Consider the following 72,089-nt stretch of genomic DNA (forward strand, 5'->3'; position numbering starts at 1 on the left):
CCAGCATCACCCAGCGCTAGCACGCATTGACTGGCCGGGATGCTGGGGCTGCTGGGCATGTGCTAGCTGGCAGCAGCCCAGCAGCCTATGCTCAAGGCGGTTTTGTGAGGGGGTGGGGACCAAGGCTTGGGAAAAGCCTTGGGGAGCAAGGCAATGGTCCCCCCCCCACCTCTCCATGGTCCTCACCTAACCTTCTCTCTCCCCTTGACACTTGTTGCATTGTAATTGAATTTAATTATTAATTTATTTTAGAAATAAATTAATTGCCAAATTATTCATTCTCCCACATTGGTTGGGGAATGAAGTTCAAGGGTGCATTTCCCTATAAATACCAAAGGCATGGTATTGGGAAATACACAACCTTAAGTGGAAATAAAAAGGCAACTCTTATAATAAGAGTAAACCTTTGATTCGTAAAACTCATAGTTTTGTTTTGTCCGGGTCTTGACTAACCTTCAAGACTTGGGACGCTCGGGTCGGGTCGAGGGTACGATCCGTCGGAGATCTCGTAGTTTCAAGAGTTTAAAGTAAGAGCTCATCGGGAGCGAAGCACGCAACAAAGGTATAATTCTTGTTCTTAATCTTGTTTGATTAAGTTTATTATGCTTGTTAATTGCTTTAATTAAGGGGCGGGTCTTGGGGGGTTTCCTTCCGCGTAGTGTCGGGTCACTACGAAACCCTACAATGGTATCAGAGCCACGCTCCTTTTAATTTTTGCAATTGTTTTTTAATTAAGGTGTTTTAAAAGAATTTATTTTTCTGGTTCATGTTCTTCTAATTAGATTAAATGCTCGTTTTAATTAATTTTAAAACTCGATTTTATTCTCGATTTGGCTGTCGAACCCAGATTTTGGCTCAAAAATAGTGATTTTTGGGTGGAATCGACATTCTGGAACAGATTCATCCCTCTTCCTCTTCGAGCCTGTCCAGAAGCCAAATTCGAACCAGAAACCCATTTTTTCTGGGGTTTTTCGTTTTTCAACGAAAATTTTAATTCTTTTTAAGCCTTGATTAATGCAAGCATTACAAGGTTAGATTAAATGCACATTTACATCACTAATCTACTGGTTTTAATAATATCCTTAAGCATAATAATGGAGTTTTTATTAGTGCTTAAGTTGATATACCATTTTTCACATAAACTTGTTTTTCACAAATTTTGCAAATAAATTGCAATAAAATGTGAAAGCTTGTTGTGAACTTGTATTTTAAGTTCCTATAATATTAAAGTTCTAATCTTTAAAGATTTAAATGATTGGAACCCTAACCCTAAATTCCATGTTGAACAAAGTTTGGATTTTTCATGTTTGGTTGATTAAAATCCATCAAGTTCAAATAATTGGGAGTAAAATTTGATTAATCTTCATATTGGAAGATTTAATCTTGTTATTTTACACAAGTATGAAAGTTGGAAAAAATTTCATTAGATGGTTAGTTTATTTTTCCAACTCCCATTTGTCAAATCCATTATTAATTTGCATATTGGCAAGATTAATTATGGACATAGCTCATTTTATTTCAAGCATTAAGTAAGACCTAATTTTGTTCAAATAAAATTTTGGATGATTTAGGCTTGTGCACCAATAAAAATAAGTTTATTTAAGTCTTATTTTATTTTATTTTATTTTTCCTCAAATTAATTCTAAAATGTAATTTAGAATTAAATTGTGTCACACACAAATCGGAGTTAAATTCCGAGAAATGGCATGCAAATCAAGGCAAAAACACCCAAGCACCACCAAGGCTAGCCGGACTGCCTAGCATCCCACATGTGGATGCCTATGGTGCGCACAGGGGTGTGCCATGATGCTGTTGTGCGCTGCTGTGTGGCGGGGAGGCTTGGGGCTGAATGTGTGGAGCAGTGGCAAGGGCTGGCTTGCGAGGGGATGCTGCTGGGCAGCATGGCAGCAAGCACCAGCCCAGCGCACCACTTGCTGGCAGGCGCCAGCTTACTAGCTAGCATGCGTAGCATGCCTGGCAGGCTGCTGGTGCTAGCAGCGTGGCTTGTTGTGCTGGGCACAGCATGCTAGCCCCACGCACCACAGCACAAGGCATAGGCTGCCTAGCAGCCATGGTGCGCACCCACCAAGCATTTGCGTGGGATTTTTACTTGATTTTGAGCTATGCGATTTTGCGAAAATCTTGCCGTTTTAATAATTTTAAATAATTATTTTAACGAGGTTAAAAACCTCGATTTCGATTTGCAAAATTTTGACAAATTATGGGTTATGCCGACTTAATTAATCGGATTAATTAAGTATGGATGCGGAATTTAGTGGGAGCTTAATTAATTGCGTGAGCATTTTGCGTTTAGAAATAATGGATTAAACAACCTTGACCAGTTTTAATTAGGCGCGTTAATCGGATTAACCACCTAAGTTAGTTACTAGTTTTGCGTGTTTAATTATGTATTTCGTAAAATTGCATGGGCCATTCACAAATAGTGAATGGGTGAATGGAAGATTGTTTTTCAAAACAGGTTATTGAAAATGGCAACTAGTGGGACCCGACTAGGATAGAAAATACGGACTGCGTTCTGTTGTGTATTTTTGTAAATCTAAATACGGTCTGCGAACCGTTAAGTATTTTTGTACTATTATATTAATCTTAGTTGTTCTAGCTAGATTATTTTATTTTGGCCAAGATGTCTCAAGACGGCGTTTTCGATGAAGACGAGCCAAGATGAAGACCCATGGAAATTGAAGATTTCAAGGGGTCATGCTAGTTGCCAAATGCATCTAATTTTATGCCTTATATATATATTTTGTTATTATATATGATTGCTAGATGCATGTCTAGGATTTCTATATGTTGCGACGATTAGTTAAGTTCACTTAAATCAACCAACATAGAAACCCTAGGTCCCTTAATAATATTGAGCTAAAATTTGCCGTTACAAGAACAACACTTACCGAACAAATGCGCGTACGTGATGGACTACGCCAAAGCGAGACATCACTACTTCCTAGGAACGTAAGGTATACTAGGTATACAAGTTATCTTGGTTAAGCTCAACGATATCAGTAAGGAGTCCTTAAATGTCGTGGCAAAAAAGACAAAATGTCAAGGATGCATTAGATGCGACATTTTATCAAACCGAGAGTAGCTTGGAGCTATTAGCAATTGGATCGCTTACCTTAAGATATTTAATGATTAAGACAAGACAAAGCATGCTTATCCATTTCTTTATCTTTGGGATCTCGGAATCATTTTATTCTCGCCTAAAAGGGATAATTTTAAAAATGCGTGGATAAAATGCTCAATAAGATTGAACATATGCATGAACGCTTTTAAATTTCAACTTATTGATTTATGAATGGTTTTTCATTTCAAATTCTTTCAATTGTAGAAAAATGTCTGCAAGTAACTCAAACAACAACCATGTGTGCCCAGAACTCCCCGAAAAGTTAGCTATTAAGCTTAACTTAACAAACCTTGAAGAATGGGAAGAAGAACTCAGGAGAAATCTCCGGAGTTGTTCCAAGGAGTATGTTCTGGATACTTCCATCCCTACCCTCTGTACCAAGAAACACTTGAGTGACGAAACTTATTGTGCATGGTCAAAATATTGCAAATTAATGTCACAACTCATGGCTAACTCCATCCCGGAAGAATGGAAAGAAAAACTTCCATTCTCTTTTCCGGACTTGTTCCTTGGAGGACTAAGAGATGTTGTCGGTGTGAGATTCTCTAAGAGTTTCAACAACAACAATGATGGAATCTTGTTAGAAGTGACTAGGTCACTTACAGACATGAATGTGAAGCCATCGGATCAGGGTTGTCTTGAGAAAGAGAGGTACCATCTTTGGTGTACAGTCTGCAACACCAAGTTGAGTCCCGGTATGCCCTTCCGACCCCATGTGGCAAGAATGACTAAGCTCTTCAAGCACATGGAACTCCTTGGAATTCCACTAGAAGATGGAATGGATGGTCATATTATGCTCACTTCACTCCACTCAGGATATGATGCACTAAGGGCATATATTTCTAAGTCGAAAGAGACACATTCTTTAAAGAATGTGGTGGAGCTACTTCACCGAGCCAACTCATTTGGGGCAACCAAAAGACCGTCAAGAAGGAGGGATTTCAAGGTTAAAGCAAAGATGCGTTGCTTCTATTATGGTGGGCAAGGCCACTTCAAGAGAGAATGCAAGCTCTTTCAAGAAGAGGAAGAAAGGAATGGAGCATCCACCTCAGGTATCTTCCTAAACACTTGTGAATTAAGCTTATCATAGGTATTGGATACCAAGTATGACTCACTTTATGTTGCCTTTTCAGGAACCAAGTGAGAAAGCTTATCAAGTGTTGATGCATGGACAAGCGGACGACGAAGATGGTTTTTCGGTCGTGCTTGCATGCACTATCTTGTCTTCAAGATGTAATTAAAACTAATCCTAGTTTTACCATGCCTTTTTAACAATATTTTAATCCATGGTGTTGGACGCCTAGTTATTTTGCTTGTAAAATTTTGACAATAGTTGTCTCAAAATTGTCTTGCAAACATATGTTCAAATTAAATTGCATGCTTTGCACAAAGTCAATAGGATTGATACTAAATGAACTAAGACCATCGAGTCGAATCAAAACTACTTGTGGCATTTTCGTCTTGGCCATATTAACATCAAACGCATTAAGAAACTTCTTCAAGAAGGTGTTCTTGACTCATTCGACTTTGAGTCGTTTGAAAATTGCGAAGGATGTCTATAAGGCAAGATGATAAAACAGTCATTCTCCAAGTTGGGAGAAAGGGCAAGTGACTTATTAGGTCTAATACACACGGATGTATGTGGACTAATGAGTACACCCGCAAGACAAGGTTACCGATATTTCACTGACGATTTTAGTAGATATGGCTATATCTACTTAATGTTGAATAAATCTGAATCCTTTGAGAAATTCAAAGAATTTCATAAAGAAGTTGAAAATCAACTTGGCAAGAAAATTAAAGCACTTCGATCGGATCGAGGTGGCGAATATTTGAGCCATGAATTCAACGATCACTTGAAAGAAAATGGTATTCTTTCAGAGTTGACACCTCCCGGAACTCCTCTATGGGACGGAGTATCCGAACGGAGGAATCGAACCTTGTTAGACATGGTTCGATCAATGATGGGTCTTAGTGAACTCCCTATCTCTTTCTGGGGACATGCGCTACAAACTGCAACACTAACACTAAACAGAGCTCCGTCAAAAGCTGTTGAAAAGACTCCATATGAATTATGGACCAAGAAACCTCCTAGGTTGTCTTTTCTCAAGATTTGGGGATGCGAAGCATATGTCAAGCGATTCATTTCGGACAAACTTCACCCCAAATCGGATAAGTGTTTCATTGTGGGATATCCAAAAGAAACCAAAGGGTATTACTTCTACAATAAATCCGAGAACAAAGTTTTTGTTGCTCGTGATGGTGTCTTTTTGGAGAAGGATCACCTTTCCAAAACGACAAGTGGGAGGAAAATCAAACTCGACGAAGTTCGAGAGGACGAGCAACAATGTCAACCTGACAAAACTGACAATCTAGATGCTTTGGAAGCATCTAAGAAGATTGTTCAAAATCAAACTGACAATGAAAATGCTCAACCGATTACCCTTCGCAGGTCGCAACGGCAAAGATCTCAACCAGACAGATACCTCGGTATCGTCTTAACCGATGATCAGGACATCCTAGTCATGGATGGTGATGAACCAGCGACATACAAGCAAGCTATGAAGAGCCCCGACTATGAAAAATGGCAAGAGGCCATGAGATCCGAGATGGACTCCATGTCTGAAAATCAAATCTGGGACTTGGTGAATTTGACCGAGGGTCATGCACCCATTGGTAGCAAATGGATCTTCAAAGTGAAGACAGACAAGGATGGAAATGTATCGATATACAAAGCTAGACTGGTGGCAAAAGGTTATAGACAAATCCACAGGATTGACTATGATGAAACTTTTTCACCAGTTGCAATGCTAAAATCCGTCCAGATCATCCTAACGATTGTTGCATATTACAATTATGAAATAGGGAAAATGGATGTCAAAACCGCCTTCCTAAATGGAATTTTGGAAGAAACTGTGTATATGACACAGCCAGAAGGTTTTGTCGATCCAGGCAACGCTGGAAAGGTTTGCAAGCTGAAGAAGTCCATTTATGGATTAAAGCAAGCCAGCAGAAGTTGGAATCTGCGATTTGATGAAGCCATTAGCAAGTTTGGTTTTATCAAAAATCCAGATGAATCTTGTGTGTACAAGAAGGTCAATGGGAGTGATAGTGCATTCCTAGTCCTGTATGTCGATGACATACTTCTCATTGGAAACAGCACAAAATTACTGGAGTCCGTAAAAGGCTGGTTGGGAAAGTGCTTTTCAATGAAGGACTTAGGAGAGGCACAGTACATATTGTGCATCAAGATCTACAGAGATAGATCTAAAAGGATGATTTGATTAAGCCAGAGTACTTACATTGATAAGGTATTGGCTCGATTCAACATAGAGAATGCCAAGAGAGGGCATTTACCCATGTCCCATGGCATAACTCTCAGCAAGAAACAGTGTCCACAGACACCTGTTGTGCGAGAAAGAATGAATCAGATCCCATATGCTTCGCTGATCGGATCGATCATGTATTCCATGATATGTACAAGGCCAGATGTATCGTATGCCCTGAGTGCAACGAGCCGATACCAGTCGAACCCAGGAGAGGATAATTGGACTGTGGCCAAGAATATCCTAAAGTACCAGAAAAGGAACAAGGATAAGTTCCTGATGTATGGAGGCCACAAAGAACTGGTTGTTGAAGGTTACACCGACGCTAGCTTCCAGACTGATAGAGACGACTTCAAGTCACAGTCATGATACGTATTATGTCTGAATGGAGGAGCGTTCAGCTGGAAGAGTGCCAAGCAAAGCACCACTGCAGACTCTACAACTGAAGCCGAGTACTTGGCCGCTTCAGAAGCTGCCAAGGAAGCTGTTTGGATTCGCAAGTTCATCAGCGAACTTAGTGTTGTACCCTCAATCAAGGGGCCGATAGATCTCTATTGTGATAACAATGGAGCTATCGCTCAGGCCAGGGAGCCGAGAGGACACCAAAAGGTCAAACACGTGCAAAGGCGATTTCACATGATAAGGGAATGGAAATCCGAAGGTGAAATCAGAATTTGTAAGATTAGCACAGATGATAATGTGGTCGATCCTTTGACTAAACCGCTGCCTCAGGTGAAACACAACAAGCACATTGATACGATGAGAATCAAGCATGTTGGAGACTGGCTTTGAAAATTCCCTGTACATGTGTTTTAATTAAACTGGTTGTTTTACTGTAAGACACTGTAATGAAACCATTCATTAATGGAGTAATTAATTTTGTGCAAAATTATCATTCACTCCATTACTATTTAATTGTGGTTTAGAATTAAATAATGAGTCCATTCGATTTATGGAAATATTCAAAACAGGGTATCAAGACCATGTCTTGGATAAAGAAACACCTGTTAAGTGAACATTGAATATTTAAATCAAAAATTGTCCCTAATCAAGGTCATCTAACAGATGGACGATTGATGACCGCCATAGATTAGTGTGTAGTATGATTTACAACACCGTTTCTTGTGCTGCGAGGACGTGACAGTCATAAATCATTTGCACAGGTACAGTTTGGAACTGTACTGGATAAGACCTATGAGAGTACTTTAAGAAATTTCAAAAATTGTCATAAATACATTTCTCATTATAACTATCGGAACCTGTTTCCTCCGACCATGAGTATTGTGAAGTTTTCTTGTTTGAGTACTAGACTCTTTGATGTTTCCTAACGTCTGCCGTAACAGGGGATCATAACGGGAACACTCGGGAGACTAAGTCCTCTTAATAAGAGGAACTTACAATGCAAGACTAGGATTGTCCCCCTATTAACAATAGGGAAAATGTTTTGTTGTTTACAAGGCCGCTCGAAGAGAGAGACTGTGAAAATGCATGGTCGTGCTCAGATGGATTTTAGAAATCATCTGTTTATTGACACTCGAACTCGGAGATCGAGAAACACTTCTGAACGTTATAAGGATGACGATGAATCTTACCTTATAGTTCACGAAAAAACATTAAGAGACATAGGAAATGGGCTATACACTGTATGCACACGTGTCCGGAAGGACAAATGGGAGATTGAAAGGAATGGTGTCCTTCCAACAAGTGTATTCTTCCGATAGAGGGTTCAGAATTATTACAGAGTTAATTCTTCAGTAAGATCAAGTGATCGAAATGCCTAGGTGGAGGCCGCTTCTGGTGAAGGATAATTAGGTCGTTGGACTAACTACCCTCAACCAAACAATATTTATAAACCTACACCTACACTAAACAAGTTTAGTGGTAAGTAGAGGGTCGAACCACGGAGACGACATAAACACTATCAACACCACCACCAATTAAGCTAGGTCAAAGAGATAGGATGGATAGAACAATAAACAAAAATGAGATTAATATTAAGTTAAACTAACACCAAGGGAGAGGGTCAAACATGACAATGATCTTCAATAAAGTTAGGCAATGGAAATGAGTTTACATGCAAACCAAATATCTCATATAAGGCAATACCAACAATACCATCTAACCACCTATCGGGCTGAAAGGCTTTCCCAACTTAACACATGCTCATACTATTGTCATAAGCTATGAAAGTTAAGGTTTTTGCATAGAATCGATCACCTAATGGATATCCCTAAGTTACACTATCGTCATAACTTAGTTCAATCCACCCAATTACAACACATGATTGGCCATTAACATGGAGTAATTAGTAAAACATGGTTACAAGGTATATATAATCACATATAACCAACATTTGTCTAGCCTAATACATTCAAGATTCACCACATGCTATCACCAATCCCTTAGTAAAGGGAATTACTCACTAATCATGAAAAACTAACACAAAACCCAACAAGAAGAACAAAGAGAAGCAATTAAACTAAACAACTACTCTAATCAAGCAAGAAATTAAGAAAGAACAATAAATGAGATAGAGTTTAGAATGCTCATTGAAGTATTGAAAAGGAATCCAAAACAATGTCACTTTGCATCTTCATCTTCTTCAATCCACCATTGAAGCTCTTCACTTTCTCTCTCTAAAATACCCTAAATTACTCTTAATCTACATTACAAAGTATAAAAACAAAGATTAAATCTAAATCTAAGCCTAATTTATGTGAAGATTGATGGAGAGATGTTAGGGTTTAACCCCTCAAAGAGGAGAGAAAAAACCCCAAAGAAAGTCATCATAAAAACTTGGCCAAAAAGAGGAGAGGAAGAAGCATTTAAAAGACCCGTAGCTGCTCGTGCGCGCCCGCGATAGAGGCCTGCGCGCCCGCGCACTGGGATTGGCCTGGCAGCGACATTCATTTTCAAACGACCATAACTTCTGTTTTAGGAGGCTTCTGGGAGCATGTGACCTACCGTTGGAAAGCTCTTTAAGTCTAGTTTCCAATGCAACTTGAATCACCTCAATCCAATTTTTAGATCAAACTTTATGGCTAAAAGAGTGAACAAAGGTTAGTTTTGGAGTTCAGGCCCTTGAGCGCCCGCGCCTATCTTAGGAGCGCCCGCGCCTAAGCCGCGCCCAAATCGCGCCTACATTCTGCCTCCAATATTTTCGACCCCAATGTTAGGCACGCCCGCGCTGGGTTTGGTGCGCCCGCGCCATTCTGAATGCGTGACCCGCGCTGTCCGCATGGCCTTGCTTGCTTGCTCCTTAACTTCCTTTGTAGCTCTTCAAATGAACTCCAATTCTCCAAGTTCTTCATTCTCTCAAAATCAACTCCAAAAGCCTACAAAATACAAGGAAAAGCACAAAAACATAATAAAGAGAGAAACGGAGCAAAAGGGGTACAAACAAGGGACAAACGTAGAAAAATACCGCGATTAGAGGATCTAAATAGTGGCATAAATGCCACTTATCAAATTCCCCCACACTTGCCTCTTGCTTGTCCTCAAGAAAGAACAAAAGCAGAAACAAAAAGAAAGAAAAAGGATCTAATAACACTAAAAGGAGAGGGGTGAAAAAGAATATACACTAACTCACTTTCGTATGAATCACGGTTGTTTTTAGCGTAAACAACAAGCCGTTTAAACCTCAAAGTCGCCTATGAGGACGAGTGTGCTCTCGTAAGGGTTTCCAAAGAGTTTAACCCATAACTCTACACATAAAGCAACAGAAACAAGGCAATGCATAGACAAATAAAATAAACACAAAAACAAGACGTTCTTGGTGGACTTTTTGAAACGAAACAAGCACCAATGAATGCACAACTTTCTAAACAAATAAGGGTATGCACGTTCCAAGATGTTTAGGGTTGAAAGAAACGTAGACTTAGCTAAGCATAGAGAACTAAGAGCCGTTCAATTCACCTTTCATCCCAAACTAGCTAGCCGCGTTCTCTCCACTAGCTTCAAGTCAACCATTAGGTGGGCTTCACATGGTTCCTCGAAGGAACCGGAAAAAGATAAAGAAATGAAAACGATGAGAAGGTTATCCCGACGTCTTGGCTATGCACTCTCTCTCTATAAGCTTGAAAACTATCTTCCTCCATCGATAAAGACTAAACTCTATAGGGTCTAAAGGTCTTTTATTGGTTGTAAGGGTATGCCAGGTGGGAAAAATTTTGAAAAATTTAAAATTTGGTGGTATTCCCCCACACTTATTCAATAAACACACACTAACAAGACTAAGAAACAGGACTCCCCCACACTTGAACGGAGCATTGTCCTCAATGCTCAAACACGAGGGATATGAAGGTTTTTTTTTTTTTTTTTTTTGGTCCTTACCTTATTTGAGTAAGAACGGCTTTTCATAAGCATTTGCTCTTATTTCACTGAATAGAATCACAGTTTACTCACTTGCTTGACCAAAGAACTACAACTTTCTCATTTGCGTTCAAAATCAACACAAAACAATTCTCAAACCAACATGCTTCACATAAACAAAAGGTTTAGGGGAACAAAAGGTCATTCGGTTTGTAATGTGGCTCAAAATCAAGAAAGGGAAATAGGCTCAAAGGGTTAGCAAGAGGGGCAAATTTAAAAGAAAACCAATTTTGTAACAAAACAAAAAGAAGGATAAGAAAATGAAAAATGCCTATGTCCACCCTTAAAGGGTTCGGTCACGATCTCGGGTAGATAGAAGTCAAACTCTGGATTGAAAAATGCATAACCAAGGATCCAAATATGTCACTCAACAAAGTTGATGAAGGCTAGAACAAATAAACCTCACATGGGATTTGTATAGCAATTACCGACCTAAGGGGTTCATATCCACTATGGAGAGCGACACCATCTTACCACAACCATGGATTAAGGCTACAAGTATCACAAAGTTCTTAAAACCGCTACCTTAGCATTAAAATATGTTTAACTCAACCCAAAATACTCTTAAACCGTGCATACCATTACCAATTAGGAAGGAAAGCCTTCAAGGACACAAGCTCAAAACATTAAGTCCAAAACAAGAATGAATAAAACACATACGAAAACTTGCCTTGTTTTTAAAGGAAAATACTCCATACAAGCAAATATTCACAAGACAAGAACAACTTGAGAATGTTTATACAGTTGCGCAAGATGAGAGCATGATCAACAAATCCATGTATACCAAAAGTCAAATCAATAAGGCGCTCATGGCCATCCAAATATAGAATAACCAAAGTCAAAAATAAACCTTGGTATGTATGGAGGGGGTTAATCAAGCAATCAAGAGACCAAGAAAGGAAAGAAGGAAACAACAAAACCACAAACATGTATCTTTCAAACCACATGCAAATAAGAAGGTAAAGCAATAAAAAAAAAAAAAATGGAAAGAGTGAACCAAATGATAGGTGGGTGTGAAACCCGCAAATGAACTCATTTTCATCATTTCCATCTAATTACTCTTCTTTGATGCTTCAACTTCCAATCACAAGCATTCCTTGGTTTGTTTCTTCTTATGGTTCCCGATCCAAGGTCATGCGCAAAAGTATAGACATCAAGTAACTATATACAAAGAGAAAGAAGAGGAAAACAAAATTAAAAGAAATAAGGAAAAGTAAAAGCAATAAAAACACGGGTTACTTCCCGAGAAAGTCTTGTTTAAGGTCCAAGATTGACCTTATTAGTAAATAACCGGACAAAGAACGCAAAAGCTTGTCATATGCATCGGAAAATATTTCATGACAAAAGAGCATAAGTGATGCTCATATGACAAGCAAGCACAAAGTTGAAAGAAACTCTATGCTTGAGGGGAGGGGGAAAAGAAAAATAAAAAGAATCAAAAGAAAAATTAAAATAAGAAAAAGAAAAATAGGGAACAAACTCATTTAGTTTCATTTTGGAAGGTGAAAGCTCATCATTGAAATCAAAAGTAAGGCCATGGTGGTATAGAGAGGCAAGGGGCTCCTCAATTGGTTTATTTTTGAGAAAATATGGTAGTGAGATGGGAAAAGAAGGAATATTGCTAAACTTCCTTGAAAAAGGGATGTAAGTTGAAGGGGTTTGAATTGGGATCGCACTCACCACCTCAATTACACCACCTAACATTGAATTACAAGTTTTCTCTTCCAACTCATCTTCAATACCCTCAAAGATTTTCGATGTATTCTCAATCACCAATTGGGATATTTCACTCTCAACAAGAGCATGATCATCATTGTTAACATTCCCCAAGTCACCATGAATGAACATCGGTATCTCATCATCACCTAAACCAAACTTTTCTCTAAGCAACCTCAAATCAATGTTTAATTGCATCAATTTTGTATCGTCAATGGGTTGCGAAGAGTTTTGAGGCTCAAATTGGGTGGAGGGGTTGGTATTCACAAAGTCATGAAAAATCTCACCATCCATACTCCCTCCATCACTTTCAAAATCATCATCCTCAATCACATTCTCAAATTCCAAATGAGTTGTCTCACTCTCTTGATTACCCTTAGGCTCACTCAAATGGGAGGAGGGAGAAGAAGGAAAGGCATCCTCTTGGGATGAGGCTAGTTGGAAAATTTTACTTTCCATCATTTTAATCCAAGCTTCCCTTTCATTCCTCTCTTCATCTTGTTTTCTCATAAACTCCTTAAGCATCTTCATACACTCTTCTTCCTTCGATCTCCCCACTGAATTACCCTCACAAAAAGGCTCATTAGACACATAGGGGAACTCATTAGGAATCGTGTATGAAAAAGGAAAGGAAGATGAAGAATTATGCATTTGAGAATTTGGGGTGTGTGAAGCATCATTGGAATTCATGCACATAATTGATGAACATTGAAAAATATCATGAACATTATCAACATTGGGATGCATCTCATTACAATTAGCATACAAAAGGGAAGGGTTGCCATCATGCATCAAGGGATCATCATGGGGAACATAAGAATCATCATTAGAGTTTATGCAAGAGTTAGAAAAATCACGACAATTATCATAATTATCTTGCTCATTGCTATCCCGAGCAAACCACAAATAGAAATCCCAAGCCTCATCCAAAGATGTGGCTCGAAATTAACCATTAAATATGTTTTCAACCACCCCCCTAGTGTACTCATTCAAACCCCAATAAATTATCTCACAAGACTCCCATAAAGTACAACCAAGGTAATTAGAGAAGTCTTCAAACCTATTAAAGTATACCCAAAATGGCTCATATTCAAATTGAGGCAAAGAAGGACATGACATTTCATTTTGGAAAAATTGATCCATGACTCAATGAGGCAAAACAAATAGCAACCAAATAAGAAAGCTCAAATATTTTTGGAATTTCCCCTTTTTTTTCTTTTTTTTTTAAACAAAAAGAAAAGAAAATATTCGCAAAGACCTAGACTCAATAAGGTAATACAAGCATTAATGGAAGTCGTCCCCGGCAACGACGCCATTTTGGTGAAGGATAATTAGGTCGTTGGACTAACTACCCTCAACCAAACAATATTTATAAACAATACCATCTATACCATCTAACCACCTATCGGGGTGAAAGGCTTTCCCAACTTAACACATGCTCATACTATCGTCATAAGCTATGAAAGTTAAGGTTTTTGCATAGAATCGATCACCTAATGGATATCCCTAAGTTACACTATCGTCATAACTTAGTTCAATCCACCCAATTACAACACATGATTGGCCATTCACATGGAGTAATTAGTAAAACATGGTTACAAGGTATATATAATCACATATAACCAACATTTGTCTAGCCTAATACATTCAAGATTCACCACATGCTATCACCAATCCCTTAGTAAAGGGAATTACTCACTAATCATGAACAACTAACACAAAACCCAACAAGAAGAACAAAGAGAAGAAATTAAACTAAACAACTACTCTAATCAAGCAAGAAATTAAGAAAGAACAATAAATGAGATAGAGTTTAGAATGCTCATTAAAGTATTGAAAAGGAATCCAAAACAATGTCACTTTGCATCTTCATCTTCTTCAATCCACCATTGAAGCTCTTCACTTTTTCTCTCTAAAATACCCTAAATTACTCTTAATCTACATTACAAAGTATAAAAACAAAGATTAAATCTAAATCTAAGCCTAATTTATGTGAAGATTGATGGAGAGATGTTAGGGTTTAACCCCTCAAAGAGGAGAGAGAAAATCCCAAAGAAACCCACCATAAAAACTTGGCCAAAAAGAGGAGAGGAAGAATCATTTAAAAGACCCGTAGTTGCTCGTGCGCGCCCGCGATAGAGGCCTGCGCGCCCGCGCACTGGGATTGGCCTGGCAGCAAAATTCATTTTCAAACGGTCATAACTTCTGTTCTAAGAGGCTTCTTGGGACGTGCAATCTACCGTTGGAAAGCACTTTAAGTCTAGTTTCCAATGCAACTTGAATCACCTCAATCCATTTTGTAGATCAAAAGTTATGGCTAAAAGAGTGAACAAAGGTTAGTTTTGGAGTTCAGGCCCTTGAGCGCCCGCGCCTATCTTAGGAGCGCCCGCGCCTATCTTAGGAGCACCCGCGCCTAAGCCGCGCCCAAATCGCGCCTACATTCTGCCTCCAATATTTTCGACCCCAATGTTAGGCACGCCCGCGCTGGGTTTGGCGCGCCCGCGCCATTCTGAAAGCGCGACCCGCGCTGTCTGCATGGCCTTGCTTGCTTACTTCTTAACTTCCTTTGTAGCTCTTCAAATGAACTCCAATTCTCCAAGCTCTTCATTCTCTCAAAATCAACTCCAAAAGCCTACAAAACACGAGGAAAAGCACAAAAACATAATAAAGAGAGAAACGGAGCAAAAGGGGTACAAACAAGGGACAAACGTAGAAAAATACCGCGATTAGAGGATCTAAATAGTGGCATAAATGCCACTTATCAGCTTCCGATCAGTAATATCGAGGTACAATTGATATTACAGCTTAATCTTAACTGAACCCTTCGAGTCGAACCCAATCGAATCACCAATCCGAGACGACGAATTAATCCGAAAGGATTTAATGAGTCGACAGAGTTTTACGAATACAGACGTCGGATATCGAGCCTAGGGCGTCAAGACCGAGCGTCGCAAAATCACAAAGCGACAAATATGAACATTGCCTAGCACCACACTGGCCTAGCCATGTGGATGCTAGGCTAGTTCGAGCTAGCATGCACCTGGCATGGCTAGGCGCAAGCCTAAGCAAACTAGGTGTGCTAGGCGCACCATCGCAGCCTAGGTGCACCATCGCAGCCTATCGCAAGCTCTAGGCGCACCAGGAGCACCTAGCAGCCTATCGCAAGCACCAGGCGCACTAGGCAGCCCATCGCAGCATGCGTGCTAGCTTGCGTGCTAGCCTTCGCATGGCAGCACCAAGCAGCGCACCATGCGTGTGCGAGGGCCTGGGTGCCAGCACATTGCTAGGCCACGCACAGCAACCCAGCATCGCTACGCACCAAGGCTGCTAGGGGATGCATGGGTGTGCGTGGGATGCTAATGCATGTGTGAAAGGTGGTGTGAGGCTGATGCGTATGGTGCGAGGCAAGGGGCCAGCATGCGTGGCTCGCTAGCAGCACGCATGCTGGCTATGCAAGCGTGTTACGCGAGGCTGGTGCGTAGATGCTAGGCGTGTGCGCTGCCTAGCCAATGCGTGGGCTGCTAGGGGCCAGCGCCAGCACTATGTGCTAACAGGGCTAGGCGCTAGCACACAACACCAGCGCTAGTACGCATTGACTGGCCGGGATGCTGGGGCTGCTGGGCATGTGCTAGCTGGCACTGCTAGCTAGCGTGCTAGCTGGCAGCAGCCCAGCAGCCTATGCTCAAGGCGGTTTTGTGAGGGGGTAGGGACCAAGGCATTAGCAAAGCCTTGGGGAGAAAGGCAATGGTCCCCCCCCACCTCTCCATGGTCCTCACCTAACCTTCTCTCTCCCCTTGACACTTGTTGCATTGTGATTGAATTTAATTATTAATTTATTTTAGAAATAAATTAATTGCCAAATTATTCATTTTCCCACATTGGTTGGGGAATGAAGTTCAAGGGTGAATTTCCCTATAAATACCAAAGGCATGGTATTGGGAAATACATAACCTTGAGTGGAATTAAAAAGGCAACTCTTATAATTAGAGTAAACCTTTGATTCGTAAAACTCATAGTTTTGTTTTGTCCGGGTCTTGACTAACCTTCAAGACTTGGGACGCTCGGGTCGGGTCGAGGGTACGATCCATCGGAGATCTCGTAGTTTCAAGAGTTTAAAGTAAGAGCTCATCGGGAGCGAAGCACGCAACAAAGGTATAATTCTTGTTCTTAATCTTGTTTGATTAAGTTTATTATGCTTGTTAATTGCTTTAATTAAGGGGCGGGTCTTGGGGGTTTCCTTCCGCGTAGTGTCGGGTCACTACGAAACCCTACAGGTTTACAATAGAATTCCCGAGGTGTGGAAGATTATCATCTAGTAGATTTCTCGAGGCGAAGAATGCTACCAAAAAAATGTGTTGTCAACGCACTAGTGTCAGATACACATTCAATCCTTTATTCTTTTATTTGCGGAACTAACGCTTTTCTGCAAGTATTGGCATATACAGAGTGATTTAGGATCGCAGAATGTCTTAAATCATGCATTCTCCATCCTAATCGACTACTTTGACTATCGTTTTTGAAACTTACGTTTCTACAAACTTAGTCAAAGTGGGGGCTTCTATAGACATCTAAAAATGTCTCCCCAAAACCAAACCTGATCATGAACAACCTTTCACCGCCATTATTGGTCGAGTTGAGTATTTTATCTCGAGAGTGCTTAAAGGTTATATTCAGTCAAACAAATTCAACAAATCAGTCAACGAATCAGTCCAAGTATTTAGTCAAAGCATAGTCCAACCCTCATTTCAGCCCAAACCTTTTTAATTCATTTCATTTCATTTCATTTATTAATTAAGCCCAATTAATAAATATTGAAACCCTAAACCCAAATAAGTCCGAAACACTGAAACGAGATTTAAATGATCCCGTACTTATTACAAATAAAAGATAAAAATGAACTTAGACAAAATTCCAGAAAACACAAACGTCGCGCCACGACAATATCTGCCGCGCCACGGCGATTTTTGCCGCGCCACAGCGATTTCTACCGCATCACGGCAATTTCTAGGTTTAATTTCTCCGCGGCGCCTCATTTATAGGGTTTCGGACCTCACGCCTCTAGTTCCCTCTATAAATACGAGGCTGATTTCTAAGTTTCAGGGCACTAACACACATTCTAATCTCTCTCTCTCATATTCTAAGCCTTAAACCTATTTTCCTAATTACACCATTCCTCCCTTAAGAACTCCCCGGAGTCCATACAACACTCGAAGTTCCATACTTAAACCAAGGCGTGAAAGGTAGAACCGATTGAAGGTTTGGACCAAATCTACTCTAATTTTATTTACTTTAGTTTTAATTTAATTTATATATTTATTGAAGTTACTAACAATTTATTCATGATATCGAGGACTGTCTCTCCTGACAGGGGAAGCCGTGTCTTGTTGCGCTATCTGTCTATGTTGCGCGACCTTCAGCGGATCAATACGTATGACTGGGCCAACATTGGCTATGATGACCTCCTTCTAGGGTCGCCGATGGGATGTTGTCAGCCGTATTACAGGTTGGAGATCTCGATTTGCGGTCAATGGAAGATTGTAGAGGTATATTTTCCTCTAATTTGGTGGTTTTAGCTCAAGTCTCGATATTTATTAGTTCTTAGATTCTTGATTTTTTGCAGGTCTGGCTCTACGATTACATTCCTTCGCTGGCTCCGGCGAGGCCCTGGGCTAGAGGGCTCCCGATAGTTTCCAGCTGGCAGGACCGCCGTGCCGGTCTTACTTCTACAGCTGCTGTCAAGGCTGTTATTCTTGACGTAGGGACATTCCTTATTTATCAATTTTTTAGGCTTCAATATGAATTCCTGACTTAACCCTTTTATTGCAGCGCCCTGTCGTTCACTATCGTCCATGGGCTGATTTAAGCGATTTCTGTCTGGCCTTTCAGTATACAGCTAAGAGGCGTTTTTTCTGGGGTACCTACTACGTTGTGTGATACTTGGGTGAGAGAGTGGCTATTCAGCACTCCTTAGACGTTCATCTAGTCCCTAAGGATCCTCCTTCCCAGATGATGAGTAAGGAGAGACTCCGGCTGCATGCTATAGATGTTGCCATAGGCGAGGACTAGCGGAGGCTAGCTGGGCCATGCGATGGTTGCGACGGCTTGGTGCTTGGGTGCTTGTGGCCCCTAGCCACTTGCCTCCGGTCCAAGGCATGGCTAGGGCTCGTGCCATCCTCGTAATTTTAGCACGATATATTATTTGATTATTTTTCTCGTCTTCGTCGATTCCTAAAATCGACTCGACTTATAACGCTCGGTTTCGACGCTCTAAGCTCAGAATCCGACGTCTTTGTTCGTAAATACTCTATTGACTCATTCAATCCTTTGGATTAATTCGTCATTTTGGTTCGGTTACACAATTGGGTGTGAGCCGAAAGGTTCAGTCAAGATTAAGCTGTAAAATTAATTATTCATTAATATTACTGATCGGAAGCGGCCTCCAGCTAGGCATTCCGATCCCTTGATCTCACTGAATAATTAGCTTTGTAATTTATTCTAAACCCTCTATCGGAATAATACACTTGTTCGAAGGACATCATTCCTTTCAAAAACAAGTCTAGCTACTACGGAGGAACAAGGCGTGGCATATATAGCCACTCCTCTTACATCCTCCTCCAAAATACGACTAAGCTGTAAAGGAACATCATTAAAGATTTCAAGTTGAGAGTTTTGAACGACTCCGCGGTTAGCTAACCAATCCACCGCACAATTGCCTTCTCCATAAACAAGTATCATATTGATGAGTCTATATGATAGTGAATAATATATTTACTGGAAGATTTTGACAAGAATAATTAATAGTTGTAGTTAGAAAGATTTTAATTGAAATATTTAGCCTTTTTTTTTTTTACAAGAGCTACAAAAATTATAAGCAACAAAATTTATTGAATTAATAAGTTTGACATATTTAGATTTTCAAAGATTATATGCAGCGGGTAGATAATTTGCCTTGGAAGTAACCGTTTTTGCTTTGGCAATATCAACACCCAATTTTATTGCACTTTTATTAGAATATGCTTATTATATTGTCTATAACGTATTTACTCAAGATTGGGTAGTGAGTTTTCCTATTCTAAAACATATTAGGGAAAACAAAATTGTTGTGCTTCCACTTGTAATTGTGTATGATCTTCATTCCTATCCAACAAGACTATTAAAATCATTTTTCCTCTCTTAAGCTACACTTTGATTCAGTAAAGAAAATTAACTTAAGGAACAATACTTAGATTCATTAAATTAAATTTACTTAAGCTACAATAAATTAAATTTACTTAATCTACGATAACAAAGGAAAAATGGGTCAAGAACTAAAGTTGGCTCAATAGTTTCCTCAAAATATAAAAAATAAAAAGTTGATTCAGTAGTTTGAAAAGGTTTGAAAAGGCTGCATATACATCAAGTCAAGGGTTCAATGTTAATTTTGTTTTGTTATTAACTTAATCCTTGTTCATTACCCCTGTCACTAGTAGAAAAAATGAAATAGGCACCGCACTTTTCGCACCGGTTCTTGATAACCGGTGGAAAAGAAATGGGCGGGATTGGGAAAAAGACTTTTCGCACCGGTTCCTAATAAACCGGTGCGAAATCAGTTTTTTTGCACCGGTTTGAACCGGTGCTAATTAAAAAAAAATGGGGAGAAAGGGATTTCGCACCGGTTCAGACCAAACCGGTGCAAATTAGTGATTTAGCACGGTTCAAACCGGTGCGAAATTTTAAAAAAAAAAACCGCCTAAATTTCGTGGTTTACCCCCTGCTTTTCCATCTTATTCTTCCTTTAATTTTTCCCCCCTACTTTTCCATCTTCGTTCTTCTCTCGTTCTCGCCTTCTCTTCCACCACCTCCGAATTTTCACCTTCTCCATTGAAGCCATTTATGAGCTTTCTCACTCCATTGCCACGCAGCTGCACCTCCTTTTCTCTCCATATCTCTCCTCCATTGAAGTCGTGCTCTTTATTCTCCATTGAAGCGGATTCTGAGCTTTCTCACCTCCATTGAAGCAGCTTCGAGGTAAGCTTTATTTTGTGGTCTTCTTACTGTATTTAATTCCTTCGCAATCTAGGGTTTGTCGTTGATTTGCTTTTCAATTTCATAATTCTAGGGTTTGTCTGCTCGCCTGCTGTTATTTCTTCACGTTTGATTTTCGTTTTTTTGTTTTATTATTATTATTATTATTATTATTATTATTATTATTATTATTATTATTATTATTATTATTATTATTGTTATTATTATTATTATTATTATTTTGATGTTTTTTGGGTTCTCAGAAGGGTACTGTGGACAAAAGAGTACCTCATAAACGACCAGAACTTAACGCAATTACCAAGGTAAGTCGTGCTTTATTTTTGTGTGGTATTGGCGTTGTAATTTATGTGGACATTTTTAATGTTTGGTATTCTAGGGTGACTTGGTTTAATTTTGTCCTGCAAATGCTAGTATGCACATTGTCTGTAAAATGCTAGTATGCTAGTATTCTAGGGTGACTTGGTTCTGTAAAATGCTAGGGTGCTGTAAAGATTGTAATTGCGATTGTTGCTTGTACATGCTATGTATATTGTGAGTGGTGCTAGAATCATTAATGCAGAATTCCAACCCTGATGGTGGCTGTTGTGGTGGAAGGGATCGAATTGAAGTAGGGGTGTAGAGGGTGTGTGGGTTGTGGGGTGGCGCTGCTGTGATTAATTGAGGTTGATGGTGGTCGAGGATGAGAGGTGACGGTGGTGGTTGATGCTTGGTGTTGCTGTGTGTTGGCAGAACAGGAGATAGTGGGGTTTGTGAGGTGAGGCGTGGTTGTTTGTGCGAATTGGTGGAGTTGTGTTGGTTTTAAGGTGACATAGCAGCAAGGTGGAGGCAGGGAGCAGAATAGGTTGTAGTCTTTGTTGCTCGTGCTCAATTTCGAGCCTCGAACCTTGAACGACCACCTAAACAACCAAGTTAACACAAGGGGGTTACCGGGAAATAAAATAAAATAATAAAACAAAGAAAAAAATTGCTAAACTAAAATAAATAAGAAAATGAGTGAAGTGAGAAGTTTATTCATTAAAAATATAAATAAGAGATTAGACATAGTTGTTTTCATATTTCAAAATTATGACAAAGCCAGTAACTTTGAGCGTTTCCAATTGACAAATCCTTAGACAGCATTCTGCAAACACTTGAATCTGTGGCAAAGCAAACATCATAGCACAGTAAATAGTTTCACATTTGCTTAGTTCGAGTCTTGGTAGAATTCCAACCCTTAGTTTTCTGGTTTGATCAGGGCTACGTAGTACGTACTATGTGCTTGAACTATAATGTCTCTTAAGAGAATACAATTATCACAGAGATCTTTTGTATAATCCAGCTTCAGTTAACTATGAAATTAATACAAGTATTGTCTATTTTATCTTATTTTGTTCTATTTTTAGTTCATTAAAGACATACGAATTCGATTGTCGATCTCTTACTCAAGGAAAATAATACTACATCTAACTAAGCATCTCTTGCTTCATAAAAAAAAATAATAAAATAAAAAATAAAAAAAATGAGCATCTCTTAATTTTTGTACCATCAATTAGTTACTGTACAATATACTGTGGTTGAATTTTGGTATGTAAAATATAATGTGGTTGAATTAGTGATTAGCAATTGTGTTATAAATGGGTGAATAAATTAATGGAATTACATTATTTACTCTAAATTTTTTAAAAAAAATAGTGATTAGCAATTGTTAGTTTGATTAATGATGCATTATACTTTAGCAATGTATGTAGGTATTAATTACTTACTAACTTTTTTTTTTTTTTAATAGATTCATATGTGAATTGAAGCACAAGTTTAGCTTGAAGACTACATATTTAGCTCAAGTGGGAAGTTAAAAGGAATACATCCATTGTACTTGCTATAGTGGTATGAATTATAAACTTTTCTAATCTATATTTCTTTTTCTTTATTCATTTAATGAAAGTTTTTTCATGCTAGTACAACTTGTGTATTGTTTAATAACAAATAAATACAACAATATATAAATGCATATATCATCATATGCCTAGATACCCGTTCAAGGCTTTCTCATTAGGAGAAAATCTTGAATAGTCCCCGGTTGGGACTGTTCTTGAACGTTTACTCTCACTTAGGTGGTGAATGTATGTCTTCTTTTTTCGATTTTAAGGAACATCTTGGCGTATCATTTCCTCACCCTGCTCTCTGGGTACATATGTGGGTAAGTAATTATCTACATCGTGTACTTGGAGAACTGGGGGGAAATGCTGCCTGATTTTCCTTAAAATTGGATAGTCGACATACACGTTCAAGGATGGGTTAGGTTGGAGTGATAAGGACCCTTTGGAAGCATATATGGATTTTTTTTACTATAAGAATGTTATATGCATGGTGTGTGTTTGAATTTGATTAATTATACATTATTCGTAATATGTTGCTATGTTTAGAGACAATTTACTCAATGGAGCAGGATCGTGGTTGGATGTATGGTAGACGTGATACATTGGAATTCTTTGATGTGGTTCAAGAGTTTTGCGAGAGGGCTTTATCTTATCAGCGCAGAGTGGGTGTCGATTGCCTCTATTGTCCTTGTGTTGATTGTAATAATGTGAAGGTAGTCAATAGTGTTGATATCATTAGAGATCATGTAGTTTGTCGTGGGTTTAGGCTTAAATACCATGTGTGGATTTGGCACGGTGAAGAAGGAGAGTATAGTGGGGATGTTGATGGGAATGATGTGCATGATAGAAGCAATGAGATTTGTGTGGACGAGGAATACAGGAATGATGAATATATTATTGATAATGGTGATGAGGATGAATTTGAGGATGATCAGGTGGATGAGGTGGAGGATGAAGGGGTGGATGAGATGATGCGTGGTGTTGAAGGTGACGTGTTTGAGTCATTATCGGAGGCTTCTAAAAAGCCTTTGTATCCTGTGTGCAAAAAATACTCCAAACTATCAGCTGTGCTAACACTATTTAACATTAAGTCGAAGCATGGGTGGACGAACAATAGTTTTACTTCTTTGTTGACCGTGTTAAGTGAGATGTTGCCTGACGGGAATAAAATTCCTAAGTCTTATTATTATGCAAAAAATCTCATGTGTCCATTTGGTTTGGAGTATAAGAAGATACATGCATGTCCTAATGATTGTATTCTTTATCGAAATGAATATGAACAATTGGAGGAGTGTCCACGATGCAAGAAGTCGCGCTACAAGCACATGAGTTGCAATGCTGGTACGAAGGGACCTCCTGCTAAGGTGTTGTGGTATCTTCCCATCATTCCAAGGTTTAAGCGTCTTTTCTCAACACCAAAAGATGCTAAAAACTTGAGGTGGCATGCAGAGGGAAGAAAGAAAAACAGAATGCTGAAGCATCCAGCTAACTCCCCGCAATGGAAGAACATTGATATGAAGTTTGGGAAATTTGGTGATGAAGTCAGAAATTTAAGGCTAGGGTTGTGCACGGACGGGATGAATCCATTTGGCACTCTTAGTACCCAACACAGCACATGGCCGGTACTTTTAGTGATCTACAATTTGCCTCCTTGGTTGTGCATGAAACGTAAGTATGTAATGCTTTCACTACTAATAACGGGGCCAAGGCAACCTGGAAACGGCATAGATGTTTATCTTCCGCCACTTGTTGACGATTTGAGAAAGATTTGGGACGAAGAGGTTTTGGTTTTTTATGCTCATAAGAATGAAATGTTCACATTGCGTGCAGCTCTTATGTGGACCGTTAATGATTTTCCTGAATATGGCAACTTGTCTGGGTACAAGAACAAAGGAAAAAAAGCATGCCCCGTTTGTATTGATGACACACCAAGCATGTGCCTCGATCATTCTCACAAAGAGGTGTACGTGCGGACCAATCATATTTGAACTTACTTTTCTATAGTGTTATGAAGAAGATAATTGTCGAGCTCCTCAAGGTCCTACATGGAAATCACCGGTGGTAATGCCACATGATATTGTGATTTTCGTAATAAACAATGCATAAAATGTTGCTAATTTGCTATGCATGTTTGATTCATGTACTTTGTTCCTATGCTAGTGCGCACAACAAGATAACGGAGTTGATTGTGGCCTATACGTGATGAGATTCATGTTTGACATATTGAGCCGTTGTACAAACACACTACAGCTTGATGAGGTATGCCATTGACTTAGTTTATTTGCACTTTTCATGTGATTTGACAAGAAATGTAAGAAATAGGCATCCTAGTAGTCATATAGGCCTTACTTGGGTCATTTTGGATCAAAATGCGTCCTAAAACCCTTAGATTGCTCTTTTCATGTGATTTCAAGCCTTAGCCGCCTATAACTAAGTAATAATGACATGTTATGAGAAAGAATGAGTTCATTTGACAAGAAATGTAAGAAATAGGCATCCTAGTAGTCATATAGGCCTTACTTGGGCCATTTTTGATCAAAATGCGTCATAAAACCCTTAGATTGCTCTTTTCATGTGCATTCAAGCCTTAGTCGGCTATAACTAAGTAATATTGACATGTTATTAGAAAAAATGAGTTCATTTGACAAGAAATGTAGGAAATAGGCATCCTAGTAGTCAAATATGCCTTATTTGGGTCATTTTGAATCAAAATGCGTCCTAAAACCCTTAGATTGCTCTTTTCATGTGATTCTAAGCCTTAACCGCCTATAACTAAGTAATAATGACATGTTATGAATAAGAATGAGTTGATTTGACAAGAAATGTAGAAAATAGGCATCCTAGTAGTCATATAGGCCTAAGTAATAAATTTTTGCCTAACTGAACTTGTAAATGTATTTTTACATGCATAACCTAAGTAATTAATTCTAACATACTTTTTGTTTATTCCAAGTTTTGCAAGGTACAAAAGGGTGGTCCGTTGACGAGCAAAGAACTTAATGAAGTTCGAGACATGTTGACGTCCTTCATCACATTTAATTTGGAAATATCATTTCTATTTGAACTTATTAACAACATTATTGATTAGTATTATTTGTAAATATGACACCTTTTTACTTCTATAGAGAAATCCCCCTTCTCCTTCTCCTTCTCCTTCCTCTATTTTGTGCGTGGGATTTGTGTGACATGTTGTCCACGCTTAATTTCCAGGTCATACTCTATTAACCCCCACATTAATTTACTACTCTAATTTCATCATATGGGCCCTAAAACTATTCAATCCATATGGCTTATAACACTGTATTAGTCCAATAAATTGAACTACTTCCTCCAAGTATGAGGGAACACCCCAACAACCCTTTCGGTATGTTTAAAATAGAAATGTTCCATGCCAATGTAAAAATAATATATTCATTTATCAATAAGTAGAAATTTTAACAATTGAGCTATTAATAATTTATTCATTAAAAAGATTTTAACAAGTACCCACAAGACAATATTTTTTCTTATTTATGAATTACTAACTCTATTTTTTTTATTTTTTTTTGGAATAGGTATAAATTACTAACCATAATCAAAGTAGATTAGGTAAATTAATACAAAAATTCTAAACATTTTACTTAATAAAAACATACAGAGTAGTCCTTTACTTTTATTTGGTTAAATTTAACTCCTTATAATTTGATTTTTCATTTTTTTTTTCTCTGTTATTATGTCAGTGTTGCTCATACCTTTCTCAACACATAATAATAACCAAAATGTAAATAATTAAAGATCATTACTACCTAAACTCTTAGTTAGCTTTCTAAGTATGAAAACTTGATAAATACAGTATATTCACAAACATGTATATTACGCACACATTATGTGTATATAGATCAAATGGTTAGCTATCAAACACTTATTAGATTATCAAATTATTCAAATATATCCTTTGTACATGTAAAATTGAAGTTTAAATTAGGGGCACCTAAGAGAGAAAACAAGACTTCTAGAATTTTTTTTTTTTTAATTTTTTTTTTTTTTGTTTTGAAACAAGACTTCTAGATTATTTTATCAATTGTGTAAGTATTGACCTTTTTTTTTTTTTTATAAGAAAAGTTATTAACCTTGTCTATTTTACTTTAAGCAGCTCCTTAACACTTTAAGAGTTCTAAAATCCCGAAAGAAATATGGGGAAAATACTGAAAAAGAAGCAAATGTTCCTGCCTTATTGCTTGGATCCCAAGGAGTAAGAAAAGTAGAAACAACCATCCCAATATACATTTACACGGATATTTACATCCTTGAATGAAGGCGACTCAAGCTTGCTTCAATTGATCCATGGGGTTCATCAGTAGGAAGATATACATCATCGGCGAACTACAAATCAGCATATCCATCTATAAGTTTCTAGCATATTTTAAAAAACTCATCATCAACTTAAAACAGAGGACTTATACCTTGACTAGATTTGGATTCTGCATGCTCGATAGATTAACAGGAATGAAATGCAGATTAGGCATTTTCAGATTGATGGATGATATTACATGGAATCTGATATTTCGAAAATTGAAGGATCAAATCAGTAAGAAAGTAAATATATTGAAATGACATTGTTTTAATTATTAATACTACACAAACTACCAGCAACCATGCACTATAATGTAAGGTAGAGACTATAACCTGTTGAGAACAGCCTTTGCCATTTGATAAAGTGTGCTCTGCACTGATGGGCTATAAACACCTTCATCAGGATGACCAAAGAAAGTATCAACTAACACTTTCCTCAAATCAGAGTATCTTTCAGCGAAGTACAGTGGTTTTGATGGAATGTTATGAACATTTTCGAATGAATACCTGTATAAATTCAGTCATGAGTACCAATTGTTTCATGGTTTTTTTTAAGGAGTAAAGAAGAGTTCCAATCAGCTGTTATATCTGTTTCAGCAGCATAATAAATTTCAAAATTTCATGGGTGAAGTGAGGAATGCTGATAACATATTGAAAGCACAACTCTTAAGGAGTTAGCAGTCCAACAATAAAATCAAAAGAGCAGTATACTTTATCATATAACTACTGAAATGCCTCTGACTGAGGCTCCCACCTAGGCAGGTAGAGGGGGTCAGACACATACACTTTACCCATACAAATGCAAGAGACTCCTCCTAGTCATTACCTTAGATTACAAAAAGGTTGACTCAATAAGATCCTTGGCCCAAAAGGCATCTATCCCGGTATAGTGTATAGGACAAGGCTACAGCTTCATACATAAATAAGTAAAAGACGCTTCTGTGAGACATTTGAGCAAGTATTGTTGACTAGTCCCTTGTAATTTTGTAGAAAATGGTCTACGAAAAAGCACTGTTCCATTTCTAAACTGTGGGTTGGTACTGTCGTGACGAAATGATAATGGAAGTTACTAGATTCAATAAGAATGAGCAAGATATATACAGACTAAAATGCGTAACAGGTAAGATACCTCCATGTAGCCGTGAGTTCTGTGGCAAGCATCCTCTCTCGTGTTTCGGGCAAAAGTGTGTACCGGTCCCTAACATATCCTTCGAAACCAGACTACTCACAAACAAGATGAAATTATAAGGGAATATTAAACCATTTTTTTTTTTTTTTTTATTTTGTAAGACAGCATAGACTAGTAAATATTTCCATCAGATAAATCAACATTACTTTATAATGTCTAACTAGAGAATAAATAATGAATATTACAGATGTAACAACTTAATCCTTTAGAGGTAGCAGCAAATCAACAAGTCATTAATGAATGAAAACTACATTTCATAAGAACATTGTTTTGAGTTAAAAAGCCTATATTTCCCATGGCGGTTTTACACAGAGCCTCACGTAGAAATTTTATACAAAGAGCGCAAGAGGTTGCTTTCCGAAAACAACTATTAGATACTCCAATCTGAAAATAAATTTTACCATTGGATTACTAGAACTAGTACATAGAAATTGGGTAGAGAGAGAAAAATGTAAGACAAAGAAAGAGGAAAAGGACCAAGGGATTTTCCATATGGTACCATTGTAGTTTCGGCTTTTCCACTTGGTAACCAATTTTTAGTTTTATTCCAAATGGTACCACTATACTTTCAATTTATTCTCTACTGTAGCATTCCATCAAATATATTATGTATTCTTCGATTTGGGTTTCATTAAAATTGATCGGTTAAAGTTTTAAGAGGATGTTTTAGCCTTTAGCGGCCTTAAGGTTTAGGTTTGAGGTTGAAATTAGCAAAAAAAAAAAAACGCTTAAAAATGTTGCGGTTTATGTGTAAGAAAATTATCTCAATTTGTATATTTCGATTTGTTTTGCGCAAAAAAAAATGTTCGGTTAAAGTTTTGGGGGTCATTATGACCTTAAACGATCAAAATTTGCAGTTAAATTTTTTTAAGGACCACAATTGCCCCAAACTAATGTTACATTTAAGAGATGCTATAGTAAAAAATAAGTGAAAATTACAATGGTACTATGTGGAGTAAAACTAAAAATTGGGTAACAAATGGAAAAATCAAAACTACAATGGTACCAAATGAAAAATCTCTATTAATATTCAAATTATAAACTTTACTAATTTGTACAGGATAGAGGGAATAATAACCATTACATGTTAGCAATTCAATGGCACATTTGTGTGGTATACTATTACAAAGCTTTCTATTATAGATGAGGCAAGCCGAAGTTCAGTTAAAGTTTACAAACACGAGTTGACCCTCATATATCAATGAGGATTTATGCTAGTTATGGGATATAAGCAACTTTGACTACGTCAAGTATTAGACTGCCTCACACTAGGTTTTTTTTTTTTTTTTTTTTTTATAAATAATTTAGTCTTAACAATATTTTAGTTCTGAATCATTTTACAGGTTAATGGTTGAATTTGCATCTATGGGATAGCCTTAATGGAGATTTTATATCTTTTTTCTGATAACAGTTGTTAAACACGACTTTGCAGCCTTTAGAGTATGCTCGTGGACTCAATAGAAATTTGTGCAGCTATTAGGAGCTGATTTCATGTTTAAGCACAAGTTTACATTGTGAGAGAAGCATCTAGTCAATTGTGTAAAAATTACAGCACTTGCATTGGAAACATCTGGTAGCTTTAGTGTTTTGGAGAGTTTTGGTTTCTAGTCTTGCTACATTGACCTGATTTCCTACAGCAAGGGAAATTCTACTAGAGACGTCTAATGTGTTAATGTTTATTTGTTTTACAACTTTATTGATTTTGAATTTCATAATATTTTAAGACTTCATGTTAGAGCTTGTCAAAATATTAGAGACGTCTCAAAATATTATGAATTTCATACTAGATGCCGAAATTGATAATTGAGTTTTGAGTTGTTCATACTTCATGTTAGAGCTTGTCAGATGCATTTTAGCCCATATTAGTATATCTAATTTAGTTCTTTGAGTTGTTTGTTGAGACATTTCAGCCATTTGCCATTTGATTATGAAACTCACAGACTTCATATTTCCTTCTGGCCTAGAAAAACCAAATCCCATTTTTGTTTACAATGTTTGATACGGAATATTAAACAAAACACAAAACTCCCTTAGCGTTTAGGTTTCTAAGCACACCACTAACTCTGCTTCACTGGTTGGGGAACATTTCCATCAGTATATAGTTTTCAAATGGAGAAAAATGAGAAAAACACGTTCAGCCTTTTTCATCTATACTATCAATAAAAGACAGGGGAAAACATTTTCTTTTTGATCAAATGGAAATTAATTTTTCTAAAGCATCATGTTACCTTCGTGGTCTTCAAGAGTGATAATCCTTCAATGCTTGACGATAACTTTAAGGCACCAGATTTACTCAAGATGGCTTCAGCAACATGTTTTTCAGATCCAAGTTCAAATCCTTCAAGAAGAAAAGTAATGGTAAATGATTAAATTATAAGAACAACATTTCATTTGAATAATACAAACATATAAGTGGTAATATGTAAGTCCACAGAAAAAAATTCAGCAGAAAAAAAAGGAAAGATAAAGTAATAGTCAAATTCAATTAAAATTAACTGTTTTCTGAGAATATTGTTGATAATTAGCATCAGATGTCTATGTACCATGTCAATAAATTATACAATATACCAACATATTTATTCTCTTTCAGGTTCATTGTGCCGAACTTGCCACCTCACTTGTCTAAGTAAATAAGAGCATTTTTGACAGCTTTTTTCTCGGTGACAATAAGAGATTACCCCAGCTGTTTTCTAAGCAGTTCTATTGAATATGCCAGAATTCATTGAAGTGGATATTGTATGAGGATATACACAATTAAAAGCTAAAAGAATCAAACAAAGAAACTGGCACCAACAAGCAGACTAGATTCCATGGTGTGAGCAGGACAATAACTGAATAACTGAACTAAATACTGAGGGACAAGGACCATAATTTGTAAGTGCATAACACCAATATTTTTCAAGATTAAAGAAGCATTCAGCTATATAGTTTTTCAGTGGAAAACAAGATCAAAAGTAATTAGAAATTGCAACAATGAATCATTTGCCAGTAGCATCAGAAATTGATAATGACAGGAAATCATACAACACAGCCAGTTTTCCAAATGGCTACAACCAGTTTTGCATAACAATAGCATAAGAAACAATTAAATTACCAACCATGCTTATGTGGTCGACCGTCTATATTCACACGCTTCCATGGCTTCTCTACTATCTTGACTATGGCGGTGGTAACCTGTAAAAGGGAGATAAAAAGGGTATCGGGATGAAAGAAGGAAAGGGAAAACACTCTTAGACATTGTATAGCCGTTATTAAGCAAGAAAACCATTCCTTAAACTAAATATTAGGAACCAAAAAATGAGCCATGACAAATGCTACTGAAAATATAGTATTGAAACCAGATACTTAGGGTTCGTTTGATACCATTAAGGAAAGCGGAATGGATTTGAATGAGAGGTAACTGGAAGAATCAATTAGCCTCAAGTAAGCTAAATTATTAACCACACCACTGAAAACAAAAAACCTTAACATATACTTCCTCCGTTCTTTTTTACTTGACCCGCTTTGACTTTTACACTATTCACCACCCTTCCTTTGACCATTTTTATAAGTTACAACATATTCATGTGGGATCTTGTTAAATTCGTCTCAATAAGTACTATCATAATAAGTCATTTTTATAATTTTTACTTATGGAGATAAAGTTAAAGTTTTACATTGGCAAGCGTGGTAAAAGAAACAGGTCAAGTAAAAAAGAACGGAGGAAGTATACCTTACACTAAGTTGAATGACAAGGAAAACCACAAGCAAGGTAGGATGTATTTGGACTGAGACAAAGTTCTTAAAGAACTTGGAACAGCCAAAGAATTTCCAGAAACAAATACAACAGCAGGCATACCTCAGCACGCTTGTAAAAGGTCAACAACTTCAAACATTGACATATACAATCATTTTCTCCAAAAGATACTTTGCAAACTTCCAATGTCTGCAGTTCCTTTATTATTTTACATCTACTCACAATCATGATCATGAATAACCCAAGATAAATCAACAATCCATAAAAATTTCTAATGTATTTGGTGATTAACTTTTCATGAACGGAAGACTTGAACACTGGCAGCTACAGACAAATCTCATCCTTGTTAATGCTATCACTTCACTGAAATTCTACCTTCTCTTTCTAACTACTCAATCCAAGACATAGTCATTTTTATTTTTTTTATTTTTTATTTTTTGGTTTTCAACATTTAAATACTGTAAATTAAAAAAAAAGTTGTATTTTACCGGCCCTCAAAACACCTTATTTTAATTCAACCACCCATTTTTTCTTTTATTTTATTTAAATGTCCACAAAAACGCAAAATGTTATATTTCACCACCTTTAAAATTAAAAACATCGATTTTCGTGCCAAAACTTGCTCTATTAAAGTTTCGAGGGTCATATTAGTCCTTTAGATTCGATTTGAGGCCAGAATTGACAAGCATTATTGAAAATGCCTCATTTTGCGTGCTACAAACCATCTCATTTTGCGTGCTAAAATTACATTATTTTGCGTGACACACAAATATAACTTTTTTCTTTTTTGTGTGTGGTAAAATAAAATAAACGAAAAAACGGGGGATAAAGTCAAAATAGGGTGTTTTGAGGGGTGATTAAGTACAATTACTCTTAAAAAAAAAGGCATGTGAGAGTTACCACAGTTTAGCCAATAGATCTTGGTATCAACGGTGTAATTCTTTTGCTTAAAACAGCACGATAACAACTCAATCATAGCAATCAATCCCTTGAAGAACCATTATGCAGGCTGATTCAGCGGATTGAAAAATTAAGTCAAAATTTGGTCAAATCAGACAATCACATCAGACCAGATCACATCAGACCGGACCACATCGGACTAGACCACATCGGATACAGATAAGCAAAAATAAAGTGAACTAAACAAGCCCTTAGCTTTGCAAGGGAAGTTAAATATTCTACCTGCTTATAATATGATGTGAAGTGCTTAGCAAGAAGTATAGCAAAATCTTCAGCAGTAATTTGCTCTTTGCTCTCCTTTGCTTTTGCGTAAACCTGTTTCACATCCCCACTTTATTTACATTGTATCTAACATAAGTGGAATACAATATCCAATAACGGGAACTAAATAAACACCCTACAATAAGAGGCAAAATGCCAATCTAATTAATATCCTTCCCAACCCACCCACCACCATAAATGAAAATTTTGAACTTGGGAGGGCCCTCATATAGTCATATATACTTCCTTTGCTTATTATTAATTGCAACATTTCAATTATTAAACTCACAAATTTATCTTTAAGTATCTTTGAAAATTTATACTTATAGAAAAATAACTATGTTAGATTCATCTAAATGTATAGTTACATACTATCAACTTTTTTTTTATATAAATTTTACATATTCATATTTAATAATGGTGGAAGTTATACATTGACAAGCACAAAAATAGAATCATTAGAACTAAAAATAAATGGAGGAAGTATCATATAATTGAAGTTGTGTTATTATCACTTTTAAAAAGCCAAATCAAATACATTGAATTTACGATATTTAACCATTCAAAAAATCATTTGATCTCAAAACTAAACAAATTTCCAGAAACCAAATCCAACAAGCTACAATTACTATTTATGTATATTACTTGTTATATTATCAGATTCCATATTCCGCTGGAATCTTTCAAGATTTCATACGCATCGGAGTCTTTAAGCTCCCGAGTTGGACAAACAGAAAACAGAGGCAACAATAACAACAAACTACTATCATCGGGCAGAATTCAATACACAACCAATCTAACTCAAGAACATCAATGATGATTGATTATAAGCAAAAGACACCCGAAAAAACGAAGATTGAACCGAAAACCGGAAATCGAAAGAGATACATACAGTGTTCTTCATAGTATCAGTGGCAACAATATCAGAATTATCATCATGGGTATATGAGCGATTGCAATCAGAAAGAAGACTGATACCAACACTCCATTCAACAAAATGATAAAACCCAATTGAATCCTTCCAAACTCTTCCAACTCTAACCCTTTGTTTTCCATGTCTTTGCTCGAATCTCAACCCTTCAATGATTTCCCCTTTCTCCGCCATTGATTTGATTGATTTATTATCTATAGAATTCTTTAGCAATCAATTGTGATTTGAATACTGTTAATTCCTTAAAAAATATCGAAAGTTGAGAGAAAGAAAGGGTAATAAAGTGGTTAGTTTGTTGAGTTGTCACTAGTTTTGTGATTCTGTGGGCTGCAGAGCACAGGTGGCAATCGTAGGAGGCTGGACTGGGGCGTCAAATATGGTAACGTGGTTTAACTTTATATAAGCTATTATTAGACAAGAAACAAAATACAGAGTAATTTATTAAAGTCCACTAGTCCACATCAAGTCTTAATATAAAACTAGATTTTTTTAATTTTTTTTTTTTTTTTTAACATAAAAGTAGTTTAAATATCCTATTTGATGACAAATACTCCGCCACTCCGTGTCAGTGCCTCATAGTTGTATTTCTACGATGGCTTTCTAAGGGCTCACGTTAGGTATGAAATACTCTCTCTCTTGGTACATTTTTCTATGCGCTAAAGTAATAAAATATAAAGATAATGGGACATGTGGAAGTATAAAAAATTATAAAAAGCAAAAGTAGTTGAGAAAATTGGAGGAAAGAGAATTATGAAATTAGTAAAATATGATTTGTGTTGAGTGCACCAGTTGAGAGAAATGAATTTATTATTGTAAAAGTTTTCCAAATAAGGAAATGGAACAAGTATTTAAAAACGACCAAAAATAGAAAATGTAGCAAGTATTTAAAAATAGAGGGAGTATATGTCTAACATGTATAGTTGGCAAGTGGTCGTGTTTTTATACAGTACTACTGAGATTCTTTATAGTACTACTAGAACTTTTAATAATACTACTGCCACTTTATATTATACCACTGATGATATTGTTAGTATTACTAAAAGAAATATTTGACAATAACGTTTTATAATTAAGAGTAATAATCACTTTTTTCGATTAATGACTTTTAACGGTAATAGTTATCTCAACTCTACTACTTATATATCGAAATAAATTAACCTTTTAGTTTAATGGTCCACCATGCTTCGCAATAATAATTATTTAACTAGAGAGTTTTGACCAATACCTGAACATAGTCGACAATAGAACCTCCGGCGTTCTGAACTTCCATCTTTACCAAGGTAGCTAACCCCTACTGTTTCGGGGTTTTTGGAGTCCCTCGGGAGAGTTACAATTCCAAGAATGGGTGTCGACCGTCTGTACCTGAAAAACCACGGAAACTCCGGTTGGGTGGAGTTCCTCCTCCGACGATCAAGTTAGTATGAGTACGAACGGAGTTAAAAGTGCGAAATGTAAAGAGTTTTCTCTCGGATTCTGAGAGAGAATATCTGCAATTAATATTGCTCTGATGTGTGAATATTTCTAAATCTGTAATAAATGGGGATCTCTCCTTATTTATAGGCTTTGTGGATCAACTCCCCTTCGATGACTTGGACTGCCACGTGTCATCAGAGGATTGGTTCTTTCAGAACCTCTTTGAGGGTGACACGTGTCAGCATGCAATGGGTCCACGTGGACAGGAGTATCTTTACCCTAAACATTTGTCCCTCACAGGTGTGACGTGGCTTGCCACGTGGTACCTGTGACAGGTGTCACAATCTGAGAAGGCGACGATTCGCCTCCTTCTCTCTCTTTTCTATATTTATTTATTTATTTATTTTAAAGGCGACAGTTCGCCTTCTGGGGGATTCGTCTATAAGTAAGACCTTCCCCCCTCCCTTCTCTTCATTTACATCATTTGAAAGAGAATTTCGGAGAGAGAGAAAAGATTACTCAAGGCTCATTAGAATCGCCTGAATACTATTTGATTAATTCCCTCTGCTTTCAATACACCCACAGCCGGTCAACCGTCTGGGGTATCATCAAGCAAGGCTTCGAACGCTTGGGTTCCTCAACAATCTTCACTTGTTTTCAAAGAGGTTACATCAGGGCAACCGTCTGGGTATCTAGCAAGCAACTACAAGATTTCCGGCTGCTGATTCAGTTAGTCAACCTTCTCCACTTTTAAAGCTTCTTCAAGGTATCGTCTCTACCCTTTGCAACTTTTTTGAGCTTTTCCGGTTGTATGCTTTGTAAAGAATAATGGATTCACCCAACACACACACGCCACAGTCTAGGACAGTTGTCAGCCGGTCTCCAGATACGGCTGAGTCTAGGACTGGGGATGCCGTCTGGGGGTGTTTGGACCACCCTTTCTCTTCCACGAATCTGACCGTCTCTGTGCATGTGCAGGACAGGATGGCTCGGACGAAGCGAACGGCTGTTGACCCCGACTACAGATCAGACGGCTCAACAGAAGTGCCCGCTGATATAGAATATTTCAACCCTCCGGGTGCACCCAGAACACCCAGTGACAATATTTTGGAGGAGTCTGAGGATGTAGGCGGCGACGAGACCGTCCAACAGTTAGACTCAGAGGAGTCAACATCTTTAGAACCGGATGCCTTCCGGGAGGATAAGGAGGCGTATAAATGGCCCTCCATCAATAACCCCACTGAAGCGAGCATGTCCGCCAAGGACATCGCTACCGTGAATGCCACCTTCCCCACCTTCATAAAGAAATGCCCGGTTGGGGATAGGTGGGAAGTATTAGTATCGTCTGCAGAGGCAACCGTCGTCTAGGTTGACGACATTGATCACGCCGATAACTATTTCGGATGTTATGAGGCGGCATTTAAAGCCGGTCTCCGATTCCCTCGTCACAACGCCATCAGAGCTATATTAAGAGGCTATGATTTAGGCGTCTGGCAGCTAACACCCAACTCCTGGGTGAATATTTTAGGATACATTGTCGCATGCAAGATGCAGAACGTAACGCCTAGTTAGGAGGCGTTTTCACATATGCATTACCTTAGCCGTGCCCTAGGCGGCTTGCGGGCGTGGTATACTTTGACCACTCACCCAGAATATATGATGACGCTTGACAAGCCGTCAAAATGGAGCAGTTGGAAGAGCAAATTTTACTTAGTCTCGTCTCCCTCCCGCCGCCTAAATCATGAGCTCTAGCACTATAATAGGGATCCGACTCTTCTAGGGAAGAAGTGTGCCCTTCCCCACTTCCCGGAGGAGGCATATACACAAATAATAGAGGCGGAGCTGTTTGAGAAAACAACCATGCCCCTAGATGACGGATCCGAGATTATTAAACCCAAGAATTAGGTACCCCATCCGGACTGGCTTAAGGATGAGGCTTTCCTCTCCGCCTGCGACTTTAACACCTTTTTCAATAGACGTATCTAGAAAATTTAACCGGCTCTTTTCTACCGTCTATAATATTCTGAGTTGTATTTGACATTGATTTTCTTTTTGTAGAAAAAGGACTAGAAATGGTGCCGCCTGAGAAGACACTGGCCAAGTCTACTGCCCAGATCCGGAAGGATCAGTTAGAAAAGAGAAGGCCCAAATGGCGGCCAAGGACGATGGGGTAAGCTTCGGCTGAGTCCTTTTTACCGTCTGTATAGTTTTGATGTCAACACATATATTAACTAGTTGTGTTCTATTTCTTTTTTAGGCGAGGAGCAAGAATGTTCCTCGCTCCATTGTAAAAATGTTAAAAAGACATGCTGACAAAGAGGGTTTTGGCTGCCCCCTACTCTTCTGGAAGGCCGCCTGTATCTGACAAGCCCACCTCAGCAGGCAAGAGCCTGAAGGACCTTGGCTTAAGCACAAGGCCGGTTGACCTTGAGACGAGGGAGCCTGAAACGCCCTCGAGCCGGCAGCCTGCTGCAGCAACCGGCTCCAATGCGGCTAGGGGTAGGGTGACCCCTTAGCCTGAAAATGTAGGTATGGCTTTCACCTTTGATCCCCCCTGGGCGCTTGGTCCTATGCGAGTCAAGTCCCAAGCTACTCAATCAGGGGATTCCTCCGACAGCTGGCAAAATATAGGTGCCGCCTATGCTCGTTACTTAACAAATGACTCTATTGGTGCAGATGCCTCTTGTAGTTGGCCTGACCTCCAACAATATGCAAAGAGGATGTTGAGGACCCTCACACGGTCCAAGAAGGAGGCGGTGCCTGGTGTGCATCAGGTCAACATTGACCGCCTCAATGCCCTGCTTGCTGAGGTAATTTGCCGGTTGGGGTATTAAAGCCAAATTGGCTCTCCACCGGCTGGCATATAGAATGCATTTTTACCTTTTTGGCGGTTGTATAATATTTGAAATACTAACTCTTTTCCGGCTGATTTTGCAGGTGATGCTGAGGGTAAATGCCTCAAGGTTCCCTTGAGGAAGAAGCAGGATGAGGTAAGAGACGCCAATTGGCGGGCGGCTGATCTCATTGATGTTACTTAATACAACACATTAATGTATGGAATTAAAACTAAAAGCCGGGAGATGAAACAGGAGAAGCTTATCAAGCAGCTTACTGCGGCTGTGGAGACAGAAAATAAGAAGGCAATTGACTTTGAGCTGCAAGTGAAGAACCCCCAGCCCGATGTCAAGGCTCTAGGGGATGCTGACAAGAAGAACACCCAGCTTAGGGCAAACGTCTCCCGGTTGAAGAACGAGTTGGCCCAGACGCAGGCGACCACAAGACCGAGCTGGCGGCCGAGCAGGACTGGCTGGTCTTTGAAAACGAGCAGGACTGCGAGGCTCGTATGAAGATGGCCTGGCCCCTCGTTCACCCGAACTACGAATGGGAGTTTTTTGAGCTGAGGTACAAGTATGCCACCGAGTGTACGATGCTCAGGCTCTCGGCCTTGAAAAGCCGGCTCCCTTCGAGGAATGGGCTGGCATTGCGGGCTTCGAGGAAGATCAGGGGGGGAGTAGGCGGAAGAACGAGCGCCGGTTGACGCTAATCAAGCCCAACCTCAGCAAACTCAAGATGCTCCTCCATCTGGCCAATGCCAGACGTCTCAAACTCCCCAGCAGTAGTGAATCTTGTTTTTTTATTTCCGGCCTGCGTGCCGAGTATTTCATATGTATTCTCTTTCCTCCCAGACGTAGTTCCGATTGACAATTATTTTTAATAGAATTTGCCGACTGAGTCGGTTTTTCCTATATTTGCTCTTGATATATTTTGCTTCAATTTTTGCAATTTTCTGGTATGCACGAATATTTTTGCATGTAACTTAACACATGCGGTTTACAGGGTGCATTGGCTTTATCTGCCCTTGGACGGTTGTTTGCTTGGTAATTGCCCAAACCTAAGTAGGCAGCCGTCCAATCAAGCATCCAGACGAATAGATAGATGGTCTTTGGCCGCCTTTAGAGAGATTTGTCAACTTATTTTCTAAGTTGGAATAGCAGACGGTTTTGGCTAGAGACCAACCTAGATTATTCTATTAACCGGCTGTGAATTAGCCCTTAGGGTAATCTGTCTTTGCCAGTTACATAATAGTAGGCGACCATTGGCCGGGTGTAGGGGTCATAACCATGTTATGTTTTAGCAGCTAAGGCTTTGACCTTGCTTAATTTTGATTTGTAACCAGCTGTAGTGCCTTTGGGCAAAGACTGGTTATATCTGACCAAGATATCAGTTACCGTTTGTGTTGTTTTGAAACAACGACCGGTTGTATCTAGGTCTCTATTAATTATTAAAGCCGCTTGAGTTAAGATTTATAGAACAATGTACCACCCAAATGGGAGATTCTCTCTTTGACGAATTCACCCGAATGGGCGTCGCCGGTTGCCTGCTCATGTTAGAATGTCATCCGGCCATTGGCCTCAAAATAGCTGCTAAGTTTTGGACTAAGCCTATATCTACTCAAGTTAGAGCAGACCGTATGCTTGGTTGTGCATTGCACAGACGGGACTTTGTACAAGAAACCATAAAAATAAAGCATCGTTTCATTGATAGACTCTATTTACAAAAAATTTCAAGTCTTAGAAGTAGTACTTTTTTAAGTTGTCTACATTCCAAGTTTTGGCTAGCTGTTTGCCATCTGGAGTTTCCAGGTAGTAGGTGCCGCCTCTCACTACTTAAAAAATTTGGTAGGGGCCTTCCCAATTAGGGGTCAGCTTTCCTTGCTCATTGGCCCTACCGGTTGTCTCCATTTTTCGTAACATAAAGTCCCCCACTTTTAGGGGTCGTTTGTGCACTCTTCTGTTGTAGGCTCTCGTCATTCTCAGACGGTAAATCTCATGATGCAAGGCGGCATTGCCCCTGCGCTCCGGGAGTGAATCTAATTCTAGCCGCATGGCCTCCCAATTAGCCTCTTCATCATAGAGCATGATTCGAAGTGTTTTCTCATAATGTTCAATAGGCAGGACGACTTCAGTGCCATATGTCATGAGAAACGAGGTTTCACCAGTTGCCCCTTTTTTAGTTGTTTTGATGGGCCATAGGACATGAGGCAACTTATCTGCCTATAGACTGCAAGCCCTTTTAATTTTCATTTTAATGCTGTCTGAGATGAGCTTGTTGAAGGCTTCAACTTGGCCGTTTGCTTGGGGACGACCGACTGATGCAAAACAATGTGAGATCCCTTGATCTCCCAAAACAATGTGAGGGCCATTGTCAAAGACCATAGACATAGGTACCCTAAACCGGGTGATAATGTTCCTCCAAATGAAGGAGATGACATCCTTTGTCTTTATGCCCTTGTCCGCCTCTTGGTGGTGTCTGACTTTCTCTGATTGTGAGTTAGTGTGAGTTAATGTGAGTTAATCGTTGTTTCCTGAGGGGGAAACATCTCCCTTTTATAGGGTGTTGAAAAATATGCCCGGTAATAGGTTTCAGTAAACCTAGGACTAACTGGGCTTTGCCTAGGAATTTGGGCCGTTAGAGGCCAGTTTCCTAGTTGGCTCACCTTGGACCTCTCACGAGGTGACACATGGCGGACTCTGGTTAGTCCACGTGGCGGACACGTGGTAGGGCTTGAGTGGTCCACATGGCGGGGAAAAATCCCCTAATCATTTGCCGTTCACAGGGGTGACGTGGCATACCACGTGGCGCTTGTGACAGGTGTCACGCTATGATAGGCTAACGGTTTTTACCCTTTTTTTTTTTTTTACCCTAGAAATTCCCCCCTATAAATAGGGGACGTCCAAATCATTTGGACATTCCAGAAACTTTTCTTGACAGAATTTTGGACTTTTGCTCTGACATTTTAGACGACTGCCGCTTGTTTTCAGACCGCCTGCTTCTTCAGCCGCCTGATTTTTCAAAAGTTCATACTTCTTCACTCAAAGGTAACTGCCTGTTTTCTTTTGCACTTTCTCTATTTGTTTTTCCTTTTTTCAAAAATGGTAGCCCAAAAGCACACGACACGACCTAGGTTAGTGATCAGCCGATCACCGGGGACGGCTGAATCTAGAACCAGGAGTGCCGACTCCCCCATGCTGGACCACCCTTAGCGAACTTCCCCAAGTCCGACTGTCTATGTGTCTATGTAGGACACCATGGCCAAAACAAAGAGCACGACCAGGATAACAAATTCACACGGCTCCTAATTTTAAGCGTCGATTAGTGAGATATCAGACGTGCCACCAGGCGCCCCAAGCACCCTGAGTAATTCTATCTTGGCAGACTCAAGGGAGGAGGTACAAAATGATCCTCCCATTATTGATCTATCCGGGCAGGCGGCTGCTTTGCCCGAGAGCTCGAGCAGTGACTCTGAGCCAGCACCTCCAGTCGGCACTCTAGTGACTTTGAGGAGAAGCACTCTCGGCTACATGCGACGAGAGAGAGTCATTCAGTAGAAAAAGGGGAGAGCTAGGCATAGCCGACTGCAACCTAAAGAGACATGTAAGCCCTTTACTATTGCCACGTTCCCCAAGGCAGGTAGAGGGCCATGTCTGAAAAGATTGTTAGTTTTAGGGCTGACCATGTAATGGGTCATGGTTATAATCTTACAGTGCCGGATGCCGAGGATACGATAGTCTGGCCAGAGAAGTCCAGCTACAGGGACGAGTGTTTTGGCTGCTATGAGGCGGCTATTAAAGTTGGTTTAAGATTTCCTCTACATCCGGCTGTAGAGAGGATTTCGGATGGGCACCAACTGGGAGTCTGGCAACTGGACCCAAACTCATGGTTCAATATTTTAGGCTATGTTGCCGGTTGTGAGATGCATGAAGTAGAGCCTAACTTCGAAGCATTCTCTCACATGAACTATCTCAATCGGACCCCAAAACCAAGCGGGGCCGGCTGGTTCCAGCTAATTAGCCACAAGGGCTACATGATGACCATGGGGAAAGTGAACAAGTGGAAGGAATGGAGGAACACCTTCTACATAGTCTCCCACCCTGACAAGTTCAAGAACAAGAAGTTCAATAGGGTGGAACAGGAATCCACCTTACTTGACAGGCGAATCTGATTTGCCGCATGTTCCTCAAAGAGCAAAAGAAGAGATCCTAGATCGAGGGCTCTTCAAAGTTGATATACAGGCGAACCTCGAGAATGGGGTGAGGGAGTTTATCCCTCAAAATTACATCCCAAAGTATAACTGGTTATACGATGGGACATATTTGGCCTCCTGCGGCCTTAGCGAGGAGATGCCGAGAAGTAGTGAACCGCCTGTTAGAGTGTCTTGAAAGACTTGACTGATTCATCGTTTAACCATTTGATTCATCTTTTTCAGATAAATCTATGGACAAAATCTCGGCCTCCAAGAAAGCAGTCGCCCAAATCCACGCGGCCATTCTGGGCAAGCGGTCTACTAAGGAGTCGCCTGCCAAACAGGCGCCCAAGGTTTGTTACTTTAACTTAGCACAATTTCTTTTCATATATGTTGCGTGTTTATGACTCAATGACTTGTGGTGCAGAGCGACGTAGCTTGACCTTCCTCCTCTTCCCAGCCGGACCCCAAGGTCAGGAAACAGACGACTGGGGATGTGTTGACTCCTGGCAACGCCAAGAGACATGCAGCCGAAAGGCAAGGAAGGACTCCCTAAAGTGGGGGAAGAACTGCAGCTGCCCCTGGGAGCAGCCGGCCTCCGAGAGAGAAAGAGGCGGCGAGAGGTATAATTTGTTCAAATTTCCCAAGTTTCATCAAGCAACCGACTCCTCTGAAATCAGGCGGCTTGTTTTCTGTTTTTATGCCGCGTATTAATCAGGGTCTACTTTGCAGATGCCCCTCAAGAGCCAGACCTGGTTCAGATGGCCAAGTCCATGTTGAAGGCCATCCCTGTTGAGGACAGGAAGTCTGTTAAGGGAGTCGGCACCCTTAACCTTGAAGCCATCTTAGCTCTCCTTGCCGAGGTATACTTAATAAAAAGTTCTCTCTCTTTTTTTTGTCATTGAAATATTTGTCTGGTCGCCTGTAACTGACGACTGTTTTTGGCCGAGTGCAGTCTATGCTGCGAGCGTATGGTCTCCGCAAACCCATCTCCGAAAAGAACAAAGAGGTAAAAGCTGTGAAGGCCATGGCCGGCTCTGATTCTGATAAAGCTATGTTCCAGATAGCTCAAAACAAGATTCTGACCATTGATATACTGTATTACTGGGCGTCCGCCACTTTGCAGGTCAAGAAGGACATAGAGGCGGCCAGGAAGAAGATCTTGGAGCTAGAGAAGTCTGTAAAGGACCTCAAAGTTGAGATGACGCCTCTCAAGGAGGCGGACAAGGAAGCCGAGGGACTCCGCGCCCTGGTAAATAAACTCAAGGGCCGCCTGCAGAATCAAGAGGCTGACCTCATCCAAAAGCTTAATGAGAAAGCTGGCGAGGAGAAGATGGCCATTGTTCAGGACATGATGGACGAATGCAGCACCATTATGAAGATGATCTGGGCGGCCCTCTTCCCAAACTCCAGCTATGAAAAATACGAGAGCCAATTCGTCGCCTGTACTGATCAATACAACAGGAAGATCATGGAGCAGGCAGACGACGAGGAGGATGCGGAGGATGAGGCGTCTGACTCCACTTTCGGGGAGTCAGACCAGGAAGGGGATGACAAGGAGGAGGAGGAGGAGGCGGATGCCGAAGAAGAGCCACCGTAGGAGGAGGCGGATGCCGAGAAAGAACAGCCGTCGGTTGAGGATCCAAAGGAAGCGGCTGCCGACACTGAACGCCCTCCAACTGCTTGAACTCCCGCTTTTCTTATATGTCAACTTTCTTCGGCCTATGTGCCGCTTGTTCAGTATCATTATTCGACCAAGGGGTCGGGGTTTGACAATTTAAAATTTTAACAGTCTTGTCGGTCTCCTGGCTGACTGTTAATATTAAATTTTCGGCCGTTTTGGCCGTTTTCTTCAAACTTTGAATTTGAATTTTTTTTTATGCAAACCATGAATTTTGCCAAGTGTAGCTTGCCTTTTTCTATGAATGCTGCGTTTTTCAAGTGCCGATTATTTTGGTATGCCGACTGTTCTTGCCTCTAGCCGGCTGTGCACCTGGTTTTCTATGGTTGATGGATTGACTTGAAAATCTTTAATTCTTTAAAGAGTATGACTGATTTCTGGGTCAATCAATCACTATAGTGATTGCCCCAAACCAGGCGGACATGCGGCTATATGAAAGGCGGACACACACCATTATCCGGCTTTCATCCTCAATATAGTTCTTTAACGAACCTCGCTTTTGCCACTAAGTTTTGGACTTAGTTTATTTTATTGATTGTTAATAGTCTGTCTGCTTGGTGCTTGTACAGAACAGGCACCAATTTGGATGTTTTTAATCAAAGTAGCTTCCACAGTGTTGCTAACCAAAATAGGAATAGTGGTCGAATGTCATCTCTTTATTACAAGGATAGGCGGCTTAATTCGTACCTTTTAGATTCCATTGTAGGTTGTGTGAGTGACTATGAGTTAATCTTTTGAGGTTAATCAGTCTCCGTCACTTGAACAAAAGAAATAGTTGGCTGTGGCCCCATGTTGTTTTTCTGTTTACAATTTTTAGTGCTTGCAAACTTTTAGAGGAATAGTGGCTGGGTACGTCAGTTTGCCAAAAAGCAGGCGGTTTGGTTCGTATCGTTTAGGTTCCATCCCATGTTTGCGGGAGTGACTATGAGTTAACCATTAGGGTTAATCAATCTTTGTCACTTTGATTTGAGTGATTAGAAGAAACAGGCGGCTTTGGCCACATGGTACCTCTTTATTCGCCAAGTTTTTCTTAGCTCATTTACTCAAATTATACCGACTGTATTGTCCCAAGCAATAACAGGCGGTTACTGACTTAGATTTTAACTGTCTACCGTGTGTTTGTAGTTTAGGGCGGTACGTTTATCTTTGTCTTAAGTCAAACGACTACGAGGTTGTCTTGGGGACATTCGGTAGGGTCGTTTGTTTTAGGTTTATATAGCAATGTGCCACCCAAATGGGAGATGCTCTGTGCGACGAATTCACCCAGATGGATGTCGCCGGACGCCTGCTCTTGTTTGGGACAGACGTATTGTTTTAATTTTATAAGGATCACCCGGCCATGGGCCTCAGATTGATCATTCGGCCTTAGGCCTCAAGGTGATCATCCGGGCATGGGCCTCAGGTTGATCATCCGGCTTGTGGCCTCGTTAGGTTGTTTAGAAAAGAACAGTTTGCTAAGTTGTCCAGTCTTAACATTTTTACTCATGCGAGAGTAAGTGATTAAAAGAAATAAGGCCGACTGTGTATTGTACAGGCGGCTTGCCCCACTAAGGAGACTTTGCAAAAACTGAAAAATAAATTGCAAATTTTATTGACATGTTTACATATACAAATAATTTACACATCTCAGAAGTAGTACTTTTTCAAGTTCTCTACGTTCAATGTTTTGGCTAGCTGCCTGCCGTCTAGTGTTTCCAGGCGGTAGGTGCCGCCTTTAACTTCTTCATAGATTCGGTAGGGGCCATCCTAGTTAGGAGTCAGCTTTCCCTGTTCGTTGGCCCTACTGATTGCTTCCATTTTTCGTAACACAAAGTTCCCTACTTTTAGGGGCCGCTTGTGCACTCTTTTATTGTAAGCTCTCGTCATTCTCAGACGGTAGATCTCATGGCGCAAATCTGCATTACCCTTGCGTTCTAGAAGTGAATCCAATGCTAGCGGCATGGCCTCCCAATCAGCCTCTTCGTCATAAAGCATGACTCGAAGAGTCGGCTCATAGTGCTCAATAGGCAGAACAACCTCTTCCCCATAAACCATGAGAAATGGAGTTTCACTAGTCGCCCCTTTTTCAGTCGTCTTGATGGCCCATAGAACATGCGGTAACTCGTTAGCCCATAGGCCGCCAGCTCTTTCAATTTTCTTTGTAATGCCATAAGAGATTAACTTGTTGAAGGCTTCAACCTGGCTGTTTGCTTGGGGGCGGCCGACTGATGCAAAACAGTGAGAGATCCCTTGGTCTCCCAACCAACTCTTGAGAGCAGGCGTCTCAAATTGAGGACCATTGTCAAAGACCATAGACATGGGTACCCCATACCGGGTGATTACATTTTTCCAAATGAAGGAGATAACTTATTTTGTTTTGATGCCTTTGACCGCCTCCGCTTCTACCCACTTGGTGAAGTAGTCGACTGCTACCAAATATATCTCCGTCCGCCTGTAGGAGGCTTATATAAACCCAGAATGTCCATACCCCATTTGGCGAATGGTACTGGGCTATGGATAGCCGTCAGGTCAATGGCCGGACGATGGATGAGCTTGCCAAATCTTTGGCACTTGTCACATTTTTTCACCATCTCCATGGCGTTTGCTTCAAGGGTAGGCTAGAAGTAGCCTTGTCGCTTGGCTCTCTTTGCTAGGGTCTTGCCGCCTATGTGGGAGGCACAGAACCCTGAATGTAAATCTTCGAGGACCTCTCGGCCCTTTTCTGGGGTAACACACTTCAAAAGAGGTTGAAGATAGCCTTTCTTGAAAAGTTCCCCATTATGAATTTCAAAGTTGGACGCACGCTTTTTCATTATGATCATCTTTGGGTAAGTATCCGGTAGGATGCCGTCTGTTAAGTATGCCCGGATGCCATCCATCTAGGTTGCGCTTCGATCAAGGACTCCAATGGGTTCCTCCTCAATGCTCCCTTTTTCCATCACTTCCCAGAAAATAGACCTTGGTGTGTCACAAGAGGCGGATGATGCCAATTTGGAGAGGGCATCTGCCTGGTTATTCACGGACCTGGGCACTTGACTTAGATGGTATTCCTCAAGTGTCCAAGCCTCTTCTTTGACCGCCTGTAAATACTTGATCATAGCCGGATGTGTGGCTTCATAGTCACGATGGTATTGGCTAACAATCAATTGCGAATCTGAGCAGGCGTCCACTTTCTTTGCCCCAACCGCCTTACACATGCGGATTCCGGCTGGTAGGGCTTCGTATTCTGCCTCGTAATTCGAGGCCTGGAACTTAAAACGCAGTGCATATTCATATTTGTCCCCTTCAAGAGACTAACATATGACGCCTGCACCACAACCGTTCATTATGGAGCTCCCGTCCACATATACCTTCCAGACTTGGTCAGGATTTTCTAGATTAGCCGGCCTGGTCATTTCAACAATGAAGTCGGCAAGTGCCTATCCCTTCACTGCTTTCCTTGGCTCAAAAGTAATTTCTAGGCTTTGCATTTCAATTGCCCATTTAATCATTCGGCTGGATGATTCCATGGTTTTCAGTGGCCGCTTGATTGGTTGGTTAGTGTAGACCACGACCTGATGTGCCAAGAATTAGGGTTTCGGCTTCTTAACTGCCATGAAGAGGGCCAGGCCAAAATTTTCAACCATGGAGTACCATAACTCAGCATTCTTCAGGACATGGCTGATGAAATAGACAAGGAGCTGGCAGCCGTCTCTTTCCTAGCAAGGAGAACAGCGCTGAGAGCATGATCAAAGACGACCAAGTACATGTATAACACTTCCTTTTATAAAGGGCTGACGAGCCTTGGCAAAGAGTGCAAGTGTTCCTTCAACTTTTGGAAGGCTGCCTCTGCATCCGTCCCCCATTCAAACATAGTCTTCTTCTTGATTGCTTGGAAGAAACACTACTACATTTTTTATCTAATGCAACGGTACAAAAATAGCTAATACAACGGCTAATTTCATACCGTTGTATTAGACTAGGCTAATCCGTTGTATTACACTAAGACAGGGCTAATACAATGGTTTATACTAACCGTTGTATTAGATATACTAATCTGTTGTATTAGATGAGCTAATACAACGGATTATTCTTCTAACACATCGGATAGTGTTCCCGATTTTTGTTTTTTTTTTTTTTTCTATTTTTCAATTGGAGCTAATCCAACGGATCAGCCCTAAAAAATAAATAAAGAAAAAAAGATTAAGACCTAATACAACGGATGAGTAAAAAAAAAAAAAAAAAAAAAACCGGGAAATGCTGAAATATTAGAGCCAAAAATGAAATTGAAACCCCATTTCCCAAACTTCTCAGCTCAGTCTTCCTTCGTTCTCCTCCCTCAACTCGCCGCTGCTCCTTCCTTCATTCTCCTCCCTCGCCGCCGCTGCGTCGTCTCCTACCTCGCCGTTTTGTTCTACTGTGCTCGATCTCTATCTAAGGTAGGTATACCTTGAATTTTCGTCTACCAATTATGGATTTGTTGATTTTGTTTTGTATTTAGTGTTAGATTAAACCTTGCATGTGGCTGATTGCTCGAATATTTGGATTTAGATTTGTTGATTTGTTCGAATGTTGCATGTGGCTGATTGCTTGCTTGAGGGTGGTTGTTGGGGGTGGTTTTTCGATTTATGAACCCTAATTTTTGTTGGGGGTTTATTTGGGAATACTTGATTTCCACTTAGGATTTGTCAGTGTTACTTCCCTCGCTTATATATGTAGCGAAAACAAAGGTGCTGCCAATAAATTAAATTGCATAATCTATCTAGTATCTACACACTAGTAATATTGTAAAACTTATCTAATTTCAAGACAATGCGGGCAATATCAAAACACCTAAATAAATCTTACTGCAATCTAAAGACATAGCACACAAGACGTACTACTACTGAAGTAAAAATTTCCCTTTGTGAATCATGGACTGATATATGATCTGCATAAACCTTCTGTTAGCCGTTTCAGATTCTGAGGTGGTGGTGCTGCTAGTGCTTGGGGGATCCTTTGGGGCTAATTCTATGAACATTGCTCTATTTAATATATACTTTCAAATATTGGAGCAGCGGCCGAATTTGCATATTATTTGGGAGACTGGTGTGGAGTCATTTGATGAGACGGAGAGTCTTGTTCGAAACTATCCCCGATTAGTTTTAGCACCGTGAGTTTTTGCTTCTAATTTCATCTTTAATTTCATTTTTATGCTGTGCCATTATTGTTTTGGGAGGTTATTGTGTTTAAGACTTGGTTGGATTTAATTTATTTTCACTGTTATTAGGAATGAGAATTTCACTTAGTTGTTACTTTCAAATGTTTTCAGTCCATGACTTATGGTTAATCATGGAAAATATTTATGCTATTTAACTTGTTTTGTTATAATTTCTACCAGAAGTCAAGTTTACAAACAATTGAATGTTTTGGCATTATGATTAGTTTCATTCAATGTAATTGAATCTGCTAAAGGCTTCATTATTAGGCATGTGACTCTGCAAGTAGTTTAAGCTAGCTTTGATTTCTTTAGTAGCAGACCATGTGCCTTGTGCTCAATTCTATGTTTCAGCAAGTAATAATTAGGCGTTTACTATTGCTTCCCTTATTTTGATATTCCTAGCATGTTTATTTACACGAAGTCAATATAAATCCATGGGCAGATTCATGATCCCTAGTCAAGCAGCATTACCTTTTCACATGAAACTTCAAGGAGAATCTCTTGTCTAGTGTCTAATACAATAGGTTACATTTTCCAATTTTTGTTCTACTAATACAATGTAGAGCTTTCTGTCATTAGATGCTTAAAGAAATGTGTTTCGTGCAATAGGTTCTTTTATTTTAAGAAGAAAATATGATCAGATTTTATTTCTAGTGAGAATGTGATATCCTATACTTAACCATGCAGAACCTCTGTTTGCATCTTAAGGACTTATGTACTCACTGTGCAGCAAGATTATTGACATATTCCGTGTTCAATCAGCTAATTTTACTTATATTTTCTGCATTTTGATCCTTTTTTTTTTATTTATCGTTTGACTTTTGCATTTCATTGTTGCTTGTTTATTGATCGGATTGGATTGTTGTTTATTTCTATCAATCGTTTTTTTTTTGTTTAATGCTGTATTTTTTTGGACATGTATTTTGGCCTTCTATTTATGAAATCTGACACATCAATTTCTTGGTTACAAACTTCTTAGCCCCTGCACATATTCTTGTAAACCAACCACTGTCTACGTTCCGGTTCATAACCTTCTTAGCCTCTTCACACGTATCCTCGAATCGAATCTCATACATTCCCACCACCAGTGATACCAATGACTTCTGCCTAAGCAAAAGATATGTCATGTAATCTGAAACTTGCTTACAGAAATTAGGATAGTTTGTACCTCGAACACTGTCATCAGCAGTCCAGTAGCATATATCAGTGGCAATTACTACAAAACCCATTGTTTTTCGACGCAGTCAACAGAGCGTCAGTGGAAAATTGGATTCCCGTGTTTTTTTGACGCTTTTCAGCGTCATCACTTATTGTTGACCCAAATAAGCGTCCTGAATATTAATCACGTGATAAGCACATGTAGCTTGCGAACTTGAACAAAATTGGGGGAAAAGCCGGAAAACATCAAAACCGTTCCTTTTACTCTCTAATAACTAAACCCTAGCCTTCACTAAAATTCTCTCATCAATTCATCGCTCTCCAAAGTTGCAGACCCAGCAACAAACTAAACTGGAAGAAGCTCTTTGATTTCATCATATTTGGTATACATTCTAATTGTTTTTCGGTATTTTCTCCTTTCTCTTTATATTTTAATTTCAAGGGTTTTTGTTTTTATGCTTATTTTGTTATTTTGATTTTTTCTGATATTTTTTTTTAATTCAGTGAATTGGGCTTTAAATTGTAGAAAATTCCTTATTTAGTTGTCAATTTCTAGTAATCTTGATGATAAATTTGATTATATATTATTCGAATTCCTCTGTCAAATCAATTGTTTCTCTAATTCCCTCTCTTTTGCATGATCTTTTAGATCTACCACAAATTGAGGAAACAAAATTGATGATTATTTCAATAATCTATCTTAATTTTTTCGACGGCCTAATTCAGGTATGTTTTTCTCTCCCTATAAAGTATTGATCTTTAGGGGCTTTTTTCCCCATCTATTACATGTTTCGATTGGTAATTTAGTGTTTCTCTTTGTTTAATTTCGTTTTCAAATATGTATTTGCTGACATGTTTCAAATTTATATTCATTCTTTTCAAGAATTTAGGGGATTTCATGACAAGGTATGTACATTCCTTTCTAGTTCATACGTTAATTGGTTTTCTGCATTTGTTTTTTTGAAATAAATGAATAAACTATGTATTGGTTTTTCTTTTAATAGGTCTATGATTTTCGTTTATATGAGTTTGCACTACTTGAAATTAATGGGTCTTTGAACAAATGATATTTCTTATCAAATTATTTGTGGGAATGTTTTTAAATTTCAGGATCATACTTACAGTAGTAAGATTTTCATAGTATCTCTTAGCTAATTTATAATAATTATCAACCTTTCGAATCTTATAATGAAAAGTCTAACCCAGAAATTCCCCACTTAACATGTATCGTTGTAAAAGACTGAACCCACTCTGTAAAAAATACTTTGGTTGTAACTGAACATATAATTTTTAATAGGTTTAGGAGGGCTATGAATGTATTGATGTTTGAATTTTTTCTTGCATTGTATGATGCAAAAGCTTTACACCCTTGTAATTTGATTAATCATTTGTACAAAGAATGATTTTAGGATAAGAAAATGAATCAGGTTCTTTAAAGAGAAATGTACTTTCCTGTTTCATCTTCTTTTCCTTTATATTTTTCCTTCTGTTTTTTAAATCCATGATTCTTAGTTGTCAATATTTGTTTTCCATTATAGGGTCTTTGTATCGTATCAGCTTGCATTATAACCCAATGACCCCATCCTAATCACTAGATAACCCTATATTGAACCTTGTTAAAATCTTTGGAGTATACGAAGGTTCTTCAACTCAAGATTACAAATTAGGTTGATTAAATTGTAGTACATAATTAGATACCTATTAATTATTTTTAGGATGCACAACTTTTACATATCCAGAGTGTGAGGCATGTATATATATATACTTTTTTTTTTTTTTTTTTTTTCCTTTTTTCCCTGGTGGTATTAGAGTTGTAGTGTATAAATTATAAGAATATTGATTTTGTGTGTTGGGTTTGGGGGGAGGGGGTACAGTAGAGTTTTGGGTGAAGGTGTTGTATTGAGACTTAGCTTTGGGACTTTGGGAGTGGGTACATGGGGAAGTTTTAGTGAATTCGTTCAATTGTTAGATGGGTAAAAAGCTTAACAGTATGTGATACTAGTATCTACACTTACAAGTACTGAAATAATGAAGTTTAAAAGAACGTGGTGAGGGATGAATTATAAAAAAAAACTTAAAAAAAATATATATAAGCAGTTTGACAAGCTAATAGTGCTTATTGAAGTGGATGTGTGGTTTCATAGCAAACAAATTGACCATATTCTTTTTTCATCTAGATTCATTTACAATTTGGGTGAAGTAAGGAATGAATTTCGCTATATGTTGTAGCAAGACTATTGATATATACTAATCCCCAATTTATTTCAAATGTTATAAAGCTTTTTTGAATTGAGCTGTTAATGGATCAAGAAGCTATGAATATTTCTGGTGGAAAATTGCAAAGACTTGCATTAGATTTTGGCTTAGGCAAGGTAAACCTTTTTTATTGACGCATGTGGATTGCATTTAACTATTTTTTTTCCCTTTTGGACAGAGTTAGCTCTCTAGATATCACATGGATGGTCCCATCTAATATCAGCTTAGGATTAACAAGTTGTCCACTGAGGACTGGGAGCATAAATCTGTAAGAATGAACGAACTTATTTACTTAGATGATTAATTTTGTTCAAAGACAGGTTTGCTCATCTACACTAGTAATATTAGTTTTGTCATCCAATTTATTCTGATTTGAAATATTTTTTTTTTTGCTCGTCTTAAATTTTTGGAAACTCAAGTTTTGGGGCTAGGATGAGAGTCACTATCAATAAAGCAACTAAACATCTTAGTTCTCATTTCCAGGAGTATCTTTCTGAATTTAGGGATTCCTTATTGTTGTTTAATTAAGTTAAACACTATTATTATTCATGAAGTATCTTACTAAAGAGTGGTTAGGATATATAGTCTGGTGGAGACTAATTGATGAAAATAGGCATTTATGATACCATGTGAGACCCTCAATGTATGAGGTGAAACCTTAGAATTCCACTCATCTCTGGACTCCAGTGATACGTATAAAGGTATTCTGATTACTTATAGCATCATATGGCATTTGAAATGGAAGACAGTACAATACAGTTATTCTGCTACTGCTGCTGCTGCTGCCTGCCTGCTGCTGCTGTGTGCTGCGTTGTGTGATGTTGTGTCGTGTTGTTGTGTTGTGTGTTGTGTGTTCGTGTTGTTGTGCGTTATTTAATTTCCCCAATTGGTGTTGTTATTGTTGTTGTTACGTTGTTGGTGTTGTGGCTTATGCATTACTTGTTTTAGCTTTTGTTTGGCTTATATGCATTATATTATTTGTTACTTGTCCCTAATGTTGAATTATATACCTTGTCCTAATATATTATTATTATTATTTTTACGTGTAGGTGCTTGATGACGATGAGCTACCCCGGGATGAATGAAGTACGGACTAATGTTGATTTTATGTATCTATTGCAAGTACTAATTTTATTTCAAACGATTGTTAATTAATTAGTGAACTTTCATTTATTATTAGTTAGTATCGGCACTTCGTTTATTTTGTAATGCAACGAATATATTATAAGCACTTTGTTTATTTTTAATTACTAATATAATTTATATTTATTATATATTATACCTTTTAGATTTAAACTAATTAATTATATATAATATATATATTGGTATAATATATAATTATATATTCCAAAAAAAAATATTAAGAAAATTACCTAATACGACGGTTTTCCAAAATAAAAAGAAAAAAAAGGTCTAATACAACGGTATCAAAAGGAAAAAAATAAAAATAAAGACTAATACAACGGATTAAAAAAAAAAAGGACCTAATCCAATGGATTGGGCGAGCAATCCGTTGGATTAGGTCCAATTATTCCCAAAAACAAAAAAAGGAACCTAATACAACGGATTGCTCAATCCGTTGGATTAGGTCACTTTTGCCGTTGTATTAGACCTAATCCAACCCCAGCAAATGTGACGGTTGTTAGCCGTTGTATTAGGTCTAATACAACGGTTTTTGACACCTAATACTACAGAAAAAGCCGTTGTATTAGCTCTTAAATGTAGTAGTGAAATAGAGGCACTTGTCGCCTGACCAACTGAGAAATCTCCCTAATGCCGCCAGGCAACCTGTTAATTTTTTAACTTCCTTCACAGTACGGGGCGACTGCATGTCTATGACAGCCTATATTTTCTCTGGATTAGCCTCTATCCCCCTTTGATCAATCAGAAATTCGAGAAACTTCCCAAACTCAACACCAAAAACACATTTCTTGGGATTGAGCATGACCTGGTGCCGCCTGAGTGTGGCGAATGTTTCTCGGAGATCTGTAAGATGGTCCGTTTGAAGTTTGAATTTGACTATCATATCATCAATGTATGCCTCCACATTCCTTCCAATTTGATTAATGAAGACTGTATCAATCATTCTCTAGAAGGTAGCAGGCGCATTCTTCAAACCAAACGACATCACTTTATAGCAGAATAACCCTTGATCAATGACGAATGCCGTCTTTCTTGATCTTTCTTCCACAAGGGTATCTGGTGAAAGCCTGAATAGGCGTCCATGAAACTCATCAAGGCATGGCCGGCTGTAGAGTTGACCAGACTGTCGATCTTTGGGAGAGGATAGCTATCCTTTGGACATGCTTTGTTCAAGTCTGTGTAGTCTACATACATGCGCCAGGTTCCATTCGGCTTTTTTACAAGCACAAAATTGTAACCCAATCAGGGAAGTAGCATTGCCGAATGAAACCAACATCCACTAGGCGAAAAACCCCAATCCCCACTGGTTCAAACCACACATTAGCCACCGGTTTTGAACCGTTCTTGATTTGGGGGGTGGTAAATCCTCAAAGATTTCCCACCGGTTCAAAACCGGTGGCAAAAACAACTTTTCCCACCGGTTTTGGAGTGAACCGGTGGCAAAAACACTTGATTGATGTTATAGATGGCAGACTTTCCCCACCGGTTATGGGGTGAACTGGTGGCAAAACCAAGGTTTTTCCCACCGGTTTACACATTGAACTGGTGGCAAAAGTTTGCCCGCCAGTTTTGGAAAATATTTTGGCACCGGTTCAATGTGTAAACCGGTGGCAAAAACCTGTTTTTTTTTTAAATTTTTTTTTTTAAAATTAAAAATAATTAAATACCTGCACATCCCGTATGAATTCTGCCATTAATATATATTATAATAACAGTAATAATAATAATAATTATTACCCGTATTATTATTATTATAATATTATTATTAAAAATACTAATAATATAATAATTTTTACATTGGAATAATAACAACAATACATAAATATTTACAAACTATAGCTAGAACTCATTAATTAAAAGGTGTTATATTTACAAACTATACTAATAATTAATGTATAAGTTAACAAGTTCAAATTAAATTATATGTGATGAAAGACAGTAACATGTCTCGAACTTCATTCAGCTCTTTGCTCGTCAATGGACCTCCTTTTGGTACCTTGCAAAACTTGGTTAAACAAAAATGATGTTAGCTAGAATTAATTACTTAGGTTATGTATGTAAAAATACATTTACAATTTAAGTTAGACAAAAATTTAATACATAGGCCTATATGACTACTACTTCACCTATTTTCTACATTTATTGCCAAATCAACTCATTCTTCCTCATAACATGTCAATATTACCTAGTTAGAGGCAGCTAAAGCTTGAAATCACATTAAAAGAGCAAGTCAAGTGTTTTAAGATGCATTTTCAACCTAAATGGCCCGAATAAGGCCTATATCACTAGTTGTATGCCTATTTTCTACATTTCTTATCAAATTCACTCATTCATTCTTTTAAAATGTCATTAATACATAGTGAGAGGCAGATAAGGCTTGAAATCACATTAAAAGAGCAATTCAAGGGTTTTTGGACGCAATTTCATTCAAAATGGCCGAAATAAGGCCTATATCACTACTTGTATGCCTATTTTCTATATTTTTAATCAAATTAGCTCATTCTTCCTCTTAACATGTCATTATTACCTAGTTAGAGGCGGCTAAGGCTTGAAATAACATTAAAAGAGCATTTCAAGTGTTTTAAGACGAAATGTCATTCAAAATGGCCGAAATAAGGCCTATATCACTACTTGTATGCCTATTTTCTATATTTTTAATCAAATTAGCTCATTATTCCTCTTAGAATGTCATTATTACCTAGTTAGAGGCGGCTAAGGCTTAAAATAACATTAAAAGAGCATTTCAAGTGTTTTAAGATGAAATTTCATTAAAAATGGCCGAAATAAGGCCTATATCACTACTTGTATGCCTATTTTCTATATTTTTGATCAAAATAGCTCATTCTTCCTCTTAACATGTCATTATTACCTATTTAGAGCAATTCTAAGGCTTGAAATCACATTAAAAGAGCTAGTCAATTGTTTTAAGACGCATTTTCTACCTAAATGGCTCGAATAAGGCCTATATCACTACTTGTATGCCTATTTTCTATATTTTTGATCAAAATAGCTCATTCTTCCTCTTAACATGTCATTATTACCTATTTAGAGCAATTCTAAGGCTTGAAATCACATTAAAAGAGCTAGTCAATTGTTTTAAGACGCATTTTCTACCTAAATGGCTCGAATAAGGCCTATATCACTACTTGTATGCCTATTTTCTATATTTTTGATCAAAATAGCTCATTCTTCCTCTTAACATGTCATTATTACCTACTTAGAGGTAGCTAAGGCTTGAAATCACATTAAGAGAGCAAGTCAAGTGTTTTAAGACGCATTTTCAACCTAAATGGCCCGAATAAGGCCTATATCACTACTTGTATGCCTATATTCTATATTTTTGATCAAAATAGCTCATTATTCCTCTTAACATGTCATTATTACCTATTTAGAGGTAGCTAAGGCTTGAAATCACATTAAGAGAGCAAGTCAAGTGTTTTAAGACGCATTTTCAACCTAAATGGCCCGAATAAGGCCTATATCACTACTTGTATGCCTATTTTCTATATTTTTGATCAAATTAGCTCATTCTTCCTCTTAAAATGTCATTATTACCTATTTAGAGGTATCTAAGGCTTGAAATCACATTAAGAGAGAAAGTCAAGTGTTTTAAGACGCATTTTCAACCTAAATGGCCCGAATAAGGCCTATATCACTACTTGTATGCCTATTGTCTATATTTTATTTTTATCAAATTAGCTCATTATTCCTCTTAAAATGTCATTATTACCTATTTAGAGGCAGCTAAGGCTTGAAATCACATTAAATAAGGCCTATATCACTACTTGTATGCCTATTTTCTATATTTTTAATCAAATTAGCTCATTCTTCCTCTTAACATGTCATTATTACCTAGTTAGAGGCGGCTAAGGCTTGAAATAACATTAAAAGATAATTTCAAGTGTTTTAAGACGAAATTTCATTCAAAATGGCCGAAATAAGGCCTATATCCCTACTTGTATGCCTATTTTCTATATTTTTGATCAAAATAGCTCATTCTTCCTCTTAACATGTCATTATTACCTATTTAGAGCAATTCAAGGGTTTTAAGACGCAATTCAAGGGTTTTCTCTTATCAAAACACACCACAAAAGCAAATTAACTAAGTCAATGGCATACCTCATCAAGCTGTTGTAAGTCCGTGCAATGACTCATTATGTCCAACATGAATCTCATCACGTATAATCCGCAATCAACTCCGTTATCTTGTTGTGCGCACTAGCATAGGAACACAGTAAATGAATCAAACATGCATAACAAATTAGCAACATCTTACGCATCGTTTATTATAAAAATCACAAAATCATGTAGCATTACCATCGGTGATTTCCATGTAGGACCTTGAGGAGCTTGGCAATTTATCTTCTTCATAGCGCTATAGAAAAGTAAGTTCAAACTTGATTAGTATGACTAATATAATTAATGAGTTAAGTAAGGATAATCAACACTAGATAGCTATATTTACTTTCGCAGTATAGACTTCACGAGGAGCTTTTTCGGATGAGGCAATCGATCTGAATCAAAAAGGAAGATGGTGTTACTGGGAACACAAATCACCAGCAGGGTCTAATGTGCACTACAGAAATGGACAATACACAAACAAGTCAATAATTAGCCGTGTAAAACATATAATTAGGGGAAACAAATGAATTTGACATGGTCAAACGTACTCCTCAAAACATGGGGCGAATATGAACTTGTTACCCGCACGCAATGATTCCTTGATACCCCGTTCAACATAGGACAACACGTCAGGGTAGTTGCCTAAGATTCTAGTAGTGGAGATTTGCTCGGGGCATAACCACCCTACTTGACACGGAGAATCAATCTCAAGTAAGTGCTCCTGTAGTGCTCTGCATGCATGGTAACAAAATATTAATGGGAAATTAAATGACAAGCAATCACCACTAATCAGAATAACATAATAGTGTCTGGCATTAAATTACCTCATGCATGTTTGAACGAGGGAGATGTTAAGCATTGAACCACTTAGAAATTCTTTCACATCTTCTTTGCTAAGCCATGCAACTGCATCCTCATCAAAGTGGAACATTGCCTTAGGTAGTGGAACTTGAATGGGAGTGTCACTAGGCAACATACTAACACGGTTGTGTAGAAATGTTAAATCTTTAGACAGCGTTTGAAGGACCGTGTCAACAACAAGTGGAGTAGCTTGCAAAGCTGAACCTCTCGAAGAGTTCTTCTTTGACCCTTTATCACTCTCCGACCTTTGTTCACTCCTCTTCTTTGGCACCGGTTGATCAACGCTTATTGGTTGTTCCACCTTCCTCTTTGAAGTTTGTCTTTTTTGCGAAATCTAATACAACAAATCACGCAATTGGTTAGAAAAGACAAATCCATCTAACTCTTGTGAAAACAACCGGGCATAAAGTACCGAACGAACCCAAAATCTTAATTACCTGGTTCATCAACCTTACCCAAGCACATGGCCACTGCACAAAGCTACCTTTTGCCACCCAAAGTGTAGTGAACTCCTCCTCCTCTATGGGCACCGGTATTAGGATGTCCTCGAACCCGGTAATAACAGAATTGATCCCAACCGAGCAATGTTGTGGCCTAAGCGGTCGCAAATGGACCGTACCTTGTTCGGACGGTTGTGCACTACCATATGCAACCACATGCAAAGCTTTAAATTCGTCCTGGTGTAGAAGTGCACAACGGGTCTCTTCCTACACCAATTTGAAAGATCAGTTATTAGAACCAAACATATCACAAGGGGTCGTTTCCTACACAATTGATAATGTGCCCATATTCACTAAGATTGATAATGTGCGCATATTCACTAAGATAGAACTAAACCAAATCACCTGTAAATCAGGAAAATGATGAGGTGCTGGATTATCGAGCTCCCTCGAGTCCGCATGTGTAGGCGTACCACCCTGCAACAAGAAATTAATGACTGCCACCTTAGATCCTACATAACTCAATATGCCAAAACTAAAAGTTTAAAAACTACCTCATTTGCATCATCATCTCCATGTATATCATCTTCCCCTTGTCCTTTTGGGTGACTACATGAGTCGACGGGTGTATTCGAGGGGAAAGGCAAGCTCGGTAGGTTCATTTGCTTCGCCCAAGCGTTAAATTCACTTACGAGCTCGTTGCGGACTTGTTCCTTAATCGATTCCACCGTGGAAACCAAGTCATGAGGTGAGTTCACACTTGCTCGGGATCTTCCTGATTTGGTATACTCTGGACCCATCACCTTTTCTCACCCTAGCAATGACCCTCCTGCACCTACTACCCGTCCTGGATGGTAGGGATTTCCCAAAGCCAAGGTGAAAGGGTCTTTTTCTACACTTGGGACGAGCTTGCCTTCAACCAGTTCTTCAGTGTGTTCAATCTGTAGCCATAAAAAAAACAGAAACCAATAGCATCCATAAGTGATATTTATGCAAAATATTCATAGAGTTCTCAAGTTCGTAGTTACTTACGAGCTTATCAGCCATTTCTTTGGTTTCCGGAGCCTTGATGGCCCATTTTCTGGCCTCCTTGTCACGCGCATGCAGTGAACAGAAGAAATCACCAGCACGACTCACCAGCGTAGTGATCGTGGAAGAAGAAGAGGGTCCTTTGGACGACCCTAGTAGCGAAGTGGGGTATACTCCTTCGTTGACCCACGTTTCCCTCCATTCACCAAATGTCTTACACCCTATACGTTGGGTGTATTGCTTCATCTTTGCATTTTTGGAATTTTGCTCCCTCAGTTTCTACATAATTAGAATTGTTAGTATTATTACTTCAAAAAGAGATAATATATTATACAATTGTAATCAAATTTACTTAAACTTACAATTGCTTCCTTTGTACTTTGTTGAATAACAAAAGCTTCCCAATCATCCTTCGATATGTTTGGCCATTTTTGCCATGGGAGTAGCTCTTCATTGATGACTTCATCATCATTTCCTTTCTTCTTCTTTGGTTTTTTCTTCCTCTTTGTAATCCAACAACGAACTAATTCGCTCTTGAAGCCTCTGAATCTTTCCGCTAGCAAAGATTCAAACACCCTTCGCTTGGCGGCATCATTAGAAATATTAAACAGACTTCGCAAACACAAATAAAGTCGATTATTAGTTTCCCATTTTACATAACATTAAAGTAAAGGTATTTATAATTGTATAAATATGCAAATAAAACACTTGCCCTTGTATCATTCCAAAATGTGTCAATCAAGCCTGGAGGTACTTCCCGCATACGAAGTGTAATCGGGATTTTACGCGCACAAATGCCAACGTGAATAGCATATGGACGACGGAATTTGCCTACAGATTGGCCCGCCTTGTCGAACTCCAGGACCATGGGACCGACGGGTTTCTTGAAACTTGTCGTCGGACCCCTCACCTTTTTCTTAGCTGGTGCCCTCACCCCTCCTCCACTTTGTCCTTGGCTTTGATTGTGGGAAGTAGCGTTCTCACCAACCGTCTCAGAAGCTGCATTTTCAATAGGAGGCGCTTGTTCAGCCTCCATTTCAAATGCATCCAACCTACGCTCCAACTCATCCTAAGCCTGATCTTCTGCCTCACCCAAATCAGGCTCCTTGTTCACATCATACAACTCATCACCATCCTCAGATAAGTCATCATCATCATCCTCTACATCCTCAACACAAACACGGTCCTGATCGTCAGCCATGAGATGTAATCACCTGCCATAACAATCATAACACGTTAGTAGTTGTATTATAAATACATTTGTAAGGTACAGTTATAAAATCAAATATAAATTGCCTAATTATAATACTTATGACAATTAATTAATTCATTTTTGGCTAACGTGTCATTTGATAATACTTTCAACACCTAAAATTGCAAAATTGCTGAAGAATAGTACCTCATTCTAATATTCCTTCGTTGTGGTCTAATCGCACATAATTGGTTTGGTCGTCTACGTCATTTGGTACAACAGGTCTAGGAACAGTGAAAGGGGCCGAGTCATCAAACGCATCATATTCTTCCTCATCCTCGACATCTCCAATGCCAAGATTCTTCTTTTGCCGGCTAGCACAATAGACCATTTCATATCTGCTGGGTCAGTTACGTAAAACACTTGCTTAGCCTAAGATGCAAGGATGAATGGTTCCGCACTGTCATTTAGGTGGCTAAGATCTACAAGAGTAAAGTCATCATATTTGACATTACGCCTGATATTATCAACCCATTTACACCGGAAAAGAGCAATCGTGAGGCTACAATAATTAAGCTCCCATATTTCTTGAATTCGACCATAGTATGATAACTCTGCATCAACGGGTGATTTATCCTTAGCACTTGCAAACTCCCTTGACGATGCCACAAGCGTTACACCACTGTTTTGGGTCGAGGAAGATTTCAAATCCTGACGCTCAGTCCAAAAAGTGTACCCATTTATGTCATATCCCTCAAATGAGCGAACATCATCCCTAGGACCATAAGCAAGCCACCTTACTGTATCAGTGACACTTTCATCCATTCTACCCATCACTCGATCACGAAACCAACTCACAAACCTCTTATTATGCATCTGCATCAATGCCCTTTCACCTTTCGATGGAAATTCATCACGCAAACTAGCTATGTGCTCATCTAAGTATGGGTGAACATCTGCAACATGGTGCAACACATATAGGTGTGCTTGTAAAAACTTATCTCGGTCAGGTGACATTCGTTTCGACCCGATTGTGCTGTGACCATCAAGTTTCCCTTCATGTCGAGAAGTAGGAAGACCAATAGGTTCAACAACAGCTATATAGTCGGCCACAAAATTACCAATCTCCTCACCTACGATCCCTTGAATCATACTTCCTTCCGGGTGAGCCCGATTCCTTACCTTGTTTTGCAATGTACCCATGTGTCTTTCAAAAGGATAGCACCACCTCATGAACACTGGACCGCACAACTTAATTTCACGCACCAAATGAAGAATAAGATGCACCATTATGTCAAAGAATGAGGGTGGGAAGTACATCTCAAATTTGCAGAAAGTCACAACCACATCCGCCTGCAAAGCATCAAGTGCACAAGGATCATGCACTTTGATGCATATTGTATTGAAAAAAGAACAGAGGCTTGTAATAGCTTCCCTCACGTGCTTCGGTAAAATACCACGTATTGCAATTGGTAGGAATACTTGCATAAGAACATGACAATCATGGGATTTCATACTTGTCAGCTTCAATTCTCCATTTAAGGATACAAATCTTTTCATGTTAGATCCATACCCTGATGGAACCTTAATGCCGTACAGACATGCACAAAACATCCGTTTTCTACCCTTGACAATGTGTAGCAAGACGGAGGTAAATAAGCCTTGGCATCCTTTGCTTTTCCATCGTAATTCTTCTTCAACGCATCTGTAGACTTTCCTTTTCCCTTGCTCTTCCCCTTTCCTTGTTTCGAACTCGTTTCATCTCTCTTTTCCTGTTCTTTTCCCTTTCTAACCTTTTCCTGAGCCCACAATTCTGGATGAACCCCCATCTTTTGCAAATCTAACCGTGCACCCTTTCCGTCCTTTGTTTTGCCTTGAATATTCATCAGCGTTCCCACAAGAGCATCACACACATTCTTCTCTATATGCATTACATCAAGACAGTGCCTAACATCATGTTCTTTCCAGTAAGGAAGCTTCCAAAAGATTGATTCCTTTTTAAAGAGAGCAGTTGAGTCCGCAGCTTTTTCTGTTTTCCCAAATACTGTTCGTATACCCTTAACTCGAGCATAAACCTCCTCACCAGTCAATGTCCTAGGCGCAATCCCCTCTTCCGCTTTCCCATCGAAAGCCTTTTTCTGCCTACGGTACGGGTGATCGTGCCTTAGCAACCTTCGAGTCCGCAGATACACCTCTTTGTGGCAATTGTCAAGGTGTATGCTTGGGGTGTCATCAATAAAAATGGGGCATGCTTTTTTTCCTTTGTTCTTGTACCCTGACAAGTTGCCATATGCAGGAAAATCATTAACGGTCCACATAAGAGCTGCACGCAAGGTGAACATCTCATTATTATGAGCATCAAACACGGAAACCCCTTCGTCCCACATCTTTCTCAAATCGTCAACAAGTGGCGCAAGATAAACATCTATGTCGTTTCCAGGTTGCCTTGGCCCAGTTATTAGTAGTGAAAGCATTACATACTTACGTTTCATGCACAACCAAGGAGGCAAATTGTAGATCACTAAAAGTACCGGCCATGTGCTGTGCTGGGTACTAAGAGTGCCAAATGGATTCATCCCGTCCGTGCACAACCCAAGCCTTAAATTTCTGACTTCATCACCAAATTCACCAAACTTCATATCAATGTTCTTCCATTGCGGGGAGTCGGCTGGATGCTTCATCATTCTGTTTTTCTTTCTTCCCTCTGCATGCCACCTCAAGTTTTTTGCGTCTTTTGGTGTTGAGAAAAGACGCTTAAACCTTGGAATGATGGGAAGATATCACAACACCTTCGCAGGAGGTCCCTTCATACCAGCATTGAAACTCATGCGCTTGTAGCGCGACTTCTTGCATCGTGGACACTCCTCCAATTGTTCATATTCATTTCGATAAAGAATACAATCATTAGGACATGCATGTATCTTCTTATACTCCAAACCAAATGGACACATGAGCTTCTTTGCATAATAGTATGACTTAGGAATTTCATTCCCGTCAGGAAACATCTCACTTAACACGGTCAACAAAGACGTAAAACTGTTGTCCGTCCACCCATGCTTCGACTTAATGTTAAAAAGTGTTAGCACAGCTGATAGTTTGGAGTATTTTTTGCACCTAGGATACAAAGGCTTTTTAGAAGCCTCCGATAACGACTCAAACTTGTCACCTTCAACACCACGCATCATTTCATTCACCCCTTCATCCTCCACCTCATCCACCTGATCATCATCAAATCCATCCTCATCACCATTATCAACAATAAATTCATCATTCTTGTATTCCTCGTCCACACGAATATTATTGCTTCTATCATCATACACATCATTCCCAATAACATCCCCAGTGTACTCTCCTTCTTCACCGTGCCAAATCCACACATGGTATTTAAGCCTAAACCCACGACAAACAACATGATCTCTAATGATATCAACACTATTAACCACCTTCACATTATTACAATTAACACAAGGACAATAGAGGCAATCGAAACCCATTCTGCGCTGATAAGATGAAGCCCTCTCACAAAACTCTTGAACCCCGTCAAAGAATTCCAATGTATCACGTCTACCATACATCCAGCCACGATCCTTCTCCATTAAGTAAATTGCCTCTAAACATGGCAACATATTACGAATAATGTATAATTGCTACATCTATTATATATGTAAATCAAATTCAAACACATACCATGCATATAACATTCATATAGATACAATAATGCATATATTCTTCCAAAGGGTCCTTATCGCTCCAACCTAACCCATCCTTGAACGTTTACTCTCACTAGTGAATGTATGTCGACTTTCCAATTTTAAGGAAAATCCGACAGCATTTCCCCCCATTTCTCCAAGTACACGATGTAGGTATTAACTTACCCACATATGTACCCAGAGAACATGGTGATCGAGGAAATGATAAGCCAAGATGTTCCTTAAAATCGAAAAAAGAATACATGCATTCACCACCTAAGTGAGAGAAAACGTTCAAGAACAGTCCCAACCGGGGACTATTCAAGACTTTCTCCTAATGAGAAAGCCTTGAACGGGTATCTAGGCATATGATGATGCAAGCATTTATATATTATGGTATTTATTTGTCATTAAACAATACACAAGTTGTAATGGCATGAGAAAACTTTCATCATGAATCAAGAAAAAGAAACATAGACTAAGTTTTTAATTCACACCACAATTGAGCTAAATTTGTAGTCTTCAAGCTAAACTTGTGCTTCAATTCACATATGAATCTATAAAAAAATTAAAAAGAAAAAACAAAAGTTAGTAAGTAATTAATACCTACATACATTGCTAAAGAATAACGCATCATTAACCAAACTAACAATTGCTAATCACTAGTTTTTTTAAATTTTTGAGGAAGCACTATCAAGCTAAGCTTGCTTTTTGCATTTAATGGATTTAAAATGCTATGGGCTAAACATAAAATGATAAAGGCTAGAATTTTGATCAAATTCAAATGCAAATACCTGTTATTCCCAATCATGTGAATTGGGCTAAATCCATCATTTCAAATGAAATGTCCAATACCAAATAGGCCATTGGATTTATAACTTTTGTTTAAATAATGAAGAGAGGATGCAATTACGACATTGACTTTGAAACTCAGTGACATCAAGGAGATATAGTAAAATCATGAAAAATCCTTAATTATGTAGGTAATAAATGGTCAATGTGACTATTAATTCTGGGCCGAGGGAAGTTAAATGGAAAGAGATATAAGAGTTATTGCAATGGAGAGAATAAAAAAGATTGATGTGATGGCGACAAGAGGAAAGACTCTACTTAGACTGCCTTCAACTCAAAATGGAAACGTAAGAAAAACTTAATTTGCCAAAACAAAAGTCATCATCTTGTCCCTTTCTCTTAGACTATAATCACTTCTAATCATAAAATTAATATTGAAAAAAAATTACACCTCTTAAATTATTTAGACATCATAAAATACCACCTAGTGTCACTCCATATCTAAAACAGCCAACTTTACCAGCTTAGCATTTTCCAGTCATTTTGTTCAAGATATGCCATGTCTACATTAGCAAACCTTTTTACAGAATTAAGTACTGTGATTATAACAAAATTAACATTTTAACTTAGATAATTGACCGTGACCTAAATACTACGGTAACCCCCCCTATTGGTATAGCTGAACAGACACTTTGGACTAATTTGTCATAGTAAGGTAGTAAATTGTGTTCCATGGATTAATAAGGTAGTAAATTGTGCTCATTACATATGTTAAGTCCCATTGTCCCAAACTTATCTTGATCACCTAGCTCCTTACGCGAGGTTTTATCAGATTTTCCTTATCAAAATGTTGGGCAAACAGATAGTTCAATTGGCAAGTTAATTTCATTTGGTCAGACATTGTATTATGCCTTCTAAATTAGTTGCACCACTTTTCTCAGCAAGAAACTGAGAAATAACATAACACTAATTCAGTGACAGGTGAACTATTTTAGTTCTCACGGATCAAAACATACATGCAATGATTAAAACAAAGCTAAGCAACTGAAAATGTATCAAATCAGTCAAAATCTTAGTGAGCTGAACATAAATCAGCAAAACCCACTTTAATTAAGCTCAAATTCTTTGCTTAACATAAATTAAAACCTCCTACCATGGTCAAATTCATCAATTTTTCAAGTAAAACAACACAATTATCAGCAACAACACTTCCAGCATGACAACCACATCACAAACAGGATTAGCAAAAACCAACCCAGCAAGGACCAGCCACTAGAAGAGCACCAACAAGAAACATCTGCTGTAAAAAATAATAAGAAGACAAAAACAGCCAAAACAGACCACAAATTCAGCACTATCCTATTCTTTCACCAATTCACACTTGCTGTTCTTCCACAAAACTTTTAACTGATCAGAAATTATACACAACATAACAAATGTGCAGATGTCATGACATTACATCATCTTTGGGGGAGCACGAAAGCGGGGATCTAAAGCTAAAAGAGCAGCAAGTAGGAATATATAGAGGGTACAGAAGAAAAAGAAAAGGTAACTAAAGCAAACCACAAAGAACCTATATAAAACCCTCAAGCAACGACTAACCCTAGATTGCGAAATTAATCAATAATACCTCGAAGCTGCTACAATGCAGTTGGAAAGTCAGAATGCGCTTCAATGGAGGTAAGAAAGCTCGACAAAATGCGCTTCAATGGAGGAGAGTTATGGAGAGAAAGAGAAGTGTTGCGCGGCAATGGAAGTGAGAAACCCAGAATGCGCTTCAATGGAGGACGACAGGAAGGGCGAGAACAATGGTGAGGGTCGTATGTAGGCGAGAACGAGAGAGGAAGAATAATTGATGAAGTTGCAGTAATGGATCGGAGGCGAGAAGAACAACAATTGGGAAAGCAGGGGATGGGGAATGCGAATTGAATGGAATAGTGCTGAAGGAAAAAGAAGGTAGTATAAGGCGGGTTTTTTTTTTAAAAATGCCACCGGTTCGAACCGCTTCTAAAAGCACCTTTCCCACCGGTTTGTGTTGAACCGGTGGCAAATCTGTTTTCCTCCTTTTTTTTTTTTAACAAAAACAATTAGGATTTGGCACCGGTTTTTCAGGAACCGGTGGCACAAGTGATTATTCAAAATCAAGCCCACTATTTTCCCACCGGTTTTTAAGAACCGGTGGCAAAAGGGGGGTGGCTTTTCGATTTTTCTACTAGTGATCTAATAATTTTTTGACCTCAGCGGCTACCGCCTGGCTTCTTTCCTCACCATGGTTCCTCTTCTTTTGCCTTACCGGCTTCTTTTTGGGATCCACAACAAGTCTATGGACGGCTAGATCCGGGCTGATGCCTGGAATTTGTCCACTTCAAAGGCAAATATGTCTTTGAATTCTTGTAACAAGTGGTGCAAGTCTGCAATAAGTTCAGCAAAAGCAATCGTCCTAACCTTAACAGTTCGGTCAGGACGAGTGTCATCTAAGACGATGTTCATGTGTTCACTAGCCTGATGGGGACGGAGTTCATCCGGCCTTTGACTAGTCAGTGATTGCTATTGCCTGTTGTTTTTTCTGGCCACCATTTGGTTGGCCTTTCTCTTCTTGCTAGCTACTGTTGTAGCAGGCGCAACTTCCTTGTCTTGGTCAAGGTCAGTAGTTTCTCCACTAGGGTCGGCTGTGACCACAGTGGGCTTGACATCAGAGAGGTAACACTCCCTGGTCATCTTCTGGTCTTCCCGTAGGGAACCGACTGTTCCATCATCCCTCTCAAACTTGAGGAGCATAAGAGAAGAAATGATAACAACCTTGGATTCATTTTGGGTGGGACGCCCCAAAATCATGTTGTAGGCCGTCAGATCTTCAACAACTAAGAATCGGACCATCATGTGGCGTCCCTCCCCTTTTTTGCCTAGACAAATAGGTAAGTCTATTCGACCTACCGGATGTACCACACCACCCCCAAATCCCACTAAGGGATGAGAGACCTGCTACATACTTTCGGGCTTGTACCTGAGCTTGGTCAGGCACTTGTGACTGTTGTGATAAGACAAACTCCTAGTGTCAATGAGGATCCGGCCAACTCTTTGGTTGGCCACTTTGCATTCGATGACAACAGGATCATTATGCGGCCTCCTGACTCTGCCCTTGTCATCCTCAGTAATAACGACTTCAGGGAAGGAGTCCTTGGACGCCTGACCCTCGTCGACTAAGTTAACATCGAGCTGCCTTACGTAGTCTTTATTACCTCGGATGGTAGGGCTGCCTCCAGCGAAGCCGCCTGCTATTGTATAGATCGGAGTTTCATCAGTATCCGAACTATTAGCAGAGTGTGACTTCTTTTTGGGCGGTTGTCCAGTGTTAGTTGTAGGTTAACTTTGGACCTCAAGACATAAGATTTGAGTACCCCTTTGTCAGCCAGTCAGTCCAACAGACGCTTGAGGCTGTAGCATTCGTTGGTGTAGTGGCCAATATCCTCATGGTAGTGGCAGTATTTGTTTTTGTTCCGATTTTTAGCGGAACCTTTCATAGGGGTCGACTTCTCAATAGAGACCCGGTCCTTATCTCCATGAGGATTGAGTAACTATCTTTATTGAAATCGTACTTCGGGGAGTTTGTCTTTGCTTCTTTTTTTTTCTTCTGGGATGGCTGTTCAGTAGTATCAGCCACCCAGACTTATTTTCTTTTCTTTTCTTCTTTCTTAGCCAGCTGTAATGGCCGACTCTCTCTCTTGTCAGACCTCTTTGAGTCTAACTGCTTACTGATGTTATAGAGCTCGATCGCCAGTACATAGGCGTCTTCCTCCATCAGTGCCTCTTGGAGGGTAGCCACCCTCTTTCTAACAAGGTCAAACTTGAAGGCTGACCCGTCCTTCAAACCTTTGAAAAAGTCTGTGTAGGCTACCTCATCAGACAGTCCATGAATCTGAATTCTCATCAGATTGAACCGCCTAATATATGAGCGTAGCCCCTCCTTCTCTCCCAGCTGTATGGCTCCCAAGTCAAGACTTGTTTTCTTGGCAGGGATATTCATTGAGAAGTTTGATGCGAACAAGTATGCAAGCGTCTTAAAGTTATTTATGCACCCGGCTGGCAGGTTGCCGAACCATTGCTGGGCGACGCCCTTTAATGTGGCCGGGAAGCATTTATACCATGTGGCATCGTCTAACCCTTGAAGATACATAAGGTTGGTGTATGCCTCTTTGCATCAATCTTTTGAAGTTGGTGTGCAAGAGGTCTTTGTGTTGCCTAGAGCTTCTTCGACATTAGCTAATTCTCTGGTCAAGCTGTCTATAATACCCCGTATTTTGAGCTAATGTCTTTCACGAGTAATTTTTCCTAGTAACTTATTTTCTGATAAATTTTTATCTTTGATTACAAAAAATAAATATACTGTCGCCTTATAAATATTAGTTGGGAAATTTGTATAGTACGTATGTGGATTAATTAGTGCATGATTAGTATGTTATTAGAGGTGGAGTGTTGTCTTATTATCTTTACTTTTGGACTAACTCCCATTCTTGTAACAATTTTTTATTTATTTATTTTTTACGTGAACTTGATGGATGGGCATTTGATGATGTGGGGAATTTAAGAGATGATTGTTGGTTTATGTCTAACCTTTGGATGTCTTAACCCCCCTACCTTATTATACTAATTACCCTATTAACTTTCAATCACTTCTTATTCTTGTAAGCTCTTCAAGTTCCCACTCCATTCAACTTATAAATTTATCTACATTAGGAAGTTTTGAGTTTTGGCTGCCCAAAACCTCTTACTTTTCCTCACAAAATTCCACTAAAATTCATCTATTATACTCAAGGGAATGAGCTTGAAGAGGGGGGGGGGGGAGTTTTGTTCTTTGGTCTTTCTTGTACAACTTCTACTCTATCTACAATAAGGTGACTAGCACAATCTCTTAAACTTAGAATTTCAAAGATGTGGATGGGAGATTATTAGTTAGAGTGCATTAAGGTTAAATTGCTAGTTATGATTATATACATATGTATATCTGGTCCTATCATGTTTGATGTATGCTAACAAATAAGTAGTAGTACTTGGTTGTTACGTATAGCATGTTTTTTGTGGAATATCTATACAAAGTGGTATTATGCGGCAGTATCTCTTTTTATGGTTAATGTGTAAGTAACCTTGTGGAATGATGATTAATATGTTATCTTGTTTTGGTTATTTATATGACTCATATCACCTATAATCTTGCCATGTTGTGAGCCTAGGATGTAGACTAATTCTAATTGTTAGGGAATGTTAGCCACGTATTTATTAAGTTACTGGAAATACACCAAACATACTCCTTTAATTTTAGTATACACCTTGTATTGTATATGATATTAAGGGATGATTGGAATGCTACTGCCATCAATTTGTTTAATTTGCCAGTGGAATTATTTGGGTAATCATGGATATTATGACGGAATGAATGTATTTTGTTACGGGTGTCACTCTGGTGGTATTGATAATCAGTTTGAGTCTAATACTGGAAATATTTTACGCATGCATAATCCCTGAATGGAATGAATTAATATAATCTTGTTGTGACAACTATGTGTGTAACTGGTGAATTTTGCTTTGGTTCTTAAATAGGCATAATGTATAGCTGATCATTACTCAATTTGATTGATGAGCATGAGTGTAAGGCTGTTTTGGCTTCTCTACTATTTTTGGATGATTTTTGTTTAAAGTATTTTATTATTATTATTTTTAAATAATTGAGTGTAAGAAGCCATTAGGCTGCGGGATTCAATGGTTAGAACATGCCAACTACTTGGGTTGCGGGATTAAGTGGTATCACCTAGGTTAATTGTTGTCATCCGAAACTACTGAGGCTGCATTATTTGAGTAGGAAAACCAGGAGTTTGGCCATTCTTAGACACATACGGCTGTAGGATCGACTGGAGGTTCTCCTTGGCAAACCTTAGGAATGAGGCTGCTGGATCCACTAGCGTTCATTTCTACCTCAATTTATTTTATTTGAATAACCACTTTAAATTTTATTTTATGATTTGAGCAATTTTAAATTATGAGGTGTAAGAGTGAAATCTTAAATATTTACTCATGTTTTTTCTCTTAGGAGATTAAACTTGTTCTATTGTTAATCGCCATGTTTCTTGATTGCATTCTAATGACGTAATCTTTCATGTATACTATGAGATTCTATATGTTTTTGGGAGGACTGCTAGTTACTCCCACCTAATTGTGGAATTTTTTTTGTTATTACAGATGTCGAGTAACTGTAGAATTATCACCATCTGGCTGGGTCAGTGAGGGTTGG

At 38.8% G+C, this 72,089-nt stretch overlaps 2 protein-coding genes and 1 long non-coding RNA gene across 4 annotated transcripts; 2 read left to right on the forward strand and 1 right to left on the reverse strand.

Moving 5' to 3' along the window:
* Positions 1-26,325: 26,325 nt before the first annotated feature.
* On the reverse strand, positions 26,326-34,413 carry LOC110723244 (uricase-2 isozyme 2-like). Its single transcript, XM_021902585.1, has 8 exons — positions 33,810-34,413; positions 32,879-32,971; positions 31,059-31,134; positions 30,189-30,298; positions 27,901-27,992; positions 27,105-27,278; positions 26,882-26,975; positions 26,326-26,801 (listed from the first exon to the last, which is right to left on the reverse strand). The coding sequence occupies exons 1-8, from the start codon at positions 34,020-34,022 to the stop codon at positions 26,718-26,720; spliced, it is 936 nt and encodes a 311-aa protein (XP_021758277.1). The 5' UTR covers positions 34,023-34,413; the 3' UTR covers positions 26,326-26,717.
* A 3,379-nt stretch (positions 34,414-37,792) lies between these two features.
* On the forward strand, positions 37,793-43,885 carry LOC110723338. Its single transcript, XM_021902690.1, has 6 exons — positions 37,793-38,024; positions 38,199-38,251; positions 38,351-38,494; positions 39,099-39,139; positions 43,004-43,148; positions 43,241-43,885. Exons 1-6 carry the CDS (start codon positions 37,793-37,795, stop codon positions 43,883-43,885), a joined length of 1,260 nt encoding a protein of 419 aa, XP_021758382.1.
* A 4,067-nt stretch (positions 43,886-47,952) lies between these two features.
* Positions 47,953-53,800, forward strand: LOC110723245. Of its 2 annotated transcripts, XR_002511689.1 has the most exons (6): positions 47,953-48,363; positions 48,875-49,076; positions 50,932-51,008; positions 51,166-51,188; positions 52,717-52,806; positions 53,588-53,800. It is a non-coding gene; the product is annotated as an uncharacterized LOC110723245 (long non-coding RNA). The 2 variants fall into 2 exon arrangements; XR_002511690.1 differs by lacking the exon at positions 51,166-51,188 and having other exon boundaries at positions 47,954-48,363; positions 53,588-53,799.
* Positions 53,801-72,089: the final 18,289 nt, after the last annotated feature.

The sequence above is a fragment of the Chenopodium quinoa genome, unplaced genomic scaffold (assembly GCF_001683475.1).
Source record: "Chenopodium quinoa cultivar QQ74 unplaced genomic scaffold, ASM168347v1, whole genome shotgun sequence".
NCBI lineage: Eukaryota > Viridiplantae > Streptophyta > Magnoliopsida > Caryophyllales > Amaranthaceae > Chenopodium > Chenopodium quinoa.

Bases quoted from the DNA above. Each gene is read 5' to 3' on its own strand.
- LOC110723338 (XM_021902690.1), top strand. From the start codon at position 37,793: ATGGCTTTCACCTTTGATCCCCCCTGGGCGCTTGGTCCTATGCGAGTC. The intron at 38,025-38,198 runs GTGTGCATCAGG...CTGATTTTGCAG, and splicing joins CAAGAAGGAGGCGGTGCCTG to GTGATGCTGAGGGTAAATGC. The intron at 38,495-39,098 runs GTCTCCCGGTTG...TGCGGTTTACAG, and splicing joins ACACCCAGCTTAGGGCAAAC to GGTGCATTGGCTTTATCTGC.
- LOC110723244 (XM_021902585.1), bottom strand. From the start codon at position 34,022: ATGGCGGAGAAAGGGGAAATCATTGAAGGGTTGAGATTCGAGCAAAGA. The intron at 31,135-32,878 runs GTAGAATATTTA...TCCCTTTTACAG, and splicing joins TCACATCATATTATAAGCAG to GTTACCACCGCCATAGTCAA. The intron at 26,802-26,881 runs GTATAAGTCCTC...GCTGATTTGTAG, and splicing joins AGAATCCAAATCTAGTCAAG to TTCGCCGATGATGTATATCT.